We start from the raw sequence: 71,305 nt of genomic DNA, 5'->3' as shown, positions 1-71,305 counted from the left end.
GCAGAACCGGACTGCACCGCTTTGTTCTCTTCCTCTTGTTCTCTCTCGCTCTGACAGCTCGCCTGATGAAGTTAACCTGAGAATCTGGGTAATAAATCAAGGCACCTTGGTTGTCCAGTTGATAACAGCTCATACTCAGCAATTATCTGCTGAATCAGATTGGTCACCGCAAGTCTAGGGAGCCATAAATCTGCTGCACCTTCTGATCCCTCTGATATATCCGAGGGAAATGAGTATGGAGAGGAAGCTGCTGACTTTCCTCTTTACGTTTCCCTTCAGGAGAGTGTGAGGAGAGGTTAGAGAGAATGTGAATTTAATGTTGAATGAACACCATGTGACATGTTCAATTTCAGGCTCAAGCTCATTTTATGTCATCAGCCACAATGGGAGTTAAAGGATATGGCTGGCGATTTTCTATATTTCTCTTACTGTCAACAAATTTCACGTGCGGCAGCCACTGAGCATGTGCAGGAACCAAGCAGCAACCTCCGGAGCTGTAAAATGAAGCCAAAAACTGCAGTTCCTTGAATGACGACTTGAGGCTCCAAAAGTGAGTCAACCCCCATAGACCCCCATGTTAAAATGCCCAACTTTACAGCAGAAATAAACATGTTTACAGCCTGGTACAAAAAACAGTTTTGGTCTCTGTAGCTAATTTCCTCTTTCATGACAACTGTACGGGGGTGAATTTTTTTTTTAACTCAACTGTTTAAATTTTATTAAGCCGTAAAGTTATGCATAATGAAGGACATGGCTGCTTTGAGTGACAGGTCTGCCAGCCGCTAGGTGGTTGGGTGGTTGGATGGGAGTTAGGCAGAGACACGCACTGCCAAGATGGCGACGGCCGGAGCGGCTCACTTTGAGCTTCAAAACCTCTCTTCAGAAACCAACGAGTGACGTCACGGTAACTACGTCCATATTTTTACACAGTCTATGGCGGGAACGCAGTTCTGTTTAGAGGTTCGCTAGCTTGTTGTGCTACATATCACCACCTCTTGACTTTGTACTGAAGTTCCTTGAGAAATTTACAATGTAGTACAAAGTCAAGAGGTGGTGATATGTAGCACAACAAGCTAGCAAAGCTCTATAAACAGAATCGTGTTCCCACATGTAAGATATGATTGCTGTTATTGTTCTGTGGAGCTGGTGATGAAAGAACATGTCACCTGGTGCAGCGGTGTGGCTCACTAATATGTTTTTAATCATTTTTGGACAACAGAGGTCCACGACACAGTGGTATAAGATATATCAGGCTTTGGATAAACACTTGTAAGTAGATCAGTTCATTGTTGGTTTGGCTCTGCACATGAGATTTGTTGACAATAAGAAAAGCATAGAAAGTCGCCGGACTTATCTTATGCCGTCCAAGAAATTCCTTTAGACACCTTCAGAAGCATGTTGTTGTCTTAACAGTTAACTGCTTTCATGTAGAAGCACAGACAGTGATACTAAGGTGTTAACTGGGATAAAAAATTTTCCTGTTGCAAGTTGCTTGTGCAGCAAAATAATAAACCAAAATTGAAAATGTCACATCCTCCTGTTAACAGGGCGACCAGCCTGCAACCATTCCCCTGAATTACAATGACAGCACACTCATGCACTGCAACACTTCCATCACCCACATGCCTTCATCCCCTCGTCTGACTCATAACCTTCATTTGAATTCCAACTCACGGTGCAACTCATAGCCAAGCGCCTTTGAGTATCAGTCCAGCGCGGATAGACTGGAGTTGTTTTTGTACTCGGTGACAAAGCACTCCTGGGCCCGCCTCCTCTATTTCACCACGGCATGGTTCAGCGGTGCAGTTAGAGGTGATAAATGATTTATTTTCCTCAGTGTTCACCATAGTTGCTCAACTTTGCCCGAGCTGTTTCCACTCATAACAGTGAATGATTTACAGTATGCGGGAAACATTTGGGTTTTCTTTGATGCTCTGCTGCCTGGATCGGAGTGGTCGGAGCTGCACAAAACAAGGCGACAGTGAACACGTCGCTCCCCATGAATAATGCAGCCTTCCTCGAGTGCTGCACCTTGATTTTAGATGGAACTGAGCTGCATCCATCAGCACAATCAGTGTGATTATTAAAGCATTAGGTTGCCATGGACAGAGGGATTGTTTCACCACGCTTCGGCGAAATCGGATCAGAGGTGTAGGCTACGTCATTATGACAAATGAACGGCGTGAAAAGTGTGGTGCCTCACTGTGGGATGATAAGTGTAATTTAGAAAATGGCAGAACACCGAGGTGACGTGTTCGCCACTAATCTCCTAACAAAGGATTACTGTGCTCTCACCATGGATTTTTTTTTTATGGCCCCCAACACATTAGGTGTGTTAGGGGCCATAAAAAAGTAAAGTAGCAGACATTTGTTAGATTGCTGTAAAGGCAGCAGCTGAAAGCTCTGCAGCAAAGATCAGAGATAGTTGTTGCTGTAATAGTTGCTCGCAGCAGTTTACTGAACTGTTCATATTGATCAAAGTCAAATACGTCAATTTAAGAGTTGTTATTTTTCTGTACTTTTGTGGACTCATAAACAGCAGCTGTGTCAATGTAATTCACATGTGTCTGTTCATATTTTTCATGAATATAGCTCGGTAAAATGCCGCCTACTAAGCTTCGATTGGCCGACTGTTTCCTAAACCAGTAGAAACATCCACCAATGGGCACAACGCCAGACACCATATGAGTCACTGAGCAAATCTTAGATGTAGTTGCCAGTTCAGAGGTCTGGACCCAGGCTAACCTGCAATTATATGAATGTTGCCAGTAAGCCAAAAAGAGCCAATTATACCGAGAATCAGTAAAACCATTTAATGTAAATGAATACTAACATCTAGCAATAAGTATTTTCTTGACTTAATCTTGGAAAAACTTTACAAAATTGGTCAGAATTTGGATTCCAGCATCTCAGGGAGAAATCTTAAATTTGGCATTTTAAGTCCTCAAAAATGCAGGCTGATGACTGTTGTTCATGGTGCAGCGCAAAGTGGTTAATGATGAATTATGCTGAAATAATCATTAAAGACAGAAAACAGGAGTGTTTTTTTTAATATTGATGAATAAACAGAACAATCTGCAGTTCGCAGTTTTGATTAGCAAAACTTTTAAGAGTGGCACAGTTTGTTAAAAAGTCAACTCTACTTCTTGCAAATATTTGTCTTATTTGGTCATGCTGTGTGACATTTACTGGAGGTTGGTTAACTCAGGTAGCTGTTCTTGCATTTAAACAGATTTTAGTGAGTTTTTAAAGGTTAATTATGACTTTATGCCCCGTTTGGATGGGATTAACATTACAGGGGGAGGTGAGGAATAAAATATTGACTGTGTTGCTTTGTAATGGATATTCAGCAGGACCGGTATCTACCTGTAGTTGACATTACAACATCTTATTTCATGATCCTTGTTGTATTTGTTCCCAAATAAATGGAAACTGTATACCGTGTGTGTGTGTGTGTGTAAACCGTATAGATTTATTAGACTAGCAAAAACATTTTCAACTTTCTTCATTTTTACACATAAATTAAATTTCCTTGCAGTAGAAGGAAAAGCAGCTCCTCCTGCGGATAAAAAAAAAAAATCAGAGAGATCCACTTTCAAATACAAGGACGTTGCACCAGACGGGATTTCATTTGCAGCAGGACCCCTACTGTTTTTCTCTAAAACACAGTAGGTAATTGCATCTGTAATTATTACTGGGAAAGGGGGTGAAAATGTTGACGATCCAGCGTTGGTAATGTTGAAATCACCCCAACTTCCCCTAGAGGAATAAATCCAAATGTAACTTTACTCTCATGTTAAGTCTGAGGAAGCCTTGAATTATACATAATAAATGGACGAACTATCAAAACAACCAAACTCCATCAGCTACATTTTGTACTCAACAATCAATCAGTGTTGCTGAATAATAATCTGGGACGCAGCAGTGAGATGAACATCTTCTCAGGTTTTTGTCAACTTCATACTGCTGGTATGTGTACAGTCTTTCAGTCTGGAGTCTATTAAACTGGTGTGCAGCTGAGACAAGACAGCGGTTACTGCAGTGTCTTCCTGCTACGTGTCAAGAAAGCTCAAAACCAGACAGGACAGCTTGCTGTAGTGTTCATTTTTTTCCTGCTCTGGGACATCAGTTCACAAATACAGTTTATCTCTGATGCAGTCGCTGGCTCCTTGTGACATTTTTTGGGTTTTTTTTTTTTTGTGTGTGTTTTGCCTGAACTGCTCAAATCTTGTTCCTGTCAGCATCGATGTTCTCTTTTGCCGGAGGAGAGGCTGGTCCCTTCTCCTCATTATGCATGACCTCCTCCCTGTTTGTCTGCACCTGCCCTTGCATCCTGCCCTCCACTGTCTGTCACACGGCATAATCATATTCACACAGTGGAAATCACATTACATATTAACTGCCACTGTGGAAGGGTTCAGGGCAGTGGCTGGACAAGCCTAATGAATGCCTAACCATCAAAATGACAGTAATAATGGCATGAAAGGAGTGTCCTAAAATATCCCGAGCTTCTCCTCCACCTGTCCTCCTTCTCCTCCTGCTCCTCTGGGCGGGAGGTAACACACACTCATCTGTCACACTGTTACCTCTGTCCCACATCCACAGTCGAGGAAAATCACAACTACTAACTGTCACAATACAGCATTTGTACAAAAAGGCCTTTACTTGAAAAATGTATATCAGTCAATCTGTCGACTTCTGATGTGATGGTTATAAAACACGCTGAATTAATTCTATTATAACAATTTTAGATTTGATTCCACTCACAGCGAATCAGTTTGCATCATATTTACTCAATGTGAAGTTGTGGCCACTATACTGTGTTTCCTTATCCCATACAACATACTGCGGGTGTGCCTGAATACAAATATGTTATTCGGCAAAGCACAAATAGTGGGTTTTTTGTTTCATACAAATATTTTTGAGATTATTTGTTTTTGGGAAGAAAAACACAAAACATGTCCAAACACCAGCAAGCAGGTCAGTTATCGTCGCTACCTCAGTCTCTCCTCTGCTCTGCTGTGACGTCTATCAGCAGGTCTCAACGAGGGGAGTCACATCCACCTGCTACATGATGCGTATTTCTTAATTTGGACATCACTTCAATTTTCATCTTTAATTCTCTAAAATTATAAGCATAATAAAAACAAAAACAGGATTTTTAAGCCTCTTTCCACTTTTATTCGAATACAAATACAAATAATTTTGCTGCCTCAACAAATACAGATACAAATACAAATACTGGGCTCTCTGCACATCCCTACAACACACTACTACTAAGCACACTGGGGGAAAAATACATGGTATTCTCTAAAAGGTCAGTATGTATGCTTTTGACTTATAATATTGTCCCTATGGATTAATATACAATCTATGTATTTTAGTTTCACTTTATTGAGTGGGTTTTCCTTTTAATTTTATTTTCCATCTAATGTTACATCAATGTTTTTTTCTACATGCTTTTATGTTCTTTTATGCCCTTGTCATGTAATTTTTGTTGTACTTTGAGCTTCAATTCTTGTATGAAAGGTGCTATACAAATAAAGCTATTATTATCATTATTATTATCATCATCATCATCATCATCATCATTATCATTATTATTATTATTATTAAGTGTGGTCACATGGTGTTGGTATAGTGGTGAGAGAGCACCAAGATGTTCTTTCTGCATTAACTGATTTTTTTGGCCACTGGTTTTCAGTGGAAACCAGTAGTGAACACAACACTGACACATCATCACCTTTTAAGTTGATATGTTGAACTTATTAGCAAACAGTTGCTTGTTTCCACATCCAGCAGTTACGGAGCAACATTATCATTCACCTGGAGTCGTGTTTCTGTCCACCTGGTGAATGTAAGTCCAATATTCACTCTCTTTTAGCTCTGAGATAAATATCTGGCTCTTTAGCTGCTAAATGCTCCACTATGTTCACCAGCTAGTCTACAACTAACTGTGTCTGTTTGCTGTTTGATGCAGAGCAGGTAGTGCACAGTGGCTTTTTGGAGCTTTTTCTCTGAAAATAGCTGCCTGCTGAGGAACCAAAACAGTAAAGTTGCAGCCAGACAGATAAACAATGAGCTGAAACTCACTATAAAGCTCCATAAAGCCGAGAGGAGCTGCAGAGTCTCTGATAATTCTCTGTAGGTTCATCACTACGAGCCACATATTACACATTCTCATTTGATTTATTTTTATTATAAGAATATATTGATTATAGCCGCTTTAAACATTTTTGTTTAGCTGTTAAATTCCAAGGTTGCAGTTTGTTCTATGCCTGTTTGTGCACATATTGCAACATTTCTATAGGTATTTACATAGGTCCATTAAAACTGTGTCTCCTCTTCTTTGCCCCTCTGTTGAGCTGGGATGTAACAATACATGATCTTGTTGTAGTATTGTCCTGCAAGAAAATGCCTTGTCATTGTTGAGAGATTATTGAGCGTTGGTTATTTTCTAAAGTCCATCCTCCAGCTCCACCTTTCACTTGTGAATCTGAACAGAATAAGCTGAGCTCTGTGCTCTCTACATCCAGCTCAATATGCAAAGAAACACATTGGCGAGAAGACAAATCCTTGATAACAGTATTCAGATCACATTTTTTTAAAAAAAAATGAATACAAACAGCGTAGCTTGCTGTTTGTGTCTGCTGAATGAGAAATGGCAGCTTACAGTACAAATGAATGAACCCAGTCAAACACTTATGAAAAGACGTACAAATCCACAAGGAAGCCAATTGTTTCTGAGCCGGGGGGAAGTTTTCATTTATCATGAGGAAGAATCAGAAAGGGAAAAAAAAAATGGGATGTGAGACTGTTTCTATTCAGAAGAAATGAATGGAGGCTTTAGCTGAGGTAAGGGGTTCTTGCTGTGGTGATGAATTGGTGGAGGCTTATTATCATCATGCAGTGTGGTGATATAATCTCAGCCTTTCCATAAATCCCTGGCTGTGTCCTTGGTTTACATTTACTATACAATTCAAAAACTTTTACTGCTGCAGAAACGACAGGGTGTTTTGTTTTGTTGTTGTTTTTTTCCAGAGGTATTTGCAGCAGCCTACAAGTGTGCAGATTTGACATCAGGTATACATATTCATCAGAACGTCAGAGCTGTTTACAAATGTGTTGATTTGGCTCTAATCTAATACCTGGTGGTGCAGGATGGCTTAGAGGTCCAGGCAACCAGAACCTGAAGGGTTGTTGTTTGGTCCCCATCACTGACACCTGTGGGCTCATAACTGGAGGTTGGCTGGTTATTACACCAGTAGTATCCAACATCTCTACTGAGAGCCCTCCAGCAAAATCATGAGCTCTAAAAACTGCTCCATGAGCTTCCTTGAAGAAATTCATACATAGTGGGGATACATTTCTGTTCAAAGGGGACATATCACGCACATTTCCAGGTCTATATTTATATTCTGGGGCTCTGCTGGAATATCTTTGCATGATTTACAGTAAAAAACTCTCTAAAAATGAAAAAACTGTGAGGCAGACACCACTAGGCATGCCGGGAACATGGTTCTGTTTACAGCTTTGCTAGCTTGTTGTGTTACATTATAACAACCTCTTGACTTTGTACTGAAGTTCTTTGAGAAATTTACAGTGTAGTACAAAGTCGGGATGATGATTTACAGTTTAAAAAAACACATTATCTCATACTGGTCCTTTACGCAGCCCCTCAGTTCAGCCTCTGTCTGAAACAGGCTGTTTTAGCTCCTGTCTCTTTAAGACCCGCCTCCCGATGAGCCCACTCTGTTCTGATTGGTCAGCTAATGGGAGCTACTTCCTGCTCCAGAGTCTACTTAAACAAACAATAGCAGCAGGATTTCCCTCCTTTTTTTTCTTCTTTACTCTAAATGTCAACTTCTAAAAATCCATCCGTACACATTCAAGCCCGAATCTGATCCTGAATGTAAGAGCGGACAACATGAAAAATCCATGGAACAACTTTAGCAACAAAGATTATAGAGCGGACGACTATTTTTCGGACATACTTGATGAGTTTGAAGCTCAATGAAGCATTCAGATCAGGCTGAACAGGGCGCATTTTTACACATGTTCATCTCAAGTTTTTGAACTGTTTAACACAAACATCAGACATTATAACAGTATATAAATGACAACAACATCACAAAAAGCATGATATGTCCCCTTTAATGATAAAAAAGGAATTTGTATTGCCATGTGCAGATTAACAGTAATTTATTTAGAGTTGACAAACATCTGTTCTCTGTTCTCATCAAGATAACAAACAGGGTTGTTATTTGATTAAAGATAATGCATGTTAATATTTTATGGATATGTGGTCTTAATTTTTTTTTCTCTTTGAGGGATTATTATGCAACAACTTAAAGGAAACTTTTTTCTTCACATTAGACTGAGTCAGTATTCCCTTTGCTATTATACGTTTCATAATAAGGAGCTGAAGTCAGCTTGATTTGCACATACAGTAAAAAAGTTATATTTGCAAGTCAAAGTGTCTTGCTATACTTCTGAAAATGTTTAGAAAAAAGTTTTTGGGGTTTAGTGAATACTTTATTAGTTATTGGGAAAGCTCTTATTTTTATTATACACACACAGTACTACCAATACTCCACCAGATCAGACATGACATGTCTCCTAAATGGATTACATTTCCAGGTTTCAGCTTCTTCTTCTTCTGTTTTTATAGGTCAGTTTCTTTAATTGCTCTTGTTTACATGCAGCAGCAGCAAGTCCAGGATTAGGTGGACCTCGGAAATTGTGACTGAAAGAGACTCGGAGGATTTATATAAATGGAAACCATCCCGCTTAATACCGAAAGGTTGAAGTATTCAACATCATGTCACCTCCCTGAAAAACATTTGCTCAGCAATTTGATAATTCGGGGTCTTGCCAGAAGAATTGTTGTGTATTTTTTCCTTTTTCGAAATATGTATAGAAAGAGACAGTCGGGTCTTATAGGCAAATCCTGAAAGCTTAGCATAATACCAGACAATATCAGTTTATTTGTGAATCTGATCTGTCTGGGTTGTTGATATTTTTGCTGGTTTTCTCCTCGAGGCTTTCAAATAAAAACTGGTTATAAAATAGGAAAGAGGCCCATATTCACTCACTCACTACTGATCAGCTTCTCTCATCTCAAACAAAATAAACTTGCAAAAAGTAGATGGAAAAAGAAAAGGTTTCAATTTTGCTTAATTGTTGTCCTGACATGTAAACTGATGCATATTCCTTAATCTGCATGAATGAATGATAAACAGAATTTAAGACCCCATTTCTACTTGGTATTAGTTTGTGATCTGTATGTGGATCTCTTGTCTGAATCAGATAAGAAACGCGTATTAATGAAGGTGTAAATGCAGAAAAATTCTGCGCAATTAGCCGGACGACACTTGGAGGCAGTTTGGATGTGTATTAATTCAATGTGTTTAGTTTGGTGACCTCTCAAGCTGCCTGTCGATAGATTAAATCACAAATCAAGCAGATTCGAGATAATGCTTATTAATACCAAAACAAACAGCACTTGAAATATTTGAAATACAACGTATATGTTAGATATTCAAATTATCTTTGTTGAAGATGGTTTCATTCAGTGCACAATGTGACTTTCATGGTGCAAAACAGGACTTTTAAAAAGGTTTTTAGCTTTAAGTCAATTATGAACTGATTGTCTATATAACGTCGCTACGTTTTGTTGTAACCCTGTCGCCTAAAAATTACGTTTATATACGAATAAATTGCAACATCAAACACGAGGCTGGTTTTCTCTCAACATAATGTGGCAAGTTGCAAAAAACTGCTGGTAACGTATTTCTTATTTTTCCCGCCAAAAAATATGGTTTATGGCCTCTCAGGTGGTCTGGGATCAGGTCTGCTTTCTGTCCCCAGAGTCAAAACTAAACCTGGAGAAGCAGCGTTCAGTTTTTATGCTCCACATATCTGGAACAAACTCCTAGAAAACTGCAGGTCTGCTGCAACTCTTCTTTTAAATCACAGCTAAAGACTTTTCTCTTTGTCGCTGCTTTTAATTAAACCAAACCTGAGGGTTATTATCTTACACTGCACTGTAACTCTTATTCTCCTGTTTTATCTGTCTCACTCTATTTTAGCTTCTTTTATTTCCAGTTTAACACTTTTTAATTGCATTTAAATGTCTTTTTACATTGCCTTGTGTTGCTTTTATATTCTGTCTTGATGCCTTTTGTGTTTTATGTAAAGCACTTTGAATTGTCTTGTTGTTGAAATGTGCTCTACAGATAAACTTGCCTTGCCAAAATATCCGCTCTTGCAGCACAGTTTCCACTGATAGTAACATCATCATCAAACGTTTTTATGGTTATGTTTAGGCTAACTTTAACTGAAACCACAATCTTTCTTAACCTCAACCAAAGTGCTTTTCTTGCCTAAACATAAATACATTACCCTTACATTATGCGCTTGTGTTCGAACCACCGGTAGTTCAGACCAATCAGAGTCACGAATCCAGCTGCCTCACAAGATAAGAAGAAAATTCTGGCACATCCAATCGTTGATTTGTTCAATGCACTTACTCAGTGCTTGTATGTAGCGCAACAAGCTAACGAAGCTGTAAACAGAACTGTGTGCCCGCACTTGCTCAGTAGTGTCTGTCTTATACAGAACTACTCTCCTGAGAGTTACAATCGCTGTTTTTGCTCTTTGGAGCCGTTTCTATTACCTTGTGAGACAGCTGGATTCACAAGATCACGCGAGAATCCATCTTGTCAGGCTTCAAGTTATCGTTATGTTACCACAAGTCATGTGGTATTGTTTACGGTATGTTTGTATGGTTATTACGGTATTGCACTTTCTCAAAAAAGTGCATTTTTCAGATAGGAAGTTTTGCTCTTCGGCCATCGTAATTCGACTGTGTCCGTACCGTCGGTGGTTCGGACCAATCAGCGTCCTCTCGCGTGATCTCGTGAATCCAGCTGCCTAGGAAGGTAAGACAGTAACAGAAAGATGGTTCATCCAATCACCTGCCAAGTAGTTTTTTTCTTAAAGTGCCTGCCCCTTTTTCAAACAGTTTCCATGGACGACTTCTCAGATGGTTCTGTGTAACAAACCATCTGGCGCGTCATGTTACTAAACACGAGGACTCAGGATGCAAACAAGCTGTCTGGTGCCAGAGTCCTCCGTGTTGTAGTTGCATGTAAGTATATAGACGTAATTCCTCGGAGACAAGGTGAACACACAAAGTCTCACACAGGAAGATAAATCTTCTGCTACTGAAACTTTTTTTTAAGTGTATTTTCAAGTAGTCAAAACAAATTTTAAAAAAGATATCTAAAAATATCCACCAATGTTCATGCTGTTTAGTCCTATGGATTGAAAGAGCAGTTTTAATGCTGACTATACCAGAGTATTGAAATTCCATAAGTCAGTTGTTTTGTTCAGTTTTCTAAATATTTGTATTTTTCTGACCAGAGGCTTTAAAAAACACTTTCATTGAATTTGATTAAAATCCTTCCTCCCTGCTCAGCCTGCAGGAGTAAATATGATCGTTCTGGCTCATTGCCTCATCTGCCTCATAATCCAAATCGAATCATACACCCTTTATTTTGCTAAACTCAGAGTTGTTGTTTTTTCTCTTTTCTCGGTGCAGCAGAATTTGCCGTCCCTGAAGGAAAGTATCACACACACACACACACACACACACACACACACACACACACACACAGAAAGGCAAAGAGATGGACGGTAGCAGAGAGCAATGATCTGGACTGTCAGCGTCAGACTTGGTTCATCTCTCTGCTCCCTGACATGATCGTCTCTAGGTGACAAAATCCGACTCCTGCTGTAACAATTGAGGGAAAAATAACAGTGGGGAGAGATTGACCTGTGTAATCCCCGGAGACTGTCGGCAGGCGCAGCAGGTCATCCTGTTACTTTTCTTAATCTGGACTGTAGCAGCGTAAAATCCTAACAACTGTCCATCTAATACAGTTTCTTCTATTATGAATTATTTCCAGCCTTTTCCGCTGTGAGGGGAGACCTGGGGGACCTGAGCTTGTCCGAGCAGAGACATTAATTTCCCTCCAGCAGGCCTACATAGCTCGCACTTGCTCTATTTATACAACTGTGTGAGTAACCCCGGATAATATCTTTAAATTTGATGTCACAGCAAGTAGACTGGAGGCTGTCGAAATCTTCCACTATACCACCTTCAGTTGTAAATATATTAACAGATGACAGCTCGGAGACACAATAGTAGTGAAGCAGTTTCATGCTCATTTGCTCCGAGTTTGAAGCATTTGGGATCTGAACTCCTTTTTTTCTCGTTATCTCCTCCGCTGCCCTGCTGAGATTTGGTAAAGACTTCAAATGAGCCGAAATAGTCATTTCTGCATCTCTTCACGCAACGCCGCAAGCCTCTAACAGCGGGCGGATTAGATGATTTATTGTGACAGTTCTCATCTTTTGAATGAGACGCACCTGAGCTCACAGTCATTTCTCATTTCTGGATGCTCACATACAAATTACCAGCAAATCTGGTTTTAACCACACTAGCAGTATTACCCTTGGAGTGGTGATGTTCATTTTTTTTACATCAATAATGTCTCAATTATATATTTTTTTTTCAATCGCTCAATGATAATATGGAGAAAAAGAGAACGAAGCTGCCAAATTGTTAGTCTGCAAAGTTGGTCCCAACCCAATTATTAACCAGTACAGTACTTATGATAATATCCTACGACTGGAGCTCTCAGCAGTCTAGTTACATGGTGCAGCTGATTACTGGTCCCATGCTGCATGCTGGCAAATTTACCAGAAACTCATATTAAGCTTTTCTGAATTTTGTTGACTGTGAATACTTAAGTTGTCATCTTTTTAAAAAAAATGAATGAAAGGAAAATGGCTGCTTCTCCAATATACACTGACTATTTACTAGGGATGTGCCCAGTATTTGTATCTGTATTTGTTGAGGCAGCAAAATTATTTGTATTTGTATTTGTATTCGAATAAAAGTGGAAAGAGGCTTAAAAATCCTGTTTTTGTATTTATTACGCTTTTAATTTTAGAAAATTAAAGTGTTACAATAAGTGTTCATGAATAAACTACCTTATAAAGGAGGTCCCCACATCAGGTCTCCAACTGGAGTCTCCCAGATCATAGACGACTGAGCTAAAACTTTACTCATCGACTCATTGCATATGTAATCTAAAATTAAAAGGGGACATATCATGCACATTTCCAAGTCTATATTTATATTCTGGGGCTCTACTGGAATATATCTTTGCATGATTTCAAAGAAATGTATCTTAAACTGGCCCTTTATGCAGCCTCTCAGTTCAGCCTCTGTCTGAAACAGGACGTTTCTGGGTGATGAAAAGTGTTAAATATCACTTTTAAGCTCTGAGGAAGTTCTGCAAATGTAAAACGTTGGATTAAAATTCTTAATACAAAGAGTAATATTTGACCTTGTTTGCAGATTGCGATGGTCTGTCAACAGTTTTACAGATGTCTCTTTAATGATGGTGGTTTTGTTGCAGTACTGTGAGCGGCCACCTAGACGAATGGGCTTCTTCTTCACTGTCTTTAATGCAAGTTTGTTGGTGTGTTACTGTATAATTAGTCATTTGCAGTTACTTGATCAGAACAACAAACGTGTCTCCACTCTTTCCAGCTGTTTCCTGGTGTGTAATAAATATAACAGCCTCTCAGGGCTTTCCCAGGTGTTACTGTAGGTATCATAACAGTGTGTATACAGTATTATGCCATGTCCTTATAGGCCAATTAAAACCACTGATTGGGCTCCTGCAGAGCACATAGCTCAGGATGAGTGAGTGAAAGAACAACTTCCAGAGAAATCCACAGAGAGGAGACAAGTGAAGTAAATCACCTCTGCTACAGATCTCGCCTCTAACAATCAAACAGCTCGGCGTACGCAGAGTATTGCCTGTCCAGTGTAATCACAGAGCTGTCTCAAAGCACAGGAAGCCTGGATGTGCACTGGAGGTTTAATATGACAGACAGACATACAGATAAATTGCAGCTGTGTTGAAACATTAAGAAAAAAAAATTTAAAAAAGGAATTTCAGCATCGAGCATCCGCTGTGTAACACTCATATATATGATTGGTATTAAGGTAATGACTCATGTTGAATTACTATTTACATTTATAGCTGCTAAAGAGGAAGAAGTGGGACATTTTGTACTAGATGTATTGTGTCTTTACTTTGTCTGTGTGGGTGGAATTTGTATTTCATTAGTAATCTAAAATGTATAACAAGGAGTCCTGTTATAAGAAAACAATCAATGAGGTAAACAAGACAAAATAGGTAGAATTGATGCACCTGAAGCCACATTTTTTAAACCTTTAACAAACAATTTTCCAATTTCCTCTGCCATAAGCAGCTTTAAGCCTGAAAAAAAATAATTATTGCACAATATCTGACAGCATCATGTATATATTTTGTATCAGTTTGTTGCAGCTTTTCCTTGAAGCTATATGATGTTTACGCTGGCTGAAATATTTAAACCCGATACTCAAGTCTATTTATTATCATATTCCAGATGCACATCGTTTTATGTACATTTCTCCAAAATTCACCCTGATGTGTTTGATACCTTTGGAAACTTCTGGATCTAATAAAGCCCTGTAGATTTAGATAAAGTTTGGCTTGAGTTTGTACTGACCGCCTCACTGGCAGGCAGGGATGTTAAAGTGGTTTGATCTCTACAGGTCAAAAGTTTGTGACATTCAGCATATAAAAGTCAGAGGAAATCGACATCTAACCCTTCACAATCCTGCCATGCTTTTATTTACCAAGCATGCTGCTTATCTTGCATTAATTAACACATAATTGAATGTCTAAATAAGATTTTAACTAAGGATTTCCAGCCTACATGCCGTGATGTGCATGCAGTGACATACTGTGATTTGCATTTACACCAGGCATTAATAAAAGTATCCTCATCATCTCCACTGTGCCCGTATTGTGATCAGATGTTAATATGCAAATTAGTTCGACCGGGCTTAAAGACTTGTCAACAAAGGTCAAGGTCAAGGCAAGCAGGTTGAGACAGCAGGACGAGGTGGAGTTCAGTGACGTCTCAACTTGCTGAGTGGATTTCTGTCTTAAAGGACACATATGCTTTTTGTGATTTTCTGTTATTTTTATACTCTTGTGATGTTGGATGTTAAACAAAGTTCCAAAACTTGAGGTAAACGTATGTAAAAAATGCTCCCTGTAAGTCAAAAGTCAGGGTTACAAAGTTACATCTACTTCCTCCTTGTGTCTGTTCCTTAGCATTTGTTGCTAAGGTTTTCCCACGGGTTGTTCACGTTGTGCACTCGCATATTTCGGATCTGATTCATGCTCGAAGATGTGCGGATGTATTTGAAAAGTTTCTATTTTGAGTGAAGAACAGGAAAAAGAAGTGAAATCCTGCTACTATTGTTTGTTTATATAGTCTCCGGAGCTTCCTGAAGCTGACCAATCAGATCACAGTGGGCTCGTTTGGAGGCGGGGCCTTAAAGAGACAGGAGCTAAAACAGCCTGTTTCAGACAGAGACTGAACTGAGGGGCTGCATAAAAGGGCCAATATAAGATAAATAAGGAGTTTTTTGATTTGTAAATCATGCAAAGATATTCCAGTAAAGCCCCAGAATAAAAATATAGACCTGATGTGCATGATACTGTATGTCCTCTTTAAGAATGTGATCAAACTGTACTTATTGCATTTACACCTGGCTGATATCCAATCACAGTTTGTTCTACTACATTTACACCTTGCATTAATGTGAGTTTTTCCCTTATCCAGTTACTTCTCCTTCTGTGCCCTTCAGTATCAAACTGTACGCTGCCGTCTCACAATTACTCCCTCACTCTGAGGCTGCAGGGTACAGTTTGGAGAGTTTTAAAAATGTGAGCTAAACACTGCACGAACAAAAAAACCAAACACTAAAGCAGGAAAACTGAAAATGGTGCATTTGATGAGCATTTTTCGGCTAACATGTCGAGTAGTTTGACCTTAAGTGAGTTTAAATATTGACATGGGATAAAGATGTAGTGCTGTTGCCATGGTTACTTGTACTCTAACATAAGGGGAGCACAAACCTCTGCTTGTTTAAGGTGTCCTTTTATGCAGTTTTAACAATGAAAACATACATTTAGCAACTGATCAGCACTAACAGTGTACATGTCTATGGTGGAGATGCATTTAAAGACCTTTACTGAGTAGTGAAACTGTTTTTATTGTACACACATACTCTTGCTTCTGGTTGTAATGTTGCATTTATCTACAAGAGACTTAACAAGACAGACTGCTGCAGGCTAATTTGTTTGTTACATATGTTTACATATTAAATCACAGACAACTCTGTATTTCAGTCCCTCTTGGCCTGCATCAGAGTCATCCTCGCTCCTTATTGTAGAATCACTCACCCCACATATGAGAGCCATTACTGACATCGCATCCCGCTCAGGAATATCATTTCCCATCCCCAATAACTCCCTGTTTTTCTGGTGTCCTAATTTGTGGTGCGGGGATATTGCTTGTTTTCTCAGCATAATAGGACCATGCAGAGGAGTAATGGCCACAGTGCTGTAGAGTTGCATTCTTTCTCATCTCATCTTTGACTCATTATTCCTCCTCTGGTGTGTGTGTGTGTGTGTGTGTGTGTGTGTGTGTGTGTGTGTGTGTGTGTGTGCGGCGGCAGCGAGGCCAGGTCTCCCTTCATTGCTGGTCAAATGGCTGCTCTCTCTCCTCTGCGTCTCTTCCTCATCGTGGGAGTCGGGGATAGAGGGCGAATCTCCGGGGAAACAGAATCTAGACCAAAGCCTTCCTGTGCGCCGGCCTCATAATTAAATTGGCAGATTAAATTCTCTCTTATTGTCGAGGATTTAATGAATATTCACTAGGCTTTGGATCGTCTGGGTGATGTGAGCTTTGCTTTAGTTATCACATTGACCCCATCAGACTTCAGCCTTCCCTCTGCTCATCAGCTCAGCGCACACCAAAGACCCTTTGACTTAATTGATCTGCACTGTAGTGACACTTTGGATTCAACCCGTCTCGGTTTTTGAAGGCCGATATCCAGTAACTTTTGCTCGAAGGTGCCAATGATTGATCTTTTGAGCCCCGATATTCAATAGCTTTGAATTTTGCCAATTTCCTGAATAAGAACTGACAATTTGCCGGTGTAGCCAGGTTGAAAAAGTCTGAAAGAGTATCCGACAAAGACGGTTAATACAAGACTGTGGTCGCCAGAAAAATGACAGCGCTGACCATTTGTTCAAACACTTGTGTCACGTCGTGTCACGTTTTCCTGACAAGTGACCTTTCGTGACTGTGAATGCGATGAAAGTCGTCTCTAAGCAGCAAAGGTGGACGTTGATATAAAGGAGAAAATTGAGGGAGGAGGTTGGAGTAGATGACAGGAGTCATCCTGTCTGTACTAGAAAATGGAAGCTTTATAAATACAGTTTGTTATTAGTAATATTATTATACTGTTGTATGAAATTGGACGAATGCTCAGGGAGCAGTAGATCTATCTTTTCAGTATCAAACACTCAGCCTCCAAGGATTTTAATGGTGGTTGAAAGAGGTTGTGATCATCCTAAATTCTTTCATGATTAAATATGTAGTGACCGTTTTCAATGGTCTGAAAAAAAGTATCAAAAAGTCTGAAAAACCTCCTCAAACCACCTCTCAATGCTCAGTATGTCTCAGGGACATTTTCCTCAAAATACAGCTAAATTAATGCAAGATTGCCACATAAACTGAATTTTGATGTATTAGTTAAATTATGAGCCGATAGAAGAAAGTGGCCACAACAAAAAGGGAGGCACACCACAGCAACATTTAACAAAATAAGCTTTATTAAACCAAATTAAGCCAAATTAATGAAGTAACTATATATAATTAAAGCATGGGGTGTAGATATCAGTAGCGTCAGTGGTGTATGGTGTGCGTGGGTGTATATAGTAAAAGGCAACATAACTAAACCAAACCAGAACGGGTGCCTGTAGGGGGGAAAGGCAGAGAGAGACTACAGCTGCTGTGGCTTAAGTTACGTCAGTACACTGGTCTCAGGTGCACTGAGTTACGGCAATTAGTCACCTGCAGGGGGAAAGACACAGATTAGTGACAAATACAAACTCCCAGATGACAACAGGGGTCATCACACCATCAAAAAGTTAATTTTAAATATCATCCGCGCTGTGAAATAGCAACAATCGATATGAACCGAGTGTTAAAAAACTCCTTTCTGTTTTTATGCTCGTCATCTGAAAACACTGGTACACTAAATCTCTGTAGTAATCTCTTTTTGTCTGACTACAGCACCGACTGACTGTCATTATTTTGAAATAGTGTGTCAGATCAGATATGAAAACACACTCCAAACTACTTAAAGCACAGTTGTGTTTGTGCTACAGAGGCTTAAAGGGCTGTGAATGATCCTGTATGAATATTCAGGATTTTAGGGGGCTCTGTCCTTTAATTATGCCCTGTCAGAGGAAAGGAGCTGACATCAGGCTGAGGTCTTAATTATCTCAGGACTTCTTAAATCAAGCTGTCACATATGTTGCTGTTTGAGAAGATAAGGCAAATCCGTCTTTGTCTGTCTACTTTCCCTTAGGGAAGCTGTGTTTATCTCTTCACAGCATCTCCACGCAGAAGCCACTGCAGAGTGTGATTATCCTTTTTCTTTTCTGCTCAGCGGTAAAGAAATGTTGTCGTTCTCTTCTTCCTCCAGCTTTACAGTAGAATTTGAGCAGCTCACTTCATCGCTGATTAGCGTTTGAGTTTGTGAAAGAAAAGGGTGGGGTGGGGGGGGCGGGGGGGTTCTCTTCCTGGAGAACTTATTACTCAAGGGCAGCATCTCATCTCGATTCATCAGAGGTGAAGAATTCAAGATCGCAGTCCTCTCATTTCAGAAAGGTTCCACTGACTTAGAATAACAAGGGCACAGTATGATGAAGCATGAGTCGTCCTTCCCCTTATTACAGGTGTGAAGCGGCGACAGGAAGCAAAGGGAAGCCTTGTTTCTGAGGCATGAATGCAGCAGGACTGCATGCTGGCCTGCAGGGAAATCAAAGCTGTGGAGGTGGACATGGAAGCTGAAGGCAAGTGGACTCTAAAATGCTGAGACTTGATACAAAGAGATGTGTAGTTCTGGACCTACTGTGACCGTAATCTTCGTGGCTAATAACAGCAATCATGTTTTCATTCTCAGGAGAGTAGTTCTTTGTGAGGCAGACACCACAGTGTTTACAGTTTTGCTAGCTTGTTGTGTTACATTATAACAACCTCTTGACTTTGTACTCAAGTTCTTTGAGAAATTTACAGTGTAGTACAAAGTTGGGATTATCTTTGAATGATTTACAGTTTTTAAAAAAAGCAGATTATCTTATACTGGTCCTTTATGCAGCCCCTCAGTTCAGCCTCTGTCTGAAACAGGTGGTGTTAGTTCCTGTTTCTTTAAGGCCCCCCTCTGCTCTGATTGGCCGGCTCTGCCAAGGCTACATCACTTCTTCTTCTCGTTCTTTACCTGAAATGTCAACTTCTCAAATGCATCCATACATGTTTGAGTCAGAATCTGATCCAAAATATGCGAATGGACAACACAAACAACCTATGGAACAGCCTTAGCAACAAAGGCAAAGGCTACATGGAATATCTTTGCATGACTTACAGATCAAAATACTCCTTATTTATTTTATACTGGCCCTTTATGCAGCCCCTCAGTTCAGCCCCTGTCTGTCTCTTTAAGGCTCGCCTCCAAATGAGCCCACTGTGATCTGATTGGTCAGCTTCAGGAAGCTTCCTCCAGCTCCGGAGACTATATAAACAAACAATAGTAGAATGATTTCACTTCTTTTTCCTGTTCTTTACTCAAAATAGAAACTTTTCAAATACACACATACACCTTCGAACATGAATCAGATCCGAAATATGCGACAGGACAACATGAACAACCCGTGGGAAAACCTTAGCAACAAACGCTACGGAACAGACGGCCATTTGTGGGCAACAATACGATGTCAATACAATGTTGAAGTAGACGTAACTTTGCAGATGAAGTGTTCAGACTTTTGACTTTTAGGCAGCATTTTTACATACGTTCACCCAAAGTTTTAGAATTTTATTTTTAACATAGACATCTGACATTATAACAATGACAGAAAATAACAAAAAGCATGATATACCCTTTCAATAAAGCACCATCATGGACTAAAACGAAATTTTAATCCCCAACAGGCTCATAAGATCCTACCAAAGATAAGAAAGCAATTGTCATCCACCTAAAACCAGGATGTTTTAAGTAATTTTTATTTTTAAACCTAAAATCAGGTGTTTTCCTGAAATACCAGAATGTATTTAGATTTACATGATTTACTTCTACAGTATGTAGCCCTGCACTCAATGAGATTAATATCAATCACCTTGTTAGTGAGACTTTGTACAGTAGACTGAGGCACGACACACAAAGTTTGTCATTTGTTGGAATCATGGAAGAGAAACCAGACAGTAAATTTTGTGTATATGTAAAAATGGTCAATTATTAAGTGAGCGTACGTCTTATTGTGCTGCTCTGAAATACCTGCCTTCATTTCTCTGACACACATTACCCTTTTTATATACAAGCTTCACATTCTCTCTTTCTATCTTCTCTGACAACATCATCTCATGCTGCTGAGTCTCGTCTCAGTTTTCTATGTTGATCTGTTTAGCTCATCAGAAAAACATTACCGACCACAAAACACTGGAGTCTACACGGTTGACTTATTTACAATACAATGGCAAAGAAATGGAAAATACCTCCCATATGGCTCATTGCTGCCTGAGAGAACATAAAACTCAGGTGTTTCCTAATGAGTGCAACAGAGAACCAATTCAGCTATTTGTCAAGCTAATAACGCACAACGAAAGAGCAGACACTATTAAGACCACATCATTAAATTTGTCACAAAGCAGGTAGTTTGGTAAATATTTATGGCAAGAACTTTGTTGTTGACCAGGTAGTTTAATATTATTTTACATTTTCTCCCTATAAAACTCTCTCATCTCCCACACAGGGTTTAAAATAAACCAACAGTTGGTTTTGGATGAATAGACCTTTTTTCAGACATTTTGACTTGTCAACATGTCATGGCACTTGATTGGAATATCTACAGCAGCTTAAAGGACCAGTGTGTAGGATTTAGTGCCATCTAGTGATGAGGTTGCAGAACTGAATACCCGTCCCCCTCCCTTTCAAAGTTTGTAGGAGAACCTACGGTGGCTGCAAAACTCACAAAAAAGGCAAAAGGCCGTCTCTAGAGCCAGTGTTTGGTTTGTCCGTTCTGGGCTACTGTAGAAACATGGTGATGAAACATGGCGGGCTCCGTGGACCCACTCCCTCTGTAGATATAAAGGGCTCATTCTAAGGTAACGAAAACACAATGATTCTTAATTTCAGGTGATTATACACTAATTAAAACACATGTTTCGCTAGATGCCATTAAATTCTACACACTGCACCTTTAACCAGCTATGTATCCAAGATGCTGTCGTGGAAATTGTCTGAAAACACTAAACACACATATGAAATGATACTGAACTGCTGGGTTGAAGATTAAAAAATACGATTGTACAATAAGGTGACAGAACACACAAAGATTTGCATTAGTTCGTCTCACCAGACAAAAAGAAAACCTAATCTAAAGAAAGAAACAAAGAAATGATCTGTGATCGAGATATACATTTACACGCACATGTATTAGATAAGACCCACATCTCCTAAAGACACAGAAAGGGAAGATCCCCAAGCCATATGTGGCCTTTGACCATAGACTGTATAAAAACATGGACGTAGTTACCGTGATGTCACCCGTTGGTTTCTGAGGAGCGGTTTTGAAGCTCAAAGTGAGCCGCTGCGGCCGTCGCCATCTTGGCAGTACGTGACGCTGCCTAACTCCCAGCCAATCAAAAATGGGCAAAGAGGCAAAAAACAAGCCACCTAGCGGCTGGCGGACCTGTCACTCAAAGCAGCCATGTCCTTCATCATGCATAACTTTACGGCTTAATAAAATTTAAACGGTTATAAAAAAATTCACCCCCCGTACAGTTGTCATGAAAGAGGAAATTAGCTACAGACGCCAAAACTGTTTTTTGTACCAGGCTGTTAACATGTTTATTTCTGCTGTAAAGTTGAGCATTTTAACATGCGGGTCTATGGGGATTGATTCATTTTTGGAGCCTCAAGTGGCCATTCAAGGAACTGCAGTTTTTGGCACTTCCTCATTGGCTTCATTTTTCAGCCTCGGAGGTTACCGCTTGCCTTTGACCCCTTAACATGTCCTATTTACTGCAAGACACAGAATGGTACCTTATTTGAGCTTAAGCCAGGATGGAAAGTGAGGAGTTTGGGTCTCCTAGGGCACTTTCCTTCTCTCAGGAACATGCACACATCAGCAAAGCAGAGAAGTAATGATTATCCTTACACATCTCTGCACATTAAAATGATAAGACAATCCTTTGGTCTTTGATCACCTTTACAATGCGTCTTTCTTTTTAGCCTTTTTACCAGCTAAATAAAGTCACACACAAACATCGCTGGGTCTCACTCATCCCTCGTTTTAATAGAAAACAAGAACGCTCGTTAGCTTAGCACGGTCACTAACAAGACACTAAGTTCACATATTTGTACCATAGACTCTTGTCTCATAACTGTCTGCGAACCTCAGTTTTTACTCTGACAGAGGAGGGTAAATAAAAGTTAATGGAGCAACACAGATAATAAGCCTCTCTGCATTTTGGACTCTCCAGGTCGATGATAAAAGCTCCGTTCTCACATTTTCTCCCTGCAGATGTATTCTGTGTTTTCTCTACCGGCGGCTACCTCAGGACAGACAAAGCTGCTGTCTTCTCTGTTCAGAACACCTGGATCTAGTGCAGACTGATTGGATGTCTTGATGTGCAATTTGCTATTATTCTACTCCTGTTTGATTCCAGTTCACGGAGACACATGTCCACAATGCTCCAGTTAATTGCTTCAGGCCTGCAGGCATTCAGACTCTGGCAGCTGTTTGCAGCAGTGTCTTCATCCAGGTTGTCAAACTACACTCGGAGCTGTAGCACAGGAGGATTTGCAACAAAATCTGTTTATGTTTTTTTTGTTGCACACGAGGATTTTGTCAGAAAAGCATCATTTCTTAAGTTTCCTTCATAACTCTCCGGGAAGTTCTGGTGTGTTTTTCCACCAGTTAAACTTTTTTTTTTACTACAGTTCAGTTCAAAGCCAACCGGGTGTGAAGAAGATGTCACACATGATGCTTCAACCCTTCACACATACTCAACCTTCAGATCCCCTGAGTCCTCACTGACTCTCCTGCAGGACACTTCGCTGTGTGGTCCACACATTTCATGTCTTGCTAAATGTTCTTATCATTATTTTTATGTCTTTTATTAATGTTCTCCAGCAGGACAAGTCTGCCTTATTACCGTTCCTTCTTTACCAGTCAATATTACAGTTGCTTTTCAGTAAGTGTTCGTATGCATTTTAAATTAAATGGTTGTGTATATATCTGCACAGTTATTTTATATTACTGTATGTATGATGTTTTTTTGGAAAGCCAGATTGACTGTAGATGACGGCACCATACATTACGCCATATAATGAAAATAAAAATGTTGTTATTTTGATTGTGTGCAGTTACGAGTATTAAAGAACATACCTATAAACTTATACAGTATGTAACAGTCTCACATCCACATTGAGCCTCTTCTGCAAATAGAACAAGAGGGTTAAATATACATGAAAGATACTGTAAGTGATGTAAGATATTTCTGGTCTAAGCTACTGTAGTCCATTACAGATGACTTCATAAAGGTGAGCAGTGAGATATGTGAGCCACTAGCTAGAATAGCAGAGTGAGTTGTATTGATGTTTGCTGCACAGTTAATAAAAAACTGAAGGCTCAGCACAAAATCCATCGTTCATTCGTTGTTTCATGAAGTTACGCTTTACAAATGCAATGCAAACACACATGCAATTAGGGTTTTCTTTCTACTACGCTCCGTCTAATCCTACATCACTGCACCTGTCAAGCTTTACATTCTCCCATTACACATACAGTACATGTATGCAGATTTAATGTGCGAAATTTCGTAGTACTTTTTGAAACAATGGTTCCTTGATGTCATACAGAGGTAGACTCAGTCTCCTCTGGCTGACTTTTTAATGTCTCAAGCTGACTCGTTGTCATACATAATGCACTTGATGCTACATACATGATATGATGCTAAAATTCATATATTTGCAGCTGTGGCTCCACTAATCACAGTCTGTGTGTCGAAGCGTCCATGGGCAACATAGTACCTTGCATGGTAGCTTGCTACCACTGGTGTGTGTGTGTGTGAGTGTGTGTGTGTGAATGGGTGAATGACCGGCAAAAACAGTGTAAAGCCCTTTGGGCAAAAGCCATTAAATGCAGAAATTTACTGTTTACCAAAAGAACAAGGCTAAAGCTAACAGTCCCGTGCAAGTTCAGCATCCACAACAGTTGATAATCCAGGTGTAAGACATGGAAATAAAGCAGCAACATTGTTCTTGTATTACAGGGTATATAGCTACTGTAGTTCTTGCCCTAGTGTAGATATTTTTTATTAATAGAAAGAGGAGCACAGTTCAAAGAGAAACGTGAGAATCATCTAAACTGGAATCGCTGCAACAACAGAGACGTATTAAAGGAATGAGTCACTGTGTCCTGGTTCCGGCTTAAATGACATTTTGCAGCAGTTTCTATTAATAAGTACATGACTGTTTCTGACTGATTGGCTGCAGCATGATATCAGTGACGTTTTTGAATCAGAGACATCAATGCACAATGCTCATTATCGTACCAATGGTTCAATAAATACGATAAATGGATCATCAGAGATTCATATATACTAACAATCATGATGTAATGTACTTCATTTTGATATCATAGTTAGTTTGTGTGCTTGAGCTGTGATCAGGAAGGCCAGCAGGGATCGGATGAAACCGGGGAACCGCTAAAATAAAAGTTTGACTTAATGAGGGATGTAAAATAACGTTGAGAACTATCAGCAGCTCAACGCCAATAATATAACGATCACTTATATCCTGTTAAATTATTCCCGTCCTGACAGGAGAGGCCTCTTCTCATCAATCTGCAAGGCACGAGTGCTCGCTGATTGGTTTCATAATTAAGTTCAAGTGGTTAATGTATGTAATTCAAATTAAAAGTTCACATGTTGTTTTTTGTATCATATAGCACAATCAGCGGTTATCTCACTTGAAACGTGAAGCCGTACTTCACCTTCCTGTCACCTCTGTGGAGATGTTCGGCACCAGGTCGGTGTTGCAGGAAGACGACGGTGGAAACGAGAGTCGGAGAGAGGAGTTTGTTGTGTTGGAGTACAGAAAGTGTAGCTTAGTGTTATCTAAAAGATTTTCAAAGTCATGGCTGAATATTTAGCTGATCATTTAGTTGACTTCCTGCAACGACTCTCAATTCTCACATCACATATTTCAGACAGAACAGACCGGGACCAAGCGAAAAGTAAAGAAAAAAAGTTTTCTCTCTTTTCTCTGTAGTTATCTTTTCCATAATGTTGTCAGACACCTATAAAAACAAGCACTTTTAGTGGACGTACACTGACGGGGCGCTATTGCCCCAGAGGATTACACTGCAGCCCGTTTCGCAGCTGCCGGCTGAAGTGTTCTCGACAGTTCTGTCATTTAGACACAAAAAGATGGGAAAACATGGTCCAGGTTTAAAAAATCCTAAACACAGTAAAAGTGAGGGAAATATTTCCCGGTGGCGGCTCGTTGTGGTCCGCCTTCCGGACTGATGAGTGATTAAAAATGAAGAATTAAAAACAAGAATAAAATCTCATGATTAAATGTTGAGTAATGTAGCGGTTATACTTAAAAATAACAAATGTCAGATCAAGGCATGAAACATACTTCCTATTGAAATACATCAGTTGGAAAGTGAAAAATGAGAAATTCGTGTCCATGTACACGAATCTATAGATTAAATTCTGTGTCTATTTATACGTTGTATCAGAACAGCTGATTGTCTTCTCAGCTGGAGGGAAGATCGTTACTTGATTCACATGCAAGGCCAGGTGAGTGCCGCAGCTTCCTGAGCCTCCTGAGGTTTCGCTCTCAGACAGTCTGTTAATGCAGAGCTGCCATGCTGGGGTGGGGGTTGGGGGGTAGGGGGGGGGGGCATCAGGCAAAGGTCTGGCTCGCATCTTTGATCTCAATTTTGGATTCTTTTTTGTGCTGCGAGGGAGGGGTGACACTCCAGGTTTGTCCCCTCTGGCTTTAGAGTGCTTTACAGCAGATGGATAAAGGTGTTTGAGCGGCCTGGATGAAGATCTAGATGCGAGGTGACAGCTGACGGACAGTGATGCAGGAATCCTGGTCAGATCAGCAGGGGGATAGATCACCTGCCCACAATTACCGACCTGTCCATGTGATAGTGGTGTGCCAGCCAGGACTGTGACCTCCAATCTGGGAGGCTCAGGGCCCCCGGTGCCGCTTCTTTTTTTTTTCTTTTCCCCACACAAGTCCTCTCAGATTACCTCACACTTTGATTCCTGCCAGAGCAGAACGGCGCTGCTCTCTGAATCAGCAGCCAGGCAGAAAATGTGAAGAGAGGCGAGCGGGGCTGCATAATTGACTTTGGATTGAAGTGGAGGATTCAGGTGGAGGGAGGTGTATCTGATTGGTGGCGTCCCGCTCTGTTCAGATCTGTCTCCCTTCATTCCACGCCAAATAAACAATGACAGACGTGAATAACGCAGGTGCCTGTTTGTTTGATAATGTTATATTTTAATGACTTCCACTCACACCCACAGCTATTTTTGGGAGTCAGTCTCAGGACAAGATAGTAAATTCAGGAGGGGCAGTGAGGTCTCTTCTTCGATTTATCACCTTTCATTTAAATAAGAAATACTAAGTGCCTTACTAACACCAATATCTGGAACCAAAGCTATGTAAATGAAACCAAACTTAGCCGAAACTGGTAAAACTATGACCTGAACTGTCACAAACATCTGTCACAGTTTACTGATCCACTTCACCTTTAACTTGACACTTCAATTTTACTTACAAATAAAGTTCACAACCTGTCCGATCATCTGACTACTCATACTTCTTGCCCCATTGGATTTTGTTGTCACCGTATTACCACACTCACGTTCTTCAGAACTTTTAGTGAGCACAGTGTTATTATAACCTACAGAAATGACAGCCAAAACTGCCAAAAATCAGGTCCAAATTGTGATAAAATTGACTCTATCCTTTAAAGGATATGGCTGGTGATGTTCTATATTTTTCAAATCTCATGTGCAGAGCCAAACCAACAATGAATTTCATCTACTTATAAATATTCCTCTGTGCCGTAGACCTCCGTTGTTGTCCAAAGACTATTAAAAATGCATCAATGAGTCAAATCGCTGCACTGGGTGATGTGTTCCTTAATCACAAATATCACAGTCACATTAGTTTGTTTAGAAGCAGCTCCAAAGACTAATAACAGCGATCGCGTTTTCACTCTCCAGAGAGTAGTTCTGTGTTGGCATTTACAGAGCTTTGCTAGCTTGTTGTGCTACATATCACCTCTTGAGTTTGTACTGTTGTTTGAGAAGATAAGATATATTTTATTGTCATTACATGTATCTCCCAAACATACACTACATCCCTACAACATTCATACAAAAAATAACACCAGAATAAGACCAATGAGACCAATGAGAAATGTACAATGTAGTGTTAAGTCAAGAGGTTGTGACATGTAGCACAACAAGCTAGCGCAGCTCTGTAAACAGAACCGTGTTCCTGTGCATGCGCGGTGGCGTCTGCCTTACACAGAACTACTCTCCGTGTAGAAGGACCGCTTGGTTCTGCGCATGAGATTTATTGTCAATAAGAAAATATAGAAAATCACCAACCGTAGCTTAACCACAGAACTATACTGAAGTGAAACCTCTTGACGTACGACCGGCAAGCTTCGCACTCAAAAATGAAGCCACAGGTGGTAAAATATAGCATGATAAATACAGCTGAATTGTGCCTTCAAGATTCATTTGCAGTGGTCCATTGCTGGTTAAGTGATGATTAGGTCCATCAATCCACCATTCGGACTCCGCAAAGCTTATGTCAAAACCTATTTCGGGGTCCCTTTCCTGCTTATCATTCATGCCTCTTCAGATAGAGGCAGCTTCAGTGGCAGCAAAGGCCCCTAAATGGTCTCCAGGCTCAAGAGAAATGCATCTTCATCTCACTGCTTCACACTCCAGAAAACAGGCTAATCGCCGGCTCACCGCTCAACCCGCTAATCTCTGAAAACTCACATTTACTTCAGAATTCTTTCTGGCACCTGTCTTATCTGAAAAGAGAGAGGGGGGGGGGGGGGGGGGGGGGGGGGGGGGGATCCTCTCAGTATGAGACTTACCTTTGGCCTTGAATTTAGAGTAGAACCATAGCTGATAGAAAAAAAACAGGCTCTATACATTATTTTAACGTAGCTGAGAGCTAAACTAGTGATGCAAGCAAGGTCAACGCAGAGAAAACTCAGTGCTAGAGGGGAGAAAAAAGAAAAAAAAAACAGCCATAATAAATGTTTTCTCGAAGGGCCAGTTCTTCTCTATAATCGAAAAGGTCAGGCTTCTGAAATCAAAGTTCATTCATGCCTGCAGACGCTGTCATATGTCAGATCAAAAGGCAAACATGTACAAGTCGAACCGCATTTAGGATGCTTTAACGATTCACACATTGACTTTTTTTTTTTTTTCAATATCTCTTAATGGTTTTAACAAAGCTGTCAGTTATACACACCTGACCCCGCTAATGGCTGAAATCAGTTCTTCCCTCACTGTTGCTACGAGGAGATTCCTGCAGCCGACGCTCCCTCAAGTGGCAGAAGATAATAAGTCATTCCTCTCCTGTGCATATTACCATGTTGGCTGATTTTTTTTTTTTTTTCCTTCAGGCCTCAGTAACTGGTTGATGAAAGCTCTGATGGCTCACTGAAGCCCCCATGTGGACTGGTGTGGACATTTTCAATATCACCTCTGTCATTTGCTGTGGTCTTCAGCCTCTCCTGCAGCTCAGAGATGAACTTAAAAAAAAAAAGCAGGATCTGATGCTGAAAAAGACCAGTAATGGACTATTAATGCATAAAAATAAAAAAACTCAAACATCTCTGCAACACCAGCAGTCTTTGGTGAAAATATTCATTTTTCTACATGTAAAATAGTTATCTTGATGAGTGATTCCCAACCAGTCTGCAGTTACCTGGTATAGCACAGCTAATTTATACAATTATAATAATGTATGTATTTGTAAAGCACTTTTTCTTAACAAGTTAAGAAGTGCTATACAAGGCATAAACAGCAACAAATCTGAAAAATATATGCAAAAAAGCTATTTTTCAAATTCAAATTTGGTAAAAATATGCACATATCTACATATTTGTTTTTAGGAGAAAAACAAACACACAAATAGGAATTCAATTAGTGTGATGCTGATCTTTAGTATATTAATCGTCACAATAACCGAAAAAGATTCCAGCTATGACAGAACAAACCACACATGACTCTCATCAGCTGTTACACCTGAACACCTGCTGTGATTGAGTGTGTGAAGACTAGATAGCAATCAAGCAGAGGTCAAAACATAATGGATAAACCTGCAGCCTGTCTTCTCTGACGGGTTACAACCAACTAGACCAATCCTGCTGAAAAACCTCAAGTTAAGGCTTTGGTGAGCGTTCAATAAGGAAGATCTTTACTCATGTTCTTTTATTCTTCAATTGGTGCATTTTTGCTGTTTGTTCTAATCTTCCGCTTTTAGTCCTTTCATTAACAATATTGTAACTGACCAATCATCTTTCTGCCTGTGCTTCTCGAGCCGATCAGTCTCCGGATGCTCTTCTTTAAATATCATTGCAATTCTTTCAAGTCTTTCAGACCTTCTATCATGCAGCCCACCTCCTCCCCGTCTCCACCAAGAACCTTCAGGATGTTCAGGAAGATCAGTTTCCGTCACCATCATCTAGACTCCTCCAGTAGGATCCTGTCTCCTGTCTATACAGACCCATGTTTAATGAAGATGCTTCATATTGATGGAGTCAAATTGTCAGTTTTTTTTTTTTCTTTCTGTCTCAAACCTCAATAAACACAAAACACAGCTGGAAACCACAGATGTTGATGTCTAATGATATGGACGTATTACAAACAAATGGATCGGACATAACTGTGTGACTGTGTGGTACTGTTTTATTCTATTTAATGAAAAAACAACTTTGCTCACAGCTTTGCTCTTTGTACACTACAATGCAGGAAATATACATGCATCTGTCATTAAACCACACGAGTCAAACAAAAATAAGGTTTGTTTAAATAAAACAACTCCGGATGCTCTCAGTTAAAGTCCTTTTTCTCTTTTTTAGTGAAATACTGATGAGTCAGACTTCAGCTGGATTTTAGTCTCTTAGTTTCTACGTCGTGCGTCGTCGCCTCCTCCTGGTCTCGTTTGGCGCCTCGGCCCACCGCCGCTGCGTCCGCTCCGCTCGTCTTCTGCTCGCTGTTCGCGTCGAAGCCGCTTCCTCTGGAATGTTTCAGCTCCCTCCTCTCTCTCCTCTCCTCCATCTCACCGATATCCTCAGCGAAGAGGGTCTGAAGTGCAGGAATGAGCCGAGGGAGAGTTTTTAAGTCTCCGAAGCGAATCTGAAGGAAGAGGAAACGGAGAAACTGTGAATTTTAAATGTTAAAGGAGAGAAGCTCATCAATAATATGTCAGAGAAGAGAGAGTTTCAATATAAAAGGTGTGAAAGGAAGTAGAGTGTTTTTAATATAAAGGGGACAGATCAGGGTGATGATTAATGCCTTAAGTCACTGTAACGATATTGAAACTTTTTTTATTTTTACACAACAACACAGCTCAGAATCCAGCCTTGAGATTTGGTTTAATAGTTGGAAAAAAAACTTCCCAATCCTTTGAATGAGGAAGTTTGTCCAAACTTTTACAGGTTTGCAGAAATCTAAACATGTTTTTCTGCAAAACTGGAAGAACTTTGCCTCCTTAAAACAGCGTCTGAAATTAGCTACGTTTTCTAATTTCCTGTTTTAGGTCAGGAAACATCTGATCAATATCTGGACAGTTTTTGATTCACATTTCATTCTGTGTTCAAAAACTAATCAGCTTCGATACTCAGCTATAATGTGATTGACAAGTCTGTCTGAGCTTTTGTACAGACTGGAAAAATAATTTCCCTAATCTTAAAGATCCCCTCCATGTTGACATGTTTTTAGACATAAAAATACTGCTTTGAATGATTTTTGTGTGTCTGATATGGCTTATCCACCAAAAATGATCTCATTATAATCCTCAAATCACATCTTCTCCATTTCTCTCTCTTGTAAAAATCCACAATAAATGAATATTTTTCATTTCAAAAGTTTAACTTGTGGACACAAGATGTCTCCTAATTCACTGGAAAGTCAGTTCTCAGTGTTTGTGCACTGGAGGCTTCGAGTTTCCACATCACACTTGTGTAAATTGCATCGTGGAGCACGATCGGCTCCAGACGAGCTGTGATGTCAAACTCTGAACGTATATGATTCTGCACAGAGAACAACATGCAACTGATGGAAGAAAAAACACAGACAGCTGTCAAGTGTTCGTCTCGTCAAACCTCGAACACGCGACTGTCGGATGAATGAACATGAAGTATCTTACTCTCATGTGGTCGAACGATATTCCCACTCTGTCGCTGAAGTCTTCGCTGAAAAGCGGGATCTTAGCGTAACGCTGGCTGAAGTGGTTCAGCATGATGAACTCGGCTTTCATCTTCATGCCGATACCGATGGCCTGTGAGGTCGTGCTGTCAGGAAGGAAATTCTGTTAAGTTTCATTGTTCTCTAAGGACATAAAAAGATGCTTTTGTGAAGACAGACACTCACTCTGCAATCATAAAAAGGTGCAAAAATCAATGCACTCAAAAATAACTGCGACTTCTAACAGCAAAGATGAGCTTTAACTGCTGCTGTATTGTCCTGGCAGAAGTACTTGGTGACCCTCACCTGTGTCTTTTCTCCAAAGCTTCTTCCTCCAGCCCGTCTTCCAGCGTGGCCTCGTGGATTAGTAAGGTTGCATTCTTTCCTGCAACAACAACAACAACAACAACAAAAAAAAGTCCTGAATCGCACAAAAGCTGCACAGTCAAACACAGACTCTTCCTGTCCCACAGGAAATTAATCAGGTATTTGTCGTAATCAAGCGTCAGCAAGGCCCCGTTTGTCTGCTGGGCCGAGCCGTCAGTAATGAACCGGCTTTGGGATGCTGTCTCTGCAAGGCTTTGCTTGGACAGAGTCCAGTCGAGCAATTTAAGAAGAGTCAATGAAGTGGAGTCCTGTAGGAACCATTAGAAGAGCCTGCCAGCGAGCGGAGTGATCGAAAGCATTAAGAAATATCGGATAAATTATTCAGAAGAAGACGTGCAGTCGAGCTACGGTACTGACCCATGTGTGCGAACGGCTGGCAGGGCATAGTGTCACCGGAAAAGGCCAGTTTCCAGCCCGACTGGTGAGTGAAGCTGCAGGCGAAGGCGTTCTTACAGTGACGCACTGTGCACGTCTGGAACTGAGACACACACACACATATATCAAAATACAGATGAGTGAAACTCTGAAGGCTGTAATATTAAAAGGATGTGATGTTCAGAACAGCTGCAACACCTTTTCCAGATCGTTCTTTTTCAGCAGCGCTTGGATGAACGATTTCGTCCTCTGCTTTGGCATCTCAGCGTCATCGCACAGGAAGTTGTTCGGGACGAGGCTGAAAAACAAAACAGATGAGGTTAAATAACACTGATAACCTTTAATAACGGATTTTTTTTGGCCACTTGAGGGCAGCACAAGCAAAACTAGTTGAACTTGTTAGCAAACAGTTGCTTATTTTGACATCCAGCAGTTACGGAGAAACATTATCATTCATTTTGAGTCGTGTTTCTGTCCACCTGCTGAATGTAAGTCCAATATTCACTCTCTTTTAGCTCTGTTTTTGGTCTCCACCACCTCCTGAGGGAAATATCTGGCTCTTTAGCTGCTAAATGCTCCACTATGTTCACCAGCTAGTCTAAAGCTAACTGTGTCTGTTTGCTGTTTGAGTCACTGATAATTCTCTGTAGGTTCGTCAGTGTGTGTCATCATGTTAAAGATGTTTTTGAGTCTACTTACTTGACGTGGTTGAGGATCTCCTCGCAGTGGTCGTGATACTGGTTGAGCCAGGACATGATCTGGACCGGAGCGATCAGGTAGATGGGGCTGAACGCCTTTCCTAGTGTTGTCTGAGAGAAATAAACACGAGTAGGTCAGTTAAACTTCATCATGAAGGAGTTTCATACTCACAGAAACGAGTCAAGATGATAAAACATATTTCTGATATGGAATAGAAGGGACTACTTTCTCATTATCCACATTTGTTCACCTGAAATAACTCCAGTTTTCAGACATTAAATAACAAAAGGAAACAACGTATTAGCATTAATAAATACATACCAGTGCTCTTTCCCTCTGATACAGCAGCTTTAACAGCCCCTAAGACAAGAAGATGAATACATGCATCAATATTAACAGGCTTTAAACAGAACTGATCTGGTATTTCATACATTACACTGTACTGTGTAGTGTTTGTCCAGCTGCTTACCGTGTGATGGTCGGCGTGCAGGTGTGAGATGAAGACTGTTGAGATCTTGGACAGAGCTTCGTCCACGCCGTCACCGTAGTGTCTGCAGAGCTGACCGAAGGTTCCTTCTCCACAGTCCAACAGCACCGACTGACTCGGGCTGCACGCAGGTACAAACACAGACACTCATTAAAAAACAACACTCACTGATCTGTCAGTTCTTACAGCTGAAACACAAACAAACTTTACTGCACAACAAATTAAATGCATGGTGTCTAACTGGACATAAACCTCCTATAACCTTATAAATAATGTGATTTAGGTACATGAGACAGGAAATGATTTCCTGATGTTTCCAAAAGTACAAAATATGTCAAGCTGAATTTTAGGGAAATGTGTATAAAAGGATGCATGAAGACATTTAAGTGGAGCCGATTGTGTTTTTACTCATGTTCCTGGGTGGGTTGGCGCACCCTAATAAAGTTTTAGTGACGTCACACGCCAGTTTGCCACAGGTTGCTGAGAGAGCAGATACAAAGTAAGTTAACCGAGTGAAATTAAATTTAAAATGTAACGACGTTATGTAATGTTTTTGTTTATGGAGCGCAGTTGTCCGAGGCCTCATCCACAATATCTGCACCCTTAGTTGGTGGTTTGGCGTGTTATGTTCATGGTATCATTTGTAACGTGGTTTTAAGTAAATGTAATAAATATAACGTGTTTTTTAACTGTAGTAATGAATTATAGTTCTGCTGTGTTTAACGTGGTAAATGTAATGTTTTTTTTTTAATACTATTGTAGTTGTGATGTATGGAAACGAAGTTTGATGGGGTTTTTTTGCTGTGTTTTAGTTTCACGGTACTCAAAGAATAAAAGTTGAACTCAACGTCTGTTAATTGATACCAGGGGCTGCTACATTTAGAATATCTACATTTGATGTCATATTAGATAAGTCTTAAGGGTTTAAACTGATTCTCTTTCTACTCGTTAAGGCATTTCTGACTTTCCTGCTGCAAGAAGACAGAAGACACTTCACTGCTATTTACTGTAAACAGTAAACTCTCCGCAGTGTGTTTCTGATTCTTCCAGATGAGGAGAAACGGAGGTGAGTCTGCATAAAGGCTCCTGAAAACTGTAGGAAATAGTACTATTATAATCTGTTTTTAACCTGAATTGTTCTCACAATAAATACCAAAACTGACTAAATATCAATTCATATAAAAAAATGCATGTATTTATCATCTAACTGTAATTTCTCCTGTCTGCTATCATCTAAAGAACCGTTCAGCAAATATGAGCCACGGCAGATTTAAAGACAGCAGTGAAAACAGCACAGCATCATAATCAATAAATCCTGTTGTTCTTTGTATTTACACGTACGTATGTACACATGACAGAGACGTCTTTAGCACCAGGAACTGTTGTACAGGTATACTATATAACTATATTTAGTTCCTGGTTAGTTAACGTCCTCACCTGATATTAACTAAAGTGCCGCTGACGTTTCTGATCTTCATTGGAAGAGCTGATCCTGTTCCCAAGAAAACCACCTCTGGGTATTTCTCTGATTGAAAAACCACAAAAAAAGGACATTTAATTCATGTTAAACATCAGTGACGGATCGTCCGCTTACACACTTACACAATATTCCTTTAGTGAGGCTTAAAAAGCTAAAACTATCCTGCAGCGTCTCCAGAAGAAAACTCACCAGAAAGCTCTGCAGCATCAGTCGAGCAGATCTGCCTGCACTTGTCCACTTCTTCCAGAAAGTTCGGGACCTCAGAAGCTTCTTTCACAAACTCCTCTGTGTTGCAGGGGGGGATCGCATCTCTAACGAATGAGGAACAAGAGTCAAAGACACACACCACTGCCTGCAGAAAACACTGCTGGGTAAAAAACACCCATTCTCTTCACATCTGACCCTGATGCGCCTCTGCAGCGCTCGACAGAAACATTGTAGAGAAAACACACTGACACTCGTACGACTAGGTTTAAAAAAAAAAAAAAAAGAAGAAGAAGAAAGTGGCAAAGTGCAACCGTCCGTCCCAGATTGTTTTCTGTGACTCGGAGCTGCGGAGTAATGTCGGGTAAATTGGGGGGGATCGAAGGACAAACTGACCTTTGCCACTCCATTACTGGTCTGAGCTGGAACTTGAGCAGACACTCGGCTCTGACGTTGGGGACGTGCAGAGCGGCCTGAGGCTCCTGCAGGAGGGAAAAAAATGTTTCTTTATGTATCATCACTGATTTATCACTTTGTGAACTTTGCTTAAAAAAATACAAGATAGAAATATAGCTGCTACTAAACACAGCAGGTGATAAATGTAGTGTTTAATCCAACACTGGTGCAGGTTAAAGGTGCACTACACTGACTTTTCTAAAGCCTGAGGAATTAACCCCTGATGATGTCACATAGGAAATTATGATGTCATCAAGGTTATTTCAAATTGGGATTTTAAACTTCCATTTTTGTTTATATGTATAAAAAAAAAGACATACAAAACAGGGAATACAGAGAAATAAAACAAAGTAGAACACAACAAGAACAAAAAGGGATGCCAGACAGCTGAAAACTAAGTTAAACTTAATTAAAATAAAACTAAATAAACAGTCTTAAAAAATGTTAGAAACTTCAAATTCGTGGGTCATAGAGTTTGAAAAATGTGGGCTCAGCAGGAAGGGTCGAATTGTCAAATTGGAGTTACCGTAATTACAAATTTCCGACTTGTAAATATTGTTGATGTCAACGTCCAAGTTGTAATTACGACTGATAAACTGGGATTTTTCTGACAGCTCTAATATATGTTATACATAATATGTTATATTTAATGTATACAGAAGTGATAACCAAACAAACCTGGACGTCTCACGTTAACAGGAGACTGTTGTTAAAGGTAATTAAACCCAAATTTAAATCAATATTATGTAATTTCGTCAATGTACAGTATTTTAAATCCTCATACAACCTTCCTGAGTTGTCAGACAACGTTCACAAGTCCTCAACATGGGACTCTTTCATATCCTGTCCATCCGTCCTACATCACGTGAATGTGGAGTAACACACAATGCTTTTGAGTTGCATTATGGGAAGTGAAGGATCCAGCGTTTCTGGAGCTTGATCTCTTACTATGAATGAAAAGTCAGAGTATCTCAACCTCTGCTGCTTCAGTTTTTAACCATTCTTTTGTTAATGTGTCTCCTGAAAGTCTCTGAACTTAATGAAACCGTAATATTTAATTGTTGGAGTGTCCCTTTAACTAAATATAAGAAAGGTTTGGAGGGAACTTTGTGTGAAATTTTCATTATTCATTAATTTGTTAATTCATTTTTACATTAACTGATGGTAACGAATGCATTTGGAAGTTCCCGGAGCCAAAAGTGATGTCATCAAAAGTCAAAAAATGTTCAAGTTAGAATAATAAAAACACATAAAAGCAAATCCTCAGCTGTGCTGCCAGAACCAGAGAACATTTAATTATTAAAATTGATGCAGATTAATTTTCTGTTGATTGACTAATCAATTAATAACAATGTAACCTATATCTGATGTACAGTATATAAGAAATTAGAAGGCTATGCTGTGTTTTCACCTGATACATATATTAAATTTACAGAAAATAAATACAGTGAATGTGTATTATTAGTTATTAGAAATGTAAGCTAAGAACGGTCTGGTCAGTGTTACCTTTGTTTTGTAATGCTTTAGTTCTGGAAATATCTCTCTGTGAATCATGTTCAGTTGAGCTTGAATCTTGTGACTTCTGATGTTGTGGACTGTGCAGGCGTGTTCGTTCACTATCAGGTGTTCTGTCGTTGATGGAAACCTGCAGAAAGACAGAAAACTCTCAGCTTCAGTATGTTAAACTCAGTGGAAGAAATATTCACATCCTTTACTTGAGTATCAATACAGCAACGTAAAAATACTCCATCCTACTACAGTAAAAGTACATCAGTATTATGAGCTTGATGTAGTTAAAGTATTGCAGTAAACTGACTGATATATTATTATATATGACATCATTAGATTATTAATAGTGAAGCATCAGTGTTAGAGCAGCATGTTACTGTTGTAGCTGCTGGAGGTGGAGCTAGTTTACACTACTTTATATACAGTTAGCTAGTTTAGTCCAGTGGTTCCCAACCTAGGGGTCGGGCCCCTCCAAAGGGTCAGCAGATATATCTGAGGGGTGGTGAGATGATTAATGGGAGAGAAAAGAAGAAAAAACAAAGTTCTGATACACAAATCTGTTTTCAGTTTTTGGACTTTTTCTCTAATCTTTGATTTTTGCTGAAATATTGGATCATTTGAACATTTATTGAAATGAAAGCATGTGAGAAGTTTAGAGGGAAAAATCACTATTTGGTGGAGCTGTTAACAACTCATAGACATGTGAAATGTGACCCCGACTACACACTGCTTTTTGTAAGACACCAAAAGACAAAAAGGTTGGAAACCACTGGTTTCATCTTTAACAATGTGTAGAAAGTATAAAGTAGCATCACATGGAAATACTAAAGTAAAAGTACAAGAACCTCAAAACTGTACTTGAGTAAATGTACTTAGTTACTTTCCACCACTGGTTAAACTGAGGGTAAAAAGGATAAATTTCTATGGCGTCTGGTATGAAAGAATACAAACCTCTCCATCCACTCTTTGTATTCATCTGTGTTCAGAACAGATTCTGGGGTCATGTGAACCACCAGCGCAGCAGCGTCTTCTGTCCCTCCTGTTTGGTATCTACAGAGTGAATTAAAATACAAACAGTTCAACTCAGCTGAAGATATTTCTGATTTCTTTAGAAAACGTACGACACAGATGATCTGACTGTTACCTTCTCAGCTGCCGGTTGCTGCAAACAGCTTCGACAAACTCCTCAGACGGACACTCGACGATAATAAAGACGGGTCCTGGATCAGTGGGAGTACAGACCTGCTCGGGTCGGATCTACAGGACGACAGAGAGAACGTCAGCACATACAGATACAGTCTGAGGTCGTATCAGAGAATCACAACTTCATACTTCACCTCTCTCCCTTCGTACGTGACACTTTTCCCGTCCTTCAGAGCGGCGATGAGAGGACCGATGGCTGCGGTGCCCCTGAGGGAGAAAATCAAGGATCTTCAGCACTATTACAAAACATTTAAAATGCTAATTATTAATGGTTGTTTAAGTAATTTATCAATGTGGGGATTTTCTGCTTTTCCCCCCATTATAAAGTGAATATTTTTGGGGTTTTGGACTGTTTGTTGGGCATGTTTCTCTATTTTCTGACGTTTTTCAGCCATAACGCTTCATTTCTAAATGAGGCCTCGTTACATCACACTCAGTCTGCCAAAGGATTTAAAAATCAGCTGCAGACTCTGTTTAAAATCATCAGTATAAACTTTACTGAACTAAACAATAGTGATGAAAGCAGTAAGACCATTTATACAAGTGCAATACAACAGTTGCCCAGCAGATGTCATCATTTCGACTGTAAAACACTTCATAAAACAGTGAACTAATATCAGCACAGTTCTTCAGAAAGCTTTGTTTCTCCATCACTAATCAACAGCTGATTCAATAACCAGAATAAATCACTGCAGCTCTGCTATAATCACGTTCAAATACAAGGATTTCAGTGTTAAAAGACAATAACAATAAAAGATTAACACCAGTACAATACAGCCTGATTGAATCTGTCTGACAAGAATGTTCAGCATCTTTAAATTTGCATCATATAATTAAATAATTACAATTACATTATAAGTAATAAATTAAACTCAACCCAGAACTATCATGACAACTAATACAACTACCAATCAGACATCTGTACGCAGCTGTATGGATCTGATGGTTCATTTAATGGTTGTCTGCTTGTAAAATGTTGTCTTTCAAATATATGTTTCTTTACTGCACTTAGAAAGACTAGAAAGTGAAAAAAATGTTTAAAATACCACATCAGGGTCAAACTGAGTTCAGAGGCTTTGCAGAGAAAACAGTTTGATCACCGACAGGAGAAACATCTGATCTTTAATAGAAGATCAATAACAGTCTGATGTAATGAAGGTCTACTCACAGAGGCAGACCCAGCTCCTTCGCTTCAGCCACCAGGAAGTTTCCTTTCTTAGGATGAAGCTGCAAAAGAAAAGAGTTTGAAAAAATGAATTCAAAAGAATGTCAATACATCACACACACAATGATGATGATGATGATAATGATGATGATGATTCCTACAGTTTCCTACCTTGCATATAAAGGAAACCACCAGAGAGGTATCTCGTGTTACTTTTCGTTTTTCACCTGCAAGAAAATTCAAACAAATAAACTGTTAAACTGGTTTTAATGTGAACGAGAAACACTGAACGATCCCAAAGATTAACAAACACTTTCAGCATTTTCTACTGTGGAATCATTTACAACAATCAATCTGAGACATTTCAATCTAAACTAGAAACCTTTATTTTCACTCAGCTATAGTTAAATAATTAAACCTTTACGTCCCTTATTACTGGTTTCTCTTCTGTCTTGAATTTTTATTTTATTCATTTTACAATTAATCTATTTATCTGGAATGTGAGACTTTAAACTTTAAACTCACTCATATACTGAAGACGTCACACCAATTTCTGCACATTTCTCTGCTTTTTTCCAGCTACACAGCAAGTAGCATCTTTATTTCCACTCTATACTGCTTTATTATTCTTCTGTGAGAAACTACCAGCAGCAGCTCCTGGATACTTATAAATCACTGGGACTGTGATTGTTTATAGATATAGAAGGCTGCTGCCATAGTTCAACATTTTTATGACCTCCTCAGTGCTACGTGAGCAGTACTCAGTACCACCGACAGCACCAGCCTTTACTGCAGTGACTGGAAACGTTGTGCTTAGCTAAAGCTAATTAGCAGCAGGACGACCACCACAAACTTTTACAGAAGACTGCAGCGTTAGAAACCAAAACTCACTGGTTAGAAGTTAACGTGGAAGTGAATGAACGATGTGGGAACGACATCAGCTTCCTTCAACACCACACTCAAAATTCATGCATCTTTTAAATCTGCATGTTGGCCTTATTTTGACTTTTCTTTCAGCGTGAAAGACCTAAATACTTCACACAGAGTTAGAACTGGTATAAAGTACGAATCTGGGACAAAGGATTTGATTTCTTGCAGATGTCGGGTTGAAACTCTGCTCTCAGAGAGAGTTGACTGAGGTGTTTGATAACGAGTTTTAACTCCTTTAACTACCAGATCAATTTCATAAACAGTGATTAAAACCAGACTTTTAATCAGGATTTCTCCTTCGGTTCGTACTCACCTGGACTGTCCTGGCCGCTGTCGGCAGGACTCCGGGGGGGGGACAGTCTTCCGCCGTCCCTCGACTTGGCTGAACACAGAAGAGTCAGTTAAAAACACTTTCACGAGTCTGACTGAATAACAAACAGGAGCATGAACATCTGAACTCACCAAATATCGGCACTTGATAAACTGTCATCGTATCGTCTGTGTGCGCCTCTTCGGTGTACGGTCGCACCGCTGGAAGTAAACGATCACAGTAAATATCACAAAACAACAAACAGATATGATGCTTTTATCTAAATCAGCTCAGAAAATTCAACCTACACAGCTTGATGTCCTCCAGCGGTCCAGAAAATGACTTGATAGCGTTCAGATAGTTCTCCTTTTGATGAGAATAACAGACAGCGGATGTAAAGTGAGTAAATGTTACATTAAACTTCTAGTAGACGTGTCGAACTGTGTGACTCGGTTTCTCACCAGCTGTGGAGGTCCAGAGAGAACACACTCAGGAACACCGGTGTCCTTCAAGGTTAATATCATCCCTGCAGTAGAGACCACACACACATAAGTTTTACCATAAATCTCTAACATCTGGGACACACCGGATGCGTGAGCAGCAAAGTGTGCGTCGCAGAAACAGACAGGGAACACGATAGAGAGACAGGGCTGCCAGTGTAGCAGAAGCACCGCAGCAGACACGCTTCCTGTGTGGACGCTGCAAGCACTGCTGAGGTTCACGCTTCCAGTGTGTCCCAGACGTTAATGAAAGACATGCAGCATGGCAATGGCATACAATCAATCACTCAGTATCGAGTATGACTGTCATTGGGACAGTAAGTGAGTGAATTGCATGGATTGTTTTTTGATGTTACTGACCTGACAAACCTCCGACATTCTCCCAGCTCAGTCTGGTCAGGAAGATGTTGTCCAGTCGAGCAGCTTTCAGCCTGTCGCAGAGAAACAGAGTCAGAATAACTCCGCGTGTCTTTGTCCGTCAGACCGAATAAAATAATACAAACAAACCAGCTTACTTGTGTTCCTGCATGAGTCTCTGTGTTCCTTCACCACAGTTAAACAGGTACCTGAAGACAACAGGACGGAAGATTTTAAGGATCGGTTCAGTTTCAAGCAGCACGACGGTGAAAATAAAAAATGATAGTAAATGTATTTTTATTCTCATGTTCCTGTGGGAGAATAATATTATAGTTACTGTGGATCTTCTTTTTATTTTCAGGTTTTGATAGAATATTATATCATTTATGTGTTATCTTCTGAATATGATACAGAAATAGACAATAAGTCTTAAATTATAATTCAGAGGTTCCATAATCAAATTACACCCACTTTACTTTTATCTTAATATATCAGTTTTAAGGCTGCAGCTGACGATTATTTGAACCATCGATTAATCTGTTGATAATCTTCTCGATTAATCAATTAATTGATGTAAAAAAAAAAAAAAAAAATGCGTGAAGTTAGTGGAAAATGTTCAAATTGTTTTGTCCGACTACAGTCCGAAACCTAAAGATAACTATCAGTAATGTAACAAATCCTCACATCTGAAAAGCTGGAACGAGGTCATACTTTATAATATTTGGCATTTTTGCTTGAAACAATAAAACGATTATTTAAACTGTTGCCAATTAACCTTCTGTTAATCAAATAATCAATTAATCAACAATTAATCGTTGCAGCTATATTATATTGAAAAGTGTTCCTAATATTTTGCCCCCCTCATGTTTGTTAACGGAGTGGACAAAATATTAGGAACACCATTCAATATAATGCACTCCAGTACATCACCAGCACCCACTATAACTTCAATAATAAACATAAAGTAGATTAATCAGCTTTCTGACAACGTTATCAACAAGTGAAAATGTAGAAGCTTCATAAAAGTAGAATTCATGGCAGAGCTGTGTTTTATTGATTGAAACAGGTGTTCCTAATGAAGTGAGCATACATTTACATATTTATATATACTGGAATTTTTAATGAAGGGGAAGGAACAGATGCTATTTTAATGATTTTAACAAGACATTTGAACTTTTTTGTGTGGAAAAACCATATTAGACACAAATTATGACTCAAAGTGATTATTTTATACACGTTTTAAAACACGTCTGGAGGATTTTTAACTTTTTTAACAACTTCAGCGACATAAATATCTACTGGTTTCAGTTTCTCTTCATCAAATATTTGGCATTTTTGCTTTAAGAAATGACTCAAACAATTATCCGATGATGAAAACAGTTACTGACTGATTTTCTGTCGATCGACTAATCGATTAATCGACTAATCGTTGCAGCTACCGCTCGGGTTTTAAGGTAAAAACCTGAAACAATGAGTCTGTTTCAGTGCACGGTACCTGTTATACTCTGAGAAGACATAAAGTGACGCAGCATTGTCTCTGCTTCCAGCTCCCACCACCTGAAGGTACACGGTGGACGGTCCGTGAACGTCTCCTCGTTTGCTCCGGTACTCTTTGGTCTTTACTCTCCGCAGCGGCTCCTTCTGCTTCTTGACTTTCTTCGGACCCAGCAGCTGTCTGGCGTCCGTGCTGCTGCTGCTGCTGTGGTTGTTACAAGTAGCCATTGCCCGGCAAAACTGGAAAACAGCCCGGTGGAGAGGAGAGTCAGAGCGTGTGGCTGCCGGCGGAGCAGCGGAGAGAGCTCTGCCTCTGGCTAACAGCGACGTGAAGCTCCGGAGCGTCACATGGACCGTATTCATGCTAGATACGTCACCCAGGCATTAAAACTAGCGCTGCGCTGCTAAATCACGCGTAAAAAACAGCCAGTCATTGCTTCAACCAAGAGGCTTCGACCAGCACGACTTTAGAGGTCTCTGGTTGACACATGTGACACATGTTCCGACATCTAATGATGACGTTCGACGGATCTCGTCGCTCATTGGTGCGACGGATTATCTGGCAGGTGTGTGGACCAATCACAGTGCTGTTTCGAGGAAGGGAGGCGGGGATATAACGTAAACAAACTACTACAAATATTAAAGGTCCCCTTCAAACATATAATGAGATATAGCTACAAAAATATTGTTTGGAACAATAATGTGCGTCTGATGTGGTTTTTACACACAAAAAAGTTCAAAGTTCAAATAACGCCTCCTCCTTTCCCTTCATTAAAATACTGTAATCTATAAATATGTAAATATGTTTCATATCAGAAGTTAAACTGGTGAATACAAGATGTCTCCTGCTTCACTGTAGAGTCAATTCTCAGTGTTTCAAGTTTAAGTTCAATACTGGACCAGGATTGGCTCCAAACTAGTTGCGATGTCACAAATCATGCCCCTTAAAAATCAGATTTTTGTTGAGCTCAGAGAAACTTTTCCACTTTCAGCAGACAAATGTGGAAACAAACTCTACACATACATCATTCTGCAAAGAGAGAAACTCAAACATCCAACTGTGGGAAGAGGAAGAAAAACACATTTTTGAATGGAAGAGAACTTCAATCATTTTGCCCTGAAACTTTCAAGCTTAGAGCCTCCAAAACATACTCAGCCAGTGATGTAAACAGAAAAATTGAGTTGAAAAACCCCAAAATTTCCAGTATCGGATGCTCTGAATCTGCACAAATGAATTCCTGCGTCTGGAAAAGCTGCCAACAGCTGAGACAACAAAGCAGAGCTCAAGAAGAGCTTTGTGATGTCAGAGGAGTAGACAGACATTAGACTTATATGGGCATCATAGAGGTTTATGGGAAGCATAAATGACACATAACTCCCCAAAAACATTACTAGAAGCTCACTAACTTTTAACAGCCAATTTCCTGCCACAAAGATAAACTATATGACCAAAAATAAGTTGTATTTTTGACCTCAGGAATCTTAATCCTACAGAATAATGATGGTATTTTAGACGTCACTGTTCTTCCATGTTTGTGGGAACACTTCTTTCCTGTTTCAGACATAACAACATGACTTATTAAGACAAAAAATGAAGACAGAACACTTTTCCTCTCTTTCTCTCTCTCTCTCTTTATTCATACATCGACATATAGTCCATCGCACAGAGCGGACAGCGGCCTCTGAAGCGCTGACGACCGGACTTTGCAGTTCTAAAACATGATTCTGACCACCGACGCTTTTTTTCTTTTTTTTTTTTTAAACCGCTTTATACCCAGAGAAGCAAAGTTTCATTAAGATACCAAACACAATGCTTTTCATTCACGTACATGGAAGAGGTGGGACAATTCACAAAGAGCATGATTCCAGTATGTTGAAGAACCCTCCAAATCAAAATACTCCACATGATTTCAGATCTATAAATACATGTTCCAAGTTATTTTTTTTCTTCTTCTTTTCTTTAAATCACTGTACTAATCACTGAGATGCGTCCTCATCGAGATGAGTCGAGACCACGATTGATTGTTTTTCAGCTGCTATTATACTTAACGTGACTGTGCGTCAGTGTGTGTGTGTGTGTGTGTGTGTGTGTGTGTGTGTGTTTGTGAACAAGAGAGAAACAGAAGTGTGTTAACGTTGATATATTATACAGACATGAACGAAACGAACACCGCGTTTATTGCGACCGGTGTTCTTTGCTTTACAATTCTTCTTCTTCTTTTTTTTTTTTTTTAACACTGCAATAAGGGGACCAAGCAAATTTACACGAGGATTTTGTTTTGTTTACTTTGTCATGTCTTTATTGTTGCAGACTTGTGTATATTTATTGATGTGTTTTCGTTTCGTCCTGCTGCTATCAATCCATATACATGGGCGAGCTGGGAGAAGCCGGCATCTGATCCAGAACCCTGCAGACGTAACCGGCCACGTCCACCGAGCGCTCCTCGTACATCTGGATGAACGAGTCTTTCTGAGGTGGGGAAGAAAAAAAAAAAAAAGACCATTTATACATAAATATAACATAAAACTACTGTCATTAAAACATTCTGAACACTAAAGCAGATAGACATACAAAATACTTGCAAATAGATCAGTTCATTGTTCCCAACTTACCAGTAGCTCTTTGTACTTTGGCCTTTTCGACTCATCCTTTGTAAGGCTGGAAAAACAAATAAACAGTTAAAACATGAAAGGATGCAGTTCATATATTTGCCCACCAGGGGGACAAAAGAGCAAAGCAGCAGCAGCTGGAAAACCTTCTAACACAGCCAACTTCTAACAGGCTCAATTTTGTGACATTACAACACTGGAGAAAATTCATTTAAAGCGGTGTTTCCTCACCACGCGTTGACAAAGGCGATGAACATGGGGGAAAAGCGCCTCTCCTCCGAGTTGCTGAGTTGCGGCGGGTCTCCCCTCACCACCTGGGTCAACTGGTCGAACACACTGTTCCACTTCGGGTAGGGAAACCGTCCTGTAGCCAGCTCATACTGGAAGACACATCAGACAAACTATGTTGTAACGCTACAAATCAGGTGTAAAGTAACACTGGAAAAACATTAAGAAAGTAAATATAAAAGCATCTGATCTTACACGTACATCAATAGAAACTGTCATTTAATATAAAATGCAACTGTTTCAGATGTAAACACTGAGCAATAAGGACAGAATTTCAGATCTTTTAATATGTTTTAATGACTTTAAATGAATAAATAGATACTTTTCCAACACTTTAAGGATCTACCTTTAACTGTATCTATAAATATTAAGATAATATTTTTTTTTAGAGGCAAGTTAAAACCTACCAGTGTGATTCCCAGACTCCAAACGTCTGAGCGGACGTCGTAGCCTTGCCTGGACGCGCTGGGGTCTATTCTCTCTGGCTAAAAAAAAATTAGAAAGGAAAAAGATTCAGAAACAACAGCAAACACCCAAAAACTCCACACTGGGTTTCAAAGAATAAATACAAAATGTTTAAGAGATTTACCTGAAACATACATGTACTTTTAGTTCAAGGAGATGTACATGAAGAAGAGCAACTGTACGTAATATTTTAATTCTATGTCGCTAAGATGTTTTGACTGGAGACTGCATGTCAACCTGGTTGATGATGTAATCAATCTGCAACTATTCTGATCATCAAATACTCGTAGTTCATCTCTTTTATTTTGAGCAAAAATGACATTTTCTGGTTGCAGCGTCTCAAATGTGATGATCTGAAGCTTTTTAAGAAATGAAAACAAGTATTTTTAACTGTTTTCTGACAATTTTATAGACAAAATGACTAATCGGTTAATCAAGGAAATAATCAGCAGTTGAATCCATAATGAAAATATTTGAGTTAAGATGAGATGTTGGCTTGTAACACTGAACTATCAGGAAAAAAAGACATAATTTCACACAATTTAATAGCAACTTGTTAAGTGTTTCATATGATATGAGAGGAAGAGTTGCACCATTCTGACTTTTGCAGGTTTTTGGTGAAATTTCCTGAATTAAATCAATTATCAGCTTGAAATTATAGTTTTACTTTGACAAATGAGTTTTTTTTTTAATCTGTAAATTCTAACATTTCACATTAAATTGATCAGTAAGACAGTAAGAAAATACTGCTTTAATGATTTTTAACTGTATTTTTCAGGAAATCTGGGAACATCACTGCAAATGGAAGGTTTTAAAAAGACTTGATGAAAACCTTACTGAAATTTTATTTTTATTAGCAACTAATCATTAGTTGCTAATAAAAACATGATAACTGGTTCAAAAATCCCTGAGTGAGCACATATTCTGATTATGAGAAACCTGATAAGATGCCTGCAATATGCTTTGACTTACAATATTTGTGCAAACTCACACTTTTAAAACAACTTATCAAAGATTTGAACTGGAGTTATATGATGTTAAAAGTGTTTCTGCACTGCTTTTACGCCTCAAACGCACATGTGGCTTCAACATGTCATTTTTTTCCTCATTGTCTCGAGTTCCAGACAAGATTATCAGATAGAAACAGGTGTTCATGCCCAAAAAAGGTCCAAAACACATTAGTTTCTAGACATGCACGCCCTTCAGAATACCGAGTCAATTCATCACCTCTGGGCATGTTTTCACCTGCAACAACCAGATGCCATCAGCCCTCCGGCTCACACACCAAGTAGCACGTTCTTTCTTCCTGCAGCTTTTAAACTTCTGCTGATTCTGTCATTTACGACATCATGAAGTGTGTCAAGAAGGCTGCAGAAAAGCTCCTGCCTGCCCCGCTGCCGCGCTGCGATGGAGGAAGCACCTCGCTGGCCCATTTACAGGCCTGAATTAGATGCTGATGTCACCCAACAGAGCGGGACAGTCTGTGCTGCAGCGCTGCTGTGTTTTATGGAACGAGCAGCTGCATACTGCATAGAGCCTGCTCACATCTGCCAAGACCGGGAGTGTTTAGTCTCCACAGTCACAGACTATCAAATGAAAACAGCTTTACTGATGATTAATTTATCAAATAAAAACACTCAGCGTCTATAATGTGAGGATTTTGCATCTTTAACCTTTAACTGATGTTCAGACAAAATAAACAGTTGGAAGAAGACATCTTGGGGTCTAATTGTTTTGATATGTTAGAGACTAAATGACTGATTTAAGGTAATAAATAGTGGAAATAATCATAAATAAAAAGTGTAAATGATCATAATTTATGATGTGAGAAAGACACTGAATCGGATGTGCAGTTCATCACGTACACTAGCTTTTGTCTAGTTTTTTTGTGTGTTTTTTTGTCTGCAAATCCATAAATAAATCATATCATAAATCAGCCAAACAAAACCACAAAACCGTGACAAAACTGAAACTCCACGAAGACGCAGATAAGAGCGACCGTCGATCCGACGTGACTTCGTTATCTGAATGAACCCCGAGGTAAAGAACGTTTTTCTATACTTTGTCGTAACCGCGTATCCAAACAACGCTGAGGTCAGTTTTTTTTTTTACGTCATTAAACCTGCAGCCACCTGATGATCAAAACACCTGAGCGAGTGAAAACAAGAAACCGGAGATGAGATTCCTTCGCTGTGAGCTCACGGTCGTGGGAAGCTCCACAGCGGCGTCGTTCAGACCCGAGTCATGAATGAAGCACCCTGCCTTGGCCTTTCAGAGTGTGTGTGTGTGTGTGTGTGTGTGTGTGTGTGTGTGTGTGTGTGTGTGTGTGTGTGTTGGTCCTGATAGCCCCTACCCAAATTTAGAATGGAAACTGCTGTGGAGGAGGAGGAGGAGGAGGAGGAGGAGGGAGAGCCCCCAAGCTGACGTCAACGTAACCCCCCCGGACAGAAAATAACCTCGAGTGATGACGACATGGTGAGATCACCTCTTTGTAACACTGGAGGTTTGGATTACAGCCCCGTAAACAAGCGGCAGAGGAAGCACTGAGATGATTAGTTGATGATTTGATTAGTTGATGAGACAGAAAATGAATAAACATCTATTTATTTTTTGCAAACGTGCAACACAATCAGCTTCTTAACTGTGAAAATGTACAACTTTTCTTTGTTTTATATCACTGTTGTTGGAATTTTGGAGAGTTTTTCACTATTATTTGGCATTTTATGGATAAAACAATGGACTTTTTTGGATTTTTTTGGACATTGCCTGTCATGGACAGCACTACTCAAACCCCCTCCCTCCCTCCCTCCTCCAAAAAAACTGATGATGTCATAGTGAGGTCATCAGATTGATATGTTGATGTATCTTGCATGTCGATGCCGGAAGGGATTATGTAGGCCTATATGACACTAAGAATGATAAGCATTACAATTAGTAGGTCAATATTACCTATAAGTCCTTGTGAAACCACTCTTTGATCTGCCTGAAGTCGCTATGTTTGTTCAGGAGCAGCTACAAGATGCATCCAAGCATCTAAATACTATGGAGCCATTTGGTTACAACCATCAGAATAATAGGGCTGTAGTCAACCAATGTAACGGGACAGAGTAATGGGACAGAGTGCACAGTACACTCGGCAGCCACACATTTCTCTGTTCTGTATTTCTCTGTTTTGTGTCTTCAGGTTATGCTAACCCACTGTTGCTAACTTTGGAGCTAACCCCCTTTACTTTTCCAGCATTTGGGGAAACCACAGACGTGACTTTTTAGCATTTATTACCTGACACACTGTAGTCTGTACTGTACATTTACTGCCAGACTGACAACTTACCACTAACCTTTTCCTCTGCCCCGCTCGCATCCACCGTTACTTCTCTGATCCTCGCTCTTTCCCGCTTGCCATGCAAACATACTCCTTAACGGAGCCGCGCGACCAGTGGTTTCCCAGGCAACGACAGAGGTTGACTCGCGTACCGGAACAACGCTGCACAGAGACTCCCAAACGCTGTCGATTTCAATGTTATCAGATATTTAAAAAAAATTTTTTGGCCTGGCGGGGATTCTCGTTGTGTCATTATGGAGAAACACAGATTCAGTAAACGTTCAGTACGTTGAGTAACCGTTGAGAACGGTTAGACCCAGCGGTCTCCATTAAGTTGGGCGAGTTCAAAGTTGTGAAAACAACGGGGGTGTTTTGAATACACCCCCGTTGTTTTCACAGGTAATTTGTTAGTCTGTCCCTCCCGCCGCAGGAAATAATGGATTACTCCTGGAAAGCTGTTGATGTAGCACTTTTCTCCTTAAGAAAATAACACGAAGATTATTCGACCAATGAGAATTTAGTCGGACGAGAGCATATCGACCAACTAATCGACCAGTCGACCAGCAGACTACAGAATAAAGTATGATATTAATGTTTGCGGTGGTAATCAGGTCACAGAATACAGTGAAAAGCTGTTAACGTGTAATTTTGACATCCGGAAGTCATTATAATGAGATATTTAAGTCATAATTACCAGATAAAGGCCTCCATTTTTTTTTCTTTGGTGAATGCAATGTACTTCTGTAAAAATCACAAGAGTTTTGGGAGATTGTCCAGTTGGTCACCTTCGCCAGAGAGTTCATAATGTACCACATACAGTTTTTTTGGATGATTTTAGCGTCAAAGCTCTCATCTCTCACAGCAAAACCCCAGTGTTTACTTACCGCCATGTACGGTCTGCATCCCGCGTCTCTGGTTTTGGCGATGGAGTCCACCAGCTGACCACTGATGCCAAAGTCGCACAGCTTTATGTTGCCGTTCCTGTCCAGGAGGATGTTCGACGGCTTAATGTCTGAGCAAGCCAAGGTCGAAGAGAAAAACAGGAGATGAAGAGACACGTAAAGATGCGCCAAAAAAAAACAAAAACAGGACAGGAGAACGTCTGGTATCGTCTTACCTCTGTGTATTATTTTCAAGTTTTCTTTTAAGTGGTTAAGTGCTTTCACAGTCTGCAATGTGCAAAAAGAAGAAACGGTTATTAGTAGCAGAAAATGGTAATTGAGCTTCTTTATTTTTTGATAAAAGAGGGAGTATCACAGAAAACTTACAGCTAATGTTATTTTCCCTAAGATTTCTTCTGGAATCACGTCGTCTAATGAGCAATATACAAATTTGTAAAATTTGTCTAACGAGGTAGCCATAAGTTCCATACAAATCCAACAGTCACCCTGAAACACAAGAAATCATTCAGTCATTTACAGGTTGAAAAGTAAAACATATCACTGCTTTATTCAGCCTAATAACAATTAAATAATTAAATACATTCAAAATGTGATTTAAATTCACCTCTCTGAAAAGAGCGCCATAAAACTGCACAATGTAAGGACAATCACTACTCCTCATGACCACGTCCAAGTCCATCAGCAGCTGCTTCTGTTCCTTTTCATCAACCGTTGACCTAATTCTCTGTGATAGAGACAAAACAAAGTACAATCAAAGACTTTGTTCAAACTATAAAGCACTCAGTGAGCACAAAGCTCTGCTGAGGCTAAACAATCCTTTTAAAGAGGACGTATCAAGCACATTTCCAAGTCTACATTCTTATTCTGGAGCTCTACTAGAATATCTTTGCATGATTTACAGTTCAAAAACCTCCTTATTTATCTTATACTGGTCCTTTATGCAGCCCATCAGTTCAGCCTCTGTCTGAAACAAGCTGTTTTAGCTCCTGTCTCTTTAAGGCCCGCCCTCCTGATGAGACCACTCTCTTCTGATTGGTCAGCTTCTGGAAGCTCCCTCTTTCTCTGGAGGCTACGTAAACAAACTATAGTAGCAGGATTTCACTTCCCGTGGAACAATCATAACAACAAAGGCTGCAGAACGGACGGCCGTGTGTGGGCGTGTGAACAATCTGACATCATCAGGAGGAGGAAGTAGAAGTAACTTTGCTTTTGACTTGCAGGGAGCATTTTTACATACGTTCGCCTCAAGATTTAGAGCTGTGACCATGTTTAACATACAGCTAACATTATAACAGTGAAAAAATAACAGAAATTCACAAAAAGCATGATATGTCCCCTTTAAATGTCCTATTTTGCTAACTGTATATATGTTAATGTTTTAATCTGGATCTAAGTTTCCTGCTTAGTTCTCTGGTGAGGACAAAGACAGGTAAATGATCACCTTGACCGCCATGATCTGGTTACTCGGCTTGTGCACCATCTTGTTGACAGAGCCGTAAGCCCCTCGGCCAATCTCGCCCAAATCTTTGAGATCCTCGGCCGTGAAATCCCAGTGCTGCTCCGGGGAGATCTTCAACTTTCCTGATGACTCGATGCTGTGCGTTCTCAGCCTCTCTCTGACAGAGGTTATTATGCAAAATAAAAAAAAAAAAAAAGATTGAAAGTCTTAATGTGGGTTCGTTTTCAGGGAACTGACAGCAGCTGAGAATCCAGCAGGTTTACTTACATGTGCGGGTTCTGAAAGGGCGGCCCCGCCGTGTTCAGTGTGAATCTAGTCGTGGGTTTGATCGGAGGGTTGGCAAAGTTCAGCTTCAGGGCTTTGCGTTTACCTAAGCGGGAGAGGAAACCGCAAAATGAGGGAGGCCAGATTTTAAGTGAAGCGACACAACGTTGAGGACTGAGCAAGAAGCCAGAAGCAAATTCATCCCACATGAAAGGCCGGACTGATAAGTGAGTGAAAACAACACAAACCATAAAATGAGATAACACACGCAATGAGGAGACAAGTAAATTTATCCAAATTTACTCAAATCCATGAGGTCATGCTTTCCATTCACCAAGGGAATAAAAACTGGATGATTTACATTATTTATACCAAATTTGCTGTCAAGTTTCCAACAAATACTCACCTTTAAGCCTTTAATTGTATTGTTGAGGATTCTATATTTATCTTATTGTCAACAAATCCCATGAAAAAAACAAAACCAATACTGAATTCTGGGCACTGTAGTTTATTCTGAGTAAAAGTTCAAGGTTCATCTTGTCATTATACGGTGCAGGATCGCACAATGAAATTCAGCTGCAGCTCCTCTATGCTGCACACATAGACAATGTATTTACAACAGAATATTAGTATAGAAAAGTAGCACTAAAGAAGATATTATTAAAGGAAAAACTACATTATATTTACAGGGAATATACAGTTACTGTGCATTTTACATACAAATTTGCACAGTATAATGCAAAAAAAAAAAAGGTATGTAATGTGCATAAGAAGACTTAAAATAACAGAATATTCATGTAAATTAAAGCGTCCTGCTGCAGTAAAAAAAATCACTGGAGCAACAAATGTTGCTGCTTAAAATAGTCCCCAACAAAGGCACCATTTCCTCCTTTTTGAGTAACATTTGCTAAAAACTAGAGTGACCAGCTGTTCCAGGAAACTAAAGTCTTTTTTAAAAAAAGAAAAAAGAAACTAGGTATTTATGAACTTATTTGGTGGCTGAGAGACGGATTGTTGATTTTGGTCTTTTCATGGGATTTGTTGACATAAGACAGTGACACCAGAATTATCTTTTAACATTTATTTATTATATACTTTATGCTACTAATAATTTCAAGATCTAATTGATGCTGTTCAGTCTTACAAAGAGGCTTTATTTGCACAACCGTGGCTACTAGCATTTACAGTCAAGACAGCGGGTTTATCGTATGTTGAAGTTCTGATTAGATTATAATTAAATTCCAATTAGTAGACATGATTTTTTTTATACTGGTGTCACCTCTTTAGCAGCAGCTGATTACATGAGACAATTAATCAGTGTGCTGCTTTCTGAATTTGTTCATCACCTTCTTGCAGGTCTACCTACATGTGAATCCTGTATTTCGATGCAAAAACAGAAACATGCTGCTAAGATCCCAAAACGCCTACACCCATAATGCACACACACACACACACAGGTAAACATGAGATGGAGGAGGGGAGGTGGGGGGGATAAAAAGAAAACACTAATATCTCTTAGTGGAGACATGCTTCTCAAGGCCAACTGCTTTGATTTCACCTTGAATCGAAGGGAAAAGCGCTCGCTCCGATGCTCGCTCCGCCCCCCAAAAACACCACAAGAATGTTCGGATTCCAATAAATGGAAAACATCGTTCGAAACGACAACTCTCCAGTGTGCTCCTTGTCTCGACAAGCAAGCGCTATGCTGAGGTGCACCCATGCCAAGAAAAAAAAAAAAAAAAAAAAAGGCAAACCGGTTGAGAAAAAAAAAAAAAAAATGTGACAACACTACAGGCACTACTTTTGCTTGTTAGTTGCACACTGAAAACCAGTAAGGTAGAGCTTCCATTAGAGGATTTAACTGGGGATTAAATTAATTAGTTGGCAGAAACAAGAGGATTTTTGTGCCAAAATATCAATGGAAGCTCTGAGTTTTAGGCTTGTGCCGATCAGGACTAATAAAACAGGCTTTTGACAAGAAACTGCACTTTCTCATATCCCTGTAAGCTAAGCATTAAAGGACAAGTTTGCAGTTTTTCAAGTCAGGTGTTCATTTGACACCTTGAAGATTTGAAAAACCGTGAACCCGTCCTTTAAGAATCAGACCCCCCCCCCCCCAACCCGGCTGCCGGCACAAGCCTACATGAACCCATCAGAAGTCTTCACTCGGATTAGTTGAGAACAGCAGGACAGACTCCCCCATACCAGACTGTCAGGCGGAAACAAAGGGATGAGAACTGTTGGTGCTGAAGCAAAAGAGGTTTGGCTTACTTGGGGGAGCTCCAGACAGGTTTATCTGAAAGCCTAGAGGTGAGAAGACAGCTTTTATTTTTCCCTTCATAGTTTTCACCTTCAGTTTTGCCAGCTTGTTATGTCTTTCCTCAGGAGGAGGTTTTGTTAGTAGAACCTCCCCTTGCTTGATGACAGATTCTTAAAAAAGAACAAAAAATTTAAAAATCAACTCTTGCTGAAAATAAAAAAAGGCGTCCATTTCATCCAAAAACAACCCGGAATAAAAAAAAAAAAAAAAAGGACTGAAACATCCTGCAGTTTCAGTGCTGATAAATAACCTCAGAGAAATTGGCCTTGCTTTGCTGAGTCATCAAACATACTTCTACTGCGGGGTTAAACGCAGTTTTCTGGAGGGTAACGTATCAGCATGCATTTATGAGACAAATCCTGCACAAGCACTTGGATATGGTGACGTATGACAGCAAACAAAAGGACACAAAATGACCTGCAGATGAAAAGAAACAAAAAAGTGGGGGATCTAGAAGTGAGCGTGAACATGAAACACATTTTTTTAGTTTAATACATATTTTCTTGGGAGAGCTCACCATCGTTCAGCATCATGTCAGGAGTTAGGAAACATTAGTTAGCAGCATTAAGGTACAAAAAAAGATGAAATACAGTCAGGGAAATGTGGATAAAAATAGAATTATACAACAGCATTTACTCCTTGGTTATTACTGCTGTTATGTCTTATTAGAGTAGCATCTATCAGGGATGTAAAATTAACATGCAACTCAGTTATAAATCTGATTATGTTCATGTGAAATCAAGAAAAAAATCAAAGTGCTATCTGACATCATCAGGACTTTTATAAACTAGTAGGTAAAAAGTCAAACTCTATTCTAAACTATATTCTATACTATATTCTACTATCTGATCATTTTGCTTATCTCTTCCCACAACTTGTCATTTTCCTTCTAGACTGAACCGTTTCATTGGATTTCTCATCTTTCTCTACCAAGTCAATGAAATGTGTAGCTACCTGTTTCACTCTGACATCTCCAGCAGGTGTTGGACTCTGAAAAGTTAAAACGAGATATTGTTTGTACAGAAATACAACATTGGAATGAGCAGATGGTTCAGTGGAGACCAGTTCAGATATTTCTGCTGAACAACAGTAACAACAACAACATATACATAAATACGGATATGACATATAGATATTTATTCATATATTATAGTTAGGACACATGCACTCATATGTTTTATACTCTTTTATCTATTACTATTGCTATTAATTTTTATGTCTAGAAGCTGAAACCTGAGATTTTTACTCTCTTCTACTTGTGTAACGAGATGTAACAATAACGAAACTTGAACTTGAACAACTGTACAGAACAGAATGAACCCTATTACGCAAAAATTAGACTCAAATGTATTCGATTCAATTGGATTTTGCGTACCGGCGACCACAAACACAAGATGTAGTGTGATGTCTGATCATTTCTCAGTTGTGAAAGTGTTTTGATAAATTCAGCATATATAACACTCACATAGATCCCAATGCATTTGTGTGAAAGAGGTATGAAGCCTAATTTAGCAATAAGAGGCGTTAACGGTGCTATAACACGGTGCTGTAACTCTACATGTTTACTGGGAGGTTTGCATCATTTCAGTGGAGTATCTTCAAAGATCAAAAAGATCTCGCTATGTGCGGTCACAAAGAATGTAATCATGAGTAACCGGATTTCTTTAAATGCACCAACTCAGACAGAATGGATCACTGAAGCAACAGAGATGATTAAATTAGAAAAGGAAGCCTTTAGATTGCACAATAATGAAACATGGGCACCAGTGGAAAAGTACTTAATGTCACTATGAAAAAAAAAAATCAATCAAAAACAACTATTTTATTTTATTTTTTTTCTCTTTTTTAACCTAAGTTAATATTGTTGTCTTCTCTGTCAGTGCTGCTCTGCAGTATTAACATTGCATGACACAGTGAGAACAGGAGGAGAATAAGATTTAGTAATAAGGTTTATGACTGATATTGTTTGAGGGGTGGGTAAATTGGTTTGGGGGGGGGTGCTAGAGATGGTAGGACTCACTTATTTGTTAATTAAATGTCAGAATTCTGTATTTTCTGGTTGTACTTTGGTGAGACAATTAAAAAAGGGGGGGAGAAAAATGGGGATGCTGTAATTCAAACAGATGATGTAATACTGATTAAATGTACGCGGAATAGCGTATTTTTACCTATTGCAAGATTTTACAAAAAAATATATTTTTAAATCGGCTTCCATGGCACATTTAGCTTTAGTTGCGACTTTAAACTGCCGTTTTTCTGAATGGAGTTTGGCGAGATTGCCCCCCCAAGAGAGAACCTGAATGCAACGCGGGTACAAAATGTCAAAAAAAAAAATGGTAACAAGGACATTAAATTAATTATGCAAGGCGTAAGGAAAATAAATAATTCTCTATTTGAAAGATCTGGAGATCGATCAGTTGGTTGATTATTACTGCTCCGCTCCCCTTGGGAATATTTTTCAGTCCTGGGAGCAGCCTGAGCCTCCCACGGCTGGCCCTGCTAACATTAACCTTCACTGCAGCAGAATGTGAAGTCGCAGATATTTCCACACCTGCCTGCACTCACCCTGCATGCTGCTCACGGTGGTGATGTGCTGAGGCTGGGGCTGGTGGTGGTGGTGCGCTGCGGAGCCTGCGTTATTGCCGCTCGGTGTTGTTGAGTTGTTCGGACCGTGAGTCGCCATTGTTGTGTGTTTGAATTCCATCAGCAGCGCCGCCGGGGCTGCAATGCAGAGAGACACGGAGAGCAACTTCACCCTCCCTGCAGGAATAATTACTGCCTCACTCACGTCAACTTCACCGCAACACACGCACAGAGAGACCGCAGAACAGTTTAAAATGTGTTAAATTGTTAAGTTGTAGTTGTTTTGTTTGTTTTTAAAGTTCTGTGTTACGTTAAAAGCTACCCGTGTAGTAACGTTAACGAAAACAAACACCCAGCTAGGCTAAGCTAACTAAACTGGCCGAGAAGCTTTACGACCCGCAATCAGCTGACCAAGTGACACTGACATGTCAACACCCACCGACAAGCTAGCGGCAGTTAGCCAACACAACACCGGATGTGACGCATTTCGTCGTCTTCTTCGTTGGTTTTACTGGCGGACTACAAACCAACGTTAAAGCCACATGCCGCCACCTGCTGTATCATAGTGTGTAATATGATGACTTTAAACAACAAAAACAAACAAACAAAAACTTTAAAAATAAGTTATATTCTGGATATCAAACCTGTTTCGTTTAAGTATTTAAAATTAGTGATGTTACGCGTTTTTTCTTCTTCGTTGGTTTTACTGGCGGACTACAAACAAACGTTAAAGCTGCATGCCGCCACCTGCTGTATCAGAGTGTGTAACAACTTGACTTTAAACAACAAAAACAAACCAAAAATTTAAGTTTTTTTGAGGAAGTTATGTTCTGGATATTAAACCTGTTTCATTTAGATATTTAAATAAAGCGATGTTACATGTTTTTGTTTTAAAATAAAATAAAAAGATTCCAGTTTAATTTCTCAGTACTCACATACATTGAAGTAAAATTCAGTTTTGCACCTGCAAAATAGAACGATTTAAACAAACCTAACAACTAAAAATATATGATTACTAAAAAAATATATTTAAGACAGTTTCAGCAACATTAAGTAAAGCAATTATATAACTACTCAAGTACAAGAATGTATAAAAGCTGTTTAAAATAGCAGCAAAGGTAAACAAGTGCAATGAGTTTGCAGCATTTTACTTTGCTGGTTGAAAGGCATTTTACTGCTGTGAAAGGAAGGCAGTCGGCCCAGACTACATCTACAGCCAATTAATCATCATTTTCAGTCTCTTTTTCCCCTCCGATTCCAGCTTCTCAAATGTGAATATTTTCTGGTTTCGTTAGTCTTCTATAATAGTAAACTGAATATATTTGGGTTGTGGACCGCTGGTCATTTTTCACCATTTTCTGACATTTTATAGACCAAATAACTAATCAATTAATCAAGAAAATAATTGACAGATTAATTGATAATGTAAATAATCATTAGTTGCCAGGTGGTTTTTGCCCAGAGCCCCAGAAACCAGCCTCTACTATCCTGCCCCAGGTGTGCCATGTGTTACTTTATTTGTGATCATTTGATTAAATATAAATTAGTTTAGGAATACGTCAAATGCAAGCATGATATAAATACATATAAATATAAATGAAATGTGGACAAGCTGTTGTTCTAAGCCCTTGGAAATGTGGGGCTAGAGTTCAATTTGTTTTTAAATCAAATAACTATACAGTCTTTCAAATAGATATACATGGCTGTGTTTGCACCATGCACAGTTAAAATAATAAACAAACAGCACTAAAATATTTTCCCATGCTGGTAAATATAAATAATATAAACTGCATCAACAATCCATGCGAACATATTGCTGTGATTTGTATAATTTGCACTGAAAGATAATTTGCAAATATTATAAAAATGTATAATTTTGATGCAAGTTGTTTTAATTGTTTATACTTTGTTGTGTTTATTGTCTTTATCAAGTTTACTGTCCTGCTTTACTCTATTCTATTATATACTGCATTTTATATTTATACAGTATATAAGTCAAATGTTTATAGATAGATAGATAGATAGATAGATAGATAGATAGATAGATAGATAGATAGATAGATAGATAGATAGGCAGATAGGCAGATAGATGGATAGATGGATAGATGTGCTATATGAATAAATATAAATATAAAATATACGTTATTATTATTATTTTACCATATTAATCATCACGTAATTTTAAATAACAAGCCATGAGTAACATATTGTAAATTTGCAGTAAATAACGATATTATTTGCAAAGAGATTCCGGAAGTCTTGTCTCTTTTCAGTTTGCTAGCTTGACGTCACTGCGGTTTTGGGGGGAATGTGTGCTCGTTTTGGTGAACAGGACAGCCCGGGAAGATAACGTCCAAGATTTAATCCAATGCAATTGATTAAAACAAACCTGTGTATGTTTTATATGACACATTAGAAGATAAATCAATTAAATAACATATAAACAACTCTACTGTAATCATATGACTAAATAATTGGATGTAGTGGTGACAGTTATACAGCCCAAAATTACAAAATATCCGTAATTTATGATGGTTTTGGGGCCAAAATCTAAACAGAAAGAACATTTTAGCCTACAGCATCTGTAATCTGATACATTAAATATTTAAAGAATTGTGGTTTATATCCAAACACCGTGGAGATGGCTTTGTGAATATCAAACAAACCCTCAGCGGATTTATTAGAGTCGGAGGAGTGGATCAGTGCGTCTGCTTTGTGACGTCCTTACGTCCCGCACGCCCGGGCGGGGAAGTGAAAGGTTAGAAAACAACGATGGGAGAAGTTTGTAAAGAGAAAAACACTAAAACATGGCTTACTGTCATTTGGCAAGTCTGCAACGTTTTCATGTCTTTATTTTTTGCTCTTTCAACATACGTGCAGGTAAGGGTTTTAATTTTAAATCTTTCTTTTTTTCCTTTTTTATTTGCGTTTTAATTCCTGATCAGTAACCAAACACTGAACTGTGTCTTGACCTCTTTAGATCAATGATCCAGACGCAGGAATATGGATGGTAAGATTTCTAACATGCCTCATATGTTTGTCTCTTTCATGATTTTAGATATGATTTGTTATTTACACCACGTCTCTCTTACAGGTTGGTTATGGTATTCCTGCAGTCCTGTGTGCTTTTATTGGCCTGAAACCCCACGTGACAGGTAAAGAGATGAGTTTGGATCTGTAGTGGAAGTTTGTTTTTGTGTTAATTTAGTATACATTATGTTTTTTAGATTAAAAAACTTATAACAGTGAATATAAACCCAGTAACTTCCAGGATTTCCTTCCCTATGACTTGGACAATCTGTGTTTTCCTGTTTACCCCACTATACAAGCTGTTGAACTCTGCTTGAAATACACTGTAAAGTGTTGGTGACATCAAGTGGCTGTATAGTGATGGTACAACTCGGAGAAACTCATCCTCGGAGCAAGACTTGTCTTTCTTTGCAGAGACTTTGCCCTGGAGGCGTGTCGCTGATCTCCACATGATGATTTCCAGTGCTGTTACTGCCATGTTGGGATGGAGACTTTATAAAGAACGGATCACAGAGATCTTCCAACAGGAGGAGGGCAGGTAGACCACATCTTACTTCAACTGAGTTGTAGTGATCTAAAAAGAACTTTTCACAGGTCTTCAACAGTTGTTACAATTTTTTTTAATTACTTTCAACATGCAAGACTTGTATCTGTGTTGGTTGCACAGTGATTGTGTTTGTATCCAAAGCCTGATATATCTTATTCCTCTGTGTTGTAGACCTCCGTTGTTGTCCAAAAACTATTAAAAACACATCAATGAGTCACACCGCTGCACTGTGTGACATGTTCCTTCATCATGAAGAGTTTGGGTATAGTAGTTTGTTTAGAAATGGCTCCAAAGACTCATAACAGCGACTTTGTACTGAAGTTCTTTGAGAAATTAACCATATAATAAGTCAAGAGGTTGTGATATGTAGGCCGACAAGCTTGTAAAGCTCTGTAAACTGCTGTACACAGAACTACTCTCCGGAGACTGAAAACATGATCACTGTTTTTAGTCTTTGGAGCCGTTTCTAAACAAACTAACTTGACCAAACTCTTCATAATAAAGGAACATGTCACCCAGTGCAGCGCTGTGACTCATTGATGTGTTTTTGGTAGTCTTTTGGGCAACAACAGAGGTAAGTAAGTAGATCAGTCCATTGTTGGTTTCACTCCAAGCATGAGATTTGTTAACAATAAGAAAAATATAGAAAATCTCCAGCATTATCCTTTAATTGAGGTGGCAGTGCACTTAATATACAGAGTGACCTGCAGACTCTCATATGGTTTTATGGCTCTGATCCCTTTCATACTGTGTTGTTGTCAACATGCCAAATTTTAATCTAATGTTGCACTCACTATAAGTTGTTTGGGATAATCTAAATATGAACAAAATGAGCACTTACATATGTAAGCAGCAATGATTCAGGTAAAAATCCTAATGTGCTTTTGTTATTTTTGTCTTCTGTTAGAGAATTTTCTGGTCTCATGTTGACGCTTGTTTGGCTTCTCCTGTGTCGCCACTCTGGAAGGTAAAATTAACACGTAGCAGGAGATGAATGACGCACCTTTTGTTTTTTTCCAGTATGTGTTTTTATTTCCTGAATTGTATTCCACTTTTCTGTGTCAGGGCTCCAGTCGGGACGCTCAGAGTGTCAACAGCTGCCGCCATCACTGTCTTCCCCTTCGTGGCCTGGCTTTACTACTATATCAACAAGGAGCTGAGATCAAACTGGCCTTCACATTGTAAAACTGCCATCTAGACTTCAACTTCTTCCCTCTTTTGTGAGTCAGTAAAGTAAAAGAAAACAATAGTGAAGGAGCATTATGAGAATGGCTGATTGTTGTGTTCTTTGACTGAAAATCCTGGACCAAGAATGCTGCTTAAATAAACTTTTTATAGTATTATTAAAGAAAAGGGCTGTGAAATGGTATAATTTTTGGAAGTATATTTCATCGAATGTGGACCAACAAATTGTTGTGTATCAGTATTATTACTTCTCTCTCTTCAATGTACAATTAAATATGTAATTTTTGACTGATAAAGTTATTGATTTTATATTAAAATCTACAATGACTTCTGGTGTTCCTCCTTGAAATTAAGTGCATTCTGTAAATATTATGAAACACTTTGATAAAATACTCAAATGCTGTATTAAAGTATTTCCATTTGATGCTACTTTATACTTCCACTCCACTACATTTCAGAGAGAAATATTGTACTTTCTACTCCACTACATTTATTTGACAGCTTTAGTTACTTTTCAGATGAAGATTTGACACAATGGATAATATAACAAGCTTTTAAAATACAACACATCGTTAAAGATGAAACCAGTGTGTAATCTGAAATAATTCCAGGTGATAAGTCTGAGATCTCACATCATGTAAGGTCCTGAGCAAAGTTGTGGATATGAAAAACGGAAAACAATTCAAGCTGGTTGTGAGTAACAAAAGACCACAAGAGGACCCCCATGTTCAAAAAATAAAATCAAAAACTGCTTGATTTCAGGTCCTTTGCAAACTTTTGATTTGATTCCTCACAATAATACAGAGTGAAAAAGAAGAAGTAGGCGAGAAGAACAATGAACCAATAATAAGTAATGCAGAATAACAACAGTTTACACATTCGGTGCCAACACAGCTAGTAATATCTCAGGCAAAGGGATCAAACCACTACTTTAATACTTTAAGTACATTTAGCTGCTTAAACCTATGTACTTTTATTTATGTAGGACTTTTCATGGAGGACTTGTACTTGTAATGGAGTATTTTACGTAGCTGTATTTCTATTTTTACTCAAAAATAATCTGAGTACTTCTTCCACCACTGCTTCCTTTTGTTTGTTATGTCTAAACCAAAGTCTTAAACCAAAAGATATTCAGTTTATTATGACATAAGACCAAAGAAAAACAGCAAATCCTCACAATTGAGAAACTGGAACCTGATAATTTTTTTTTGGCATTTTTACTTTTAGAAAAAACTGACTAAATGATGAATCAGTAAATCAAAACAGTCACATAGGAGGAATGATTACAGCAAGAAGAACTTATTTCAATGTTCATTTGGGCACCTGACTGTTGTTTTAAAACAGACTTGACAGACTTGTAAAGGATTACTTCTTCCACCACTGAATGAAAGTGAATCACAAAAGCTGTACATGGTTATTTTTCTCGCTTCCAGGGGGCGGCAGAGAGCACAAGGACTGAAATGATCGTAGAAGAAGAAGTAAGAAACGTCACTTCCTGTGCTAAATGACAGCTACCTGAACACTGACCCGAGAACAGCATTTAAACGATATGAACGCGCTACTTTAAGCCGTTATGAACGTGTAAAACTGACTCCAGACCAGTAATTTATATTTTTATTCCCCGTTTCACTTGTCACGTTTTGTAAACTTGTAACCGCTTCCTTACATCAGCGGCGGTGCTGTCAAGGTCCAAACATGTCCCTGAGTGTTTTTCATCACAGCCTGGGCTGCAGGTTGTTTCACAGTAACGTTAAAGTCTTACAGAAATGTTCTCGTCTCCAAACCGTCAGATTCACACACAGTGTTTTACGGAGGGAGACCGGACCGTTTAACACACTGTCACCGCGGAGAGTCAACGGCTGCCTGGTAGGTCAAAGCTAGCCGCCGGTACCAGCGGTACGTTTTTATCACCAAACTCCATGTAGAAAAACGGCAATTTAACATACCTTCTGCTGGCAGATGTGTTGCCACGCTTCCTAGCTAACCTAAAACACGACTTTAACCTTCTAGTATCATTTGTCAACCCACCGTGTAAAACTAATTTCAGCTGAACTTAACCGTGAACTTGAATCGTTTAAAACTGTTGATATTTTCTGCTCACACAGGTGTGTTTTATGGTAGGAGACTGTCAAAATTTTATACGAAACATCGCTTACAGTTAACAAACAATTGAAATAGGAGCCATAATAGCTATAGAATTAGAAAAGTGCTCAATAATTCAGTAGAGATTAGTTACTTCATCAGGCTTCTGGTCAAACGACACCACGTTAAATTAGCAACTATTTGAATGGAGTTTGGTGCATAAATGAACGTGATGTAAGGCTGTAAAGGACTAGTTCACAGTTTTTCAAGTGTGTCTTAAAACAGCAGTCAGGTGTCTATATGAGCAGTGAAAGAGGTTTTCCTCGCTGTAATCATTCCTCCTGTTCATATCGGCTATTAAAAGATCCTTCAAATGTGCTTTCAGTTTAAGTGATGGAGGCCAAAATCCACAGTGTGTCCACACTGTCGTTTAAAAGTTGATGTGAAGCTTATATGAGGCTTCAGCAGTCTGAGTTAGTCACATCAAGTGGATATCTGACACATTTACAGTCTTTTTAGCATCAAATTCCCTCTTTGTGTTTCCTCGGACAGTGTTTCCCTGTTGAGCTGCGGTGGAAGTATAGTAACAAAAAGAGGGACTTTGGCACTAAAAAGACTGTAACATTGAAAGATATCTGCTTGATTTGACTCATTTGGACGCTGAAGCTTCATATTAGCTTCAGATAAACTTTTAAATACATTTTTGCACAGAAGGAGGACTGTGGATTTTGTCCTCCATCACTTACAGTTGTTTGCAAAAGTTTGGGCACCCCTCAACAAATAACATGTTTTGGTGATTTTTTTAATTGAAAATACGTAAACACAGCCTCTCTGGGATATAGAAGAAAACACACAATATTTCCTAAGAGCACCATAAGAGTTCTGAAGTCTCAGATTCTCTTTACAAAGTCTCAGACCTTCATCAGCTCGTCAGGCCTGAGGCATGTTAACAGTTATCATCAGGAAATGTCAGCCAGTGCCAGTTTCTTCAAACCTTGTGCGAACACTCAGCAACCATGAGTTCCTCTAAGCAGCTGTGAAAATAAAACTTATTGATGCCCACAACACAGGGGAAGGATAGAAGAAGAAAGTAAAGTGTTGTCATGTTGCAGTTTCCACAGTGAGAAATGTAATTAAGAGATGGCGGTTTAGGGCGACTGTGGAGGTCAGGATGAGATCTGGAAGACCAAACAAAACTCTCGGGGAGAACTTCGCGTATCCTGATCAGAAGGGCAAATCAAAACCCCCATTTGACTGCAAAAAACCTGCAGGAAGATTTAGCAGTGTCCTCCTCATAAAATCCAACATCAGAAGTTTGCAACAGAACATCGACAGAAGCCTGATGCGTTCTGGAAACAAGTGCTGCGAACTGATGACGTTAAAAATAAAACTCTTTGGCCACAATCAGCAAAGGTGTGTTCGGAGAAGAAAAGGAAAAGCATTTAATGAAAAGAAGACCTTGCCAACTGTTAAGCATGGGGGTGGATCTATCCTGCTTTGGGCTTGTGTTGCAGCCAGAGGCGCAGTAAACATGGCACAGGTTGGAGGGAAGAATGGATTCCAGTAAGTACCAGCAAATTCTGGCAGCAAACATCACACCGTCTGTAAAAAAAAAAAAAAAAAAAAAAAAAAAAAAAGCAGAAGCTGAAAAGAGGATGGCTCCTACAAGAGGGTAATAATCCTAAACATACCTGGAAATCCACCACGGACTACCTCAAGAGATGCAAGCTGAAGGTTTTGTCCCCTGAATTTAACGAAGGCCTAACTGAAAATCAGTGGGTGGATCTTAAAGGAGCTCTGCATGCAGAATGGGAGAAAATCCCAAATACAATAATAGAAAGATGTTTATCTGGCTAGAAAAAATGTTTACAAGCTGTGAAATCTGCCAGAGAGAGTCCTGACTATGCAGGGTGCCCAAACTTTATATACAACTGTAAATTGTAAGTGCGTTATAAAGGGATCTTCTAATGGTCATTGTGAACAGGAGGAATGACTGACTCGAAAAATTGTGAACGCGCCCTTTTATTTCAACCTCGTCACTGTTTCCTGTGTTTACTGATCAACAGGTGAATGTGAGTCAGTGGTTCACCTGCAGATCATCACAATGGTTGAATCAACGCTGCTCACGAGCGTTTTCCTCAGTACCTCCACCGCCCTCATCAGGAGGAAAGCCCAAGAAGTCTGGGGTAAGTGACAAAAGTTTATGTTTCCCCAGTTTGAAATATGGACATGTCCTTTCAAAATAAACTTTCTCTGTATTTAAAACCTTTACAGGTGTAGACGTCTGCAGCGAACAGTAACCGCATTTGTGATCATCTACTAGTCAGATTTTTGTGATCGTACATTATAAGCTGTTTAGAGTCTAATGCACATATTTTTTAGCACAAAAACGCCATGAAGGGGTTGTTTTATATCAGTTGCAACTTTTAATCTGAAGCTCCAAAACCGGTCTGCGATAAATACGACATCAATCGACCTGGTAGAGCTGGTCGGCCGTTATTTGTAGGGTCGTAGGTTCGATCCCCAGCTCCTCCCGTCCAGATGTCGAGTTGTTCTCGAGCAAAACACTGAAAACACCCCAAATCGCTGATGCCTGCGTGTGCATGTTAAAGCGATTTATAATTAGACGACTTAGACTTATAAAATGACACCTTTTAATTGGAAAGGTGAGACGAGACAAACAGGTTTGGCAGAGTATGAAGAGCATCTCCAACGACACACCAGTCAGTTAAATGAAATGTATTTAGCAGAGAAATGTCTGCTTTATATCATAGCTGGTGCTGTATATCAAGGCCTCTGAAACAACATGTAAAATATCAAATATATGAACTGAACAGTCGGCTTCCTTTCTGACCACCTTCAGAATAATAAAGTATATTCTACATCATTAAATAAGCCTGTTATGAAATCTCTTTTAACAACATCACAGTCGATTAAAGAGGAGAATCTGTCAACTCTTTCATATCTGAACATCCGCTTGAAGAAAGAAAATATAGATTGATCAGTAGATTTAAGCCTGAATAAACCCAGCGAGCAGTTGTCTTGAACAAGTAAAGATCTTTGTATGTTTTACATGATTTGTTTTTTTTCTCTTTGTCTCTTTAAAGCCTGTGACGTGGAAATCTTTAGCGATAACATTCGCTATCGGAGGCTCTCTGCTCGGAGCGATGAAATACTTCAAGAAAGAAAAGGAAGAACGTAAGTAGTTTAAACCGGTCGGTACACAGAACACGTGGAGATCAGGTTGATAATATGTTATACAAGTTAAAGCTGTTGTTTTATATCTGAACAAAATGTTCTGTTGAATCAAGGAATAAAGATGTGAACTAGTAGGATATATCTGACAAATCTATATGCTAGCCCGACATTATATGACAGCAATTCAAATCTTGCATCATATGCAGCTTTCTTTTATTGATTTTTAAATGTTCCCATGACTCTGTAGCATTTGATTTTGTTAATGTGGTTAAAATCATCACTGAAACTCATGCCAAAGGATTTTCTGATAGCCAGATAATCTATATGAAAAAAAAAAGCAGCAACCAGTTGAATCTTTGTATTGGTCAGCCAGTTCAACCAGTCAGGTACAGCCTTACTAACTAATAATGACCCACCTCACCTCACTCACCTTGCAGTGATTGAAAAAGAGAGGACCAAATCGATGGGCAGACCGGCGCTGGGCGGTCCGTTCTCGCTCATCGATCACAACAACAAGCCCGCCAAGAGCGAGGACTTCCTGGGCCAGTGGGTCCTGATCTACTTCGGCTTTACTCACTGTCCCGACATCTGCCCGGACGAAATAGAGAAAATGATCGAAGTGGTGGATGAAATAGGTAAGAAAAGCAGTTTTCATCAGGCGTAACGAGACATAACGTTAATTTAATGTATTTAATGTTCCCATTTGGCTTTTCTTCAGACAAAATAGCGTCTCTTCCAAACCTGACGCCCATCCTCATCACCATCGACCCTGACAGGGACACACCAGAGGCCATGGCTGCGTACGTGAAAGGTACAAAACCACATGATCTGACTTAAGTACCTCTGTTTTATGTATATGGACAAAGTTGTAGTTCAACAAGTTATCCTCATATTTCAAAGGAAATCTCGTCGAAATCTGTTCCTGAGAAAAATACCCGTCTGTATGTTTGCATATTTAATCTGTTGATTATTTTCTCCATTAATTGATTAGGCGTTAGTGTCAGAAGCCCATGGTACAACCTCAGACCAGCAGTATATAAACCCAAAGATGTTCAGTTTATATCATAGAGGACTAAAGAAACCAGAAAATGTATTTGTATTAAAAAAAAAAAGCTTTAACTTGAGAATTTCAGTATTTTTTTTCATCAAAATTGACTCAAAAATCATAACTGATCATCAAAAACAGTCGGCAATTCATTTCCTGTCAATCTGTGCAGAAGAATTAAACATTTCCAGGAAGTATTGATCTCAAATCTGTGGAAATTTTTTCAACCATGTTCAGCATACAGAACTGTAAAAAAACCAAAATGAATAGAAACAGAAATATATGTTTGATAATCCTCAATACAATATAGTACAGCACACGTTTGTGCTCGTTCATCCTGTTTTATAAACTATTTCTGAACATTGAAATGATTGTTTATCTTGTCTAATTTAATTTTAGAGTTTTCTCCGAAGCTGATTGGTCTGACGGGGACAACAGCTCAGGTTGAGCAGGTTTCCAGATCCTACAGAGTCTATTACAGTCAGGGACCAAAGGATGAAGACAACGACTACATCGTGAGTTACAGCCTGCTTTAGTTTTACTCATATTACATATAATAATAATAATAATAATAATAATAATAATAATAATAATAATAATAATGCTGTGATCGTAAATAAAGGATTCTGCCCGTCTGTCTGACTTCAACCTGTTGTTGTCTTTTAGGTCGATCACACAATCATCATGTACCTTGTTGGACCTGACGGAGAGTTTGTGGAATATTTTGGACAGAACAAAAGAAGTGTGGAGATCACCAACTCAATAGCAGCACATATGAGAAAGTACAAGAAGGAAAAGTGAGCAGCGGCCTTTCCCGTGCTCACCGTCGTGCACTGACTGACTCGTTAACTTAAATCACTATTGCCTGTATTTATTTTGGATACTGTATGTTAATACGTCTGCAGTAACATTCCTTTTTTAAGGGTTGATGTGCAGATGAAAGCAGGTCTGCCGACTGGATGCTGTCATGCTGTTCTCCATTATTATCCATGAAAAACTGCTTTCATATAATTATGAATAACTTGGAAAAGATCAGATCTGATTTCTGATGTAAACAAGTTGTGATTTTGTGATAAAACAAAATAAAATCAGCTGGTTTTTTTGTTTGTGCTTGGCAGGAAACACTTGATTTGGGTTTTTCTACAAATAAAGAAAGGCAGTTAGCAATGAAACGAAGAAGAATAACTACAAAGTGCATTTTGTGATTGCAGGCAGGTGAATTTCCTGCTTAAAGGGAAACTGTGTGGATTTCATTCATCAGAGTCTGTTTGCAGCTCTCTGGAAGTACAACTGGATACATATATGATGAAAAAAATATAGTCTTTTCTGTCTCCAGAGGGAGCTGTGTGAAATCTGATGTCACTGAAGTCAGCGTCGGCTGAAGACTACAAGTTTGAAAATGAAAATAAATCTGGGGGTGTGAGGTTAGCAGACCTCTGTAGCTGCTGCTCCTCTGCTGGAAGCTAACAGCTCCAGGCTACATTAGCCGCTACTAGCATAACGCACCACAAATCTCCAACTAAACTGTCAGTGGTGGAGTTGCATTGTGGGTAATGTAGGTGCCAGATTTTGACAAGAATGTGTTTAAAAAAAAATAAAAAAGATGTCTCTGAGTCTGCTGTATTGATTTTGAACAGTTTTTTTGCATTTCAAGACCAACATTGTTATGCTAAATCGGTGGAGACACAGTGCTCCAAAGCACATCAGAGAGCAGAGTTGCGCACAGTTTAAACATTAGACCTGTTGTTTAGGAGACAGGTGTTGTAACTATTGAGCCACAGATATTTGGTTATATAGATACTTTTCTTAAACCCAGTGGGATATCGTCCTATTAACCAAACCCCACACTGTGTACGCTGGATAGTCTTGTGAAAACAGTTGTGACATGGAAGATTAAATCCAGTGTCCTCGTTCTGTGAGATTGAGTCAGAAGAACCTAAACACGATATTTTAATGTGCACAGTGGCGTAAAGTGATTTTCAGTGGCAGTTTATGAGAGTTTCTCATTGGTCTCCCCATCAATGAAGGGTCAAACCTCCAAAACACAGACTTTTATGCATTAGATTTTTACATTTGGAGAGAAAGGAGGCTGGTGGGAACATTTTGATGTATAATATTCACATGAAGAGTGAGAACAGTATCTTAATTTTCTTGTTTTAAAAGCAACATACTGCACATTTACATACGTCTGTTTTGATTGTGAGTTTCTTACACACAGTAGGGTTAGAGCCTGTTTAAATTGTATGACAAAAAGTTTTCTTTTTGCAGTGATATGTGCATTAAAACTCATAAAACTTAGCTTGTCAGTGCTGTCAGGAAGCCCACGAAGACTGAGATCATCTATAATGATATTCGCTTTCAGACAGAGGTGAACAACAGGTTGTTAATGTCATTAAAAGCTTCAGTGTTCGCTGGAGGAGGCTGATGACTTCAGTAACTGTTGGATAAATGTCTGTCATACATATTAATACCCAACAGACAGATGAAGAAGAGCAAAGTTTACACACAGAGAAACGTTACACTGATTCTAACCCGAACTCGCCACGAGCCGGTATTGATTTATTAATATCTTTTCTGCCTGCACACCTGTTATGTTCCTCCTTTAGAAAATCGGATTAGAAAAGCAAACACAGCAGTTGTCCGGCTCTCCGCAGCCAGACACCACACTCATTACTTGGAGCAGAGAGGCCTTTCAGC

General features: G+C 39.3%; 4 protein-coding genes and 2 long non-coding RNA genes across 8 annotated transcripts; 4 read left to right on the top strand and 2 right to left on the bottom strand.

Annotated features, from left to right (window-relative positions):
• The first annotated feature begins 29,486 nt into the window (after positions 1–29,486).
• On the top strand, positions 29,487–30,399 carry LOC122966359. 2 transcript variants are annotated; one of them, XR_006398373.1, is made up of 2 exons: positions 29,487–29,737; positions 29,944–30,399. It is a non-coding gene; the product is annotated as an uncharacterized LOC122966359 (long non-coding RNA). The 2 variants fall into 2 exon arrangements; XR_006398374.1 differs by having other exon boundaries at positions 29,936–30,399.
• Positions 30,235–43,820, bottom strand: elac2 (elaC ribonuclease Z 2). The gene is made up of 24 exons (XM_044330516.1): positions 43,310–43,820; positions 41,973–42,023; positions 41,818–41,888; positions 41,419–41,483; positions 41,266–41,323; positions 41,110–41,178; positions 40,961–41,029; positions 39,889–39,944; positions 39,721–39,779; positions 38,687–38,759; positions 38,494–38,606; positions 38,301–38,399; positions 37,347–37,485; positions 35,781–35,866; positions 35,370–35,491; positions 35,138–35,225; positions 33,683–33,821; positions 33,535–33,573; positions 33,214–33,323; positions 32,713–32,812; positions 32,497–32,617; positions 32,059–32,137; positions 31,715–31,859; positions 30,235–30,702 (listed from the first exon to the last, which is right to left on the bottom strand). Exons 1-24 carry the CDS (start codon positions 43,669–43,671, stop codon positions 30,448–30,450), a joined length of 2,568 nt encoding a protein of 855 aa, XP_044186451.1. The 5' UTR covers positions 43,672–43,820; the 3' UTR covers positions 30,235–30,447.
• On the top strand, positions 42,298–51,787 carry LOC122966360. Its single transcript, XR_006398375.1, has 3 exons — positions 42,298–42,308; positions 51,239–51,243; positions 51,723–51,787. It is a non-coding gene; the product is annotated as an uncharacterized LOC122966360 (long non-coding RNA).
• map2k4a (mitogen-activated protein kinase kinase 4a) lies at positions 45,597–58,043 on the bottom strand. Of its 2 annotated transcripts, XM_044330518.1 has the most exons (14): positions 57,961–58,043; positions 57,504–57,659; positions 55,893–55,928; positions 54,890–54,922; positions 52,622–52,724; positions 52,337–52,511; positions 51,500–51,619; positions 51,262–51,381; positions 51,111–51,162; positions 50,878–51,005; positions 46,614–46,691; positions 46,150–46,298; positions 45,922–45,967; positions 45,597–45,778 (listed from the first exon to the last, which is right to left on the bottom strand). In XM_044330518.1, exons 2-14 carry the CDS (start codon positions 57,640–57,642, stop codon positions 45,665–45,667), a joined length of 1,293 nt encoding a protein of 430 aa, XP_044186453.1. In that variant the 5' UTR covers positions 57,643–57,659; positions 57,961–58,043; the 3' UTR covers positions 45,597–45,664. The 2 variants fall into 2 exon arrangements, with proteins under 2 accessions (XP_044186453.1, XP_044186454.1); XM_044330519.1 differs by lacking the exons at positions 54,890–54,922; positions 57,961–58,043 and having other exon boundaries at positions 57,504–57,940.
• A 2,165-nt stretch (positions 58,044–60,208) lies between these two features.
• tmem220 (transmembrane protein 220) lies at positions 60,209–62,611 on the top strand. The gene is made up of 6 exons (XM_044331497.1): positions 60,209–60,401; positions 60,502–60,531; positions 60,616–60,676; positions 60,966–61,089; positions 62,006–62,065; positions 62,164–62,611. The coding sequence occupies exons 1-6, from the start codon at positions 60,294–60,296 to the stop codon at positions 62,294–62,296; spliced, it is 516 nt and encodes a 171-aa protein (XP_044187432.1). The 5' UTR covers positions 60,209–60,293; the 3' UTR covers positions 62,297–62,611.
• A 1,150-nt stretch (positions 62,612–63,761) lies between these two features.
• LOC122967700 (protein SCO1 homolog, mitochondrial) lies at positions 63,762–69,787 on the top strand. Its single transcript, XM_044332477.1, has 7 exons — positions 63,762–64,149; positions 66,432–66,551; positions 67,473–67,563; positions 68,001–68,198; positions 68,282–68,374; positions 69,008–69,123; positions 69,275–69,787. The coding sequence occupies exons 1-7, from the start codon at positions 63,979–63,981 to the stop codon at positions 69,407–69,409; spliced, it is 924 nt and encodes a 307-aa protein (XP_044188412.1). The 5' UTR covers positions 63,762–63,978; the 3' UTR covers positions 69,410–69,787.
• The last annotated feature ends 1,518 nt before the right edge of the window (positions 69,788–71,305 follow it).

Source organism: Thunnus albacares, chromosome 17, assembly GCF_914725855.1.
Source record: "Thunnus albacares chromosome 17, fThuAlb1.1, whole genome shotgun sequence".
In the NCBI taxonomy this organism is placed as follows: Eukaryota; Metazoa; Chordata; class Actinopteri; order Scombriformes; family Scombridae; genus Thunnus; species Thunnus albacares.
Note: the sequence above shows the minus strand (reverse complement) of the source record. Positions and strands in the feature narration are given on the sequence as shown.

Coding starts and splice junctions, on each gene's coding strand:
- map2k4a (XM_044330518.1), bottom strand. CDS start 57,642: ATGGAATTCAAACACACAACAATGGCGACTCACGGTCCGAACAACTCA. Junction 51,620..52,336: donor ACCAGATCATGGCGGTCAAG/GTGATCATTTAC, acceptor TCTCTATCACAG/AGAATTAGGTCAACGGTTGA. Junction 45,779..45,921: donor CAAAGTACAAAGAGCTACTG/GTAAGTTGGGAA, acceptor TCCCCACCTCAG/AAAGACTCGTTCATCCAGAT.
- LOC122967700 (XM_044332477.1), top strand. CDS start 63,979: ATGTCCCTGAGTGTTTTTCATCACAGCCTGGGCTGCAGGTTGTTTCAC. Junction 64,150..66,431: donor GGAGAGTCAACGGCTGCCTG/GTAGGTCAAAGC, acceptor ACTGATCAACAG/GTGAATGTGAGTCAGTGGTT. Junction 67,564..68,000: donor CAAGAAAGAAAAGGAAGAAC/GTAAGTAGTTTA, acceptor CTCACCTTGCAG/TGATTGAAAAAGAGAGGACC.
- tmem220 (XM_044331497.1), top strand. CDS start 60,294: ATGGGAGAAGTTTGTAAAGAGAAAAACACTAAAACATGGCTTACTGTC. Junction 60,402..60,501: donor CTCTTTCAACATACGTGCAG/GTAAGGGTTTTA, acceptor TGACCTCTTTAG/ATCAATGATCCAGACGCAGG. Junction 60,677..60,965: donor CCTGAAACCCCACGTGACAG/GTAAAGAGATGA, acceptor CTTTCTTTGCAG/AGACTTTGCCCTGGAGGCGT.
- elac2 (XM_044330516.1), bottom strand. CDS start 43,671: ATGAATACGGTCCATGTGACGCTCCGGAGCTTCACGTCGCTGTTAGCC. Junction 39,780..39,888: donor TGGTTTCCTTTATATGCAAG/GTAGGAAACTGT, acceptor TTTCTTTTGCAG/CTTCATCCTAAGAAAGGAAA. Junction 31,860..32,058: donor GCTTTGGAGAAAAGACACAG/GTGAGGGTCACC, acceptor CCTTCCTGACAG/CACGACCTCACAGGCCATCG.